The sequence below is a fragment of the Pungitius pungitius genome, chromosome 14, assembly GCF_949316345.1.
Source record: "Pungitius pungitius chromosome 14, fPunPun2.1, whole genome shotgun sequence".
NCBI classification, from domain to species: Eukaryota; Metazoa; Chordata; class Actinopteri; order Perciformes; family Gasterosteidae; genus Pungitius; species Pungitius pungitius.
This window is the reverse complement of record NC_084913.1, coordinates 8,225,842-8,278,632: the sequence shown is the minus strand read 5'-3', so window position 1 is coordinate 8,278,632 and position 52,791 is coordinate 8,225,842. Positions and strand designations below refer to the sequence as shown.

The 52,791-nt window shown below is 43.0% G+C and overlaps 7 protein-coding genes across 16 annotated transcripts in view; 4 read left to right on the top strand and 3 right to left on the bottom strand.

The window, feature by feature from the left end:
* The first annotated feature begins 9,574 nt into the window (after positions 1-9,574).
* On the top strand, positions 9,575-12,846 carry LOC119228139 (cannabinoid receptor type 1B-like). Of its 2 annotated transcripts, XM_037487515.2 has the most exons (3): positions 9,575-9,865; positions 10,491-11,550; positions 11,712-12,846. In XM_037487515.2, the coding sequence occupies exons 2-3, from the start codon at positions 10,573-10,575 to the stop codon at positions 11,919-11,921; spliced, it is 1,188 nt and encodes a 395-aa protein (XP_037343412.2). In that variant the 5' UTR covers positions 9,575-9,865; positions 10,491-10,572; the 3' UTR covers positions 11,922-12,846. The 2 variants fall into 2 exon arrangements, with proteins under 2 accessions (XP_037343412.2, XP_037343411.2); XM_037487514.2 differs by having other exon boundaries at positions 10,491-12,846.
* Positions 12,847-13,546: 700 nt separating this feature from the next.
* On the top strand, positions 13,547-15,867 carry LOC119228094 (akirin-2-like). Its single transcript, XM_037487407.2, has 6 exons — positions 13,547-13,722; positions 14,057-14,239; positions 14,386-14,529; positions 14,611-14,760; positions 15,105-15,176; positions 15,297-15,867. Exons 2-6 carry the CDS (start codon positions 14,059-14,061, stop codon positions 15,305-15,307), a joined length of 558 nt encoding a protein of 185 aa, XP_037343304.1. The 5' UTR covers positions 13,547-13,722; positions 14,057-14,058; the 3' UTR covers positions 15,308-15,867.
* A 178-nt stretch (positions 15,868-16,045) lies between these two features.
* On the bottom strand, positions 16,046-21,224 carry orc3 (origin recognition complex, subunit 3). Its single transcript, XM_037487576.2, has 20 exons — positions 21,063-21,224; positions 20,893-20,953; positions 20,708-20,805; positions 20,136-20,274; positions 19,882-19,986; positions 19,599-19,747; positions 19,362-19,501; positions 18,932-19,091; positions 18,685-18,798; positions 18,412-18,545; positions 18,193-18,256; positions 17,992-18,108; positions 17,828-17,907; positions 17,508-17,641; positions 17,257-17,351; positions 17,058-17,155; positions 16,828-16,969; positions 16,634-16,750; positions 16,439-16,518; positions 16,046-16,356 (listed from the first exon to the last, which is right to left on the bottom strand). The coding sequence occupies exons 1-20, from the start codon at positions 21,084-21,086 to the stop codon at positions 16,251-16,253; spliced, it is 2,157 nt and encodes a 718-aa protein (XP_037343473.2). The 5' UTR covers positions 21,087-21,224; the 3' UTR covers positions 16,046-16,250.
* A 667-nt stretch (positions 21,225-21,891) lies between these two features.
* Positions 21,892-33,957, bottom strand: znf292a (zinc finger protein 292a). 2 transcript variants are annotated; one of them, XM_037486523.2, is made up of 8 exons: positions 33,664-33,957; positions 31,448-31,602; positions 30,497-30,575; positions 30,020-30,155; positions 29,676-29,878; positions 29,232-29,368; positions 28,882-29,023; positions 21,892-28,732 (listed from the first exon to the last, which is right to left on the bottom strand). In XM_037486523.2, the coding sequence occupies exons 1-8, from the start codon at positions 33,811-33,813 to the stop codon at positions 22,613-22,615; spliced, it is 7,122 nt and encodes a 2,373-aa protein (XP_037342420.2). In that variant the 5' UTR covers positions 33,814-33,957; the 3' UTR covers positions 21,892-22,612. The 2 variants fall into 2 exon arrangements, with proteins under 2 accessions (XP_037342420.2, XP_037342421.2); XM_037486524.2 differs by lacking the exon at positions 33,664-33,957 and adding an exon at positions 32,504-33,486.
* Positions 33,958-34,953: 996 nt separating this feature from the next.
* Positions 34,954-36,441, bottom strand: cga (glycoprotein hormones, alpha polypeptide). 2 transcript variants are annotated; one of them, XM_037487481.2, is made up of 4 exons: positions 36,377-36,441; positions 36,185-36,296; positions 35,856-36,052; positions 34,954-35,239 (listed from the first exon to the last, which is right to left on the bottom strand). In XM_037487481.2, the coding sequence occupies exons 2-4, from the start codon at positions 36,276-36,278 to the stop codon at positions 35,165-35,167; spliced, it is 366 nt and encodes a 121-aa protein (XP_037343378.1). In that variant the 5' UTR covers positions 36,279-36,296; positions 36,377-36,441; the 3' UTR covers positions 34,954-35,164. The 2 variants fall into 2 exon arrangements, with proteins under 2 accessions (XP_037343378.1, XP_037343379.1); XM_037487482.2 differs by having other exon boundaries at positions 35,868-36,052.
* A 3,670-nt stretch (positions 36,442-40,111) lies between these two features.
* On the top strand, positions 40,112-47,937 carry LOC119227192 (heterogeneous nuclear ribonucleoprotein Q). Of its 3 annotated transcripts, XM_037485718.2 has the most exons (12): positions 40,112-40,248; positions 41,991-42,150; positions 43,063-43,181; positions 43,404-43,511; positions 43,781-43,894; positions 44,123-44,299; positions 44,440-44,575; positions 44,821-45,026; positions 45,119-45,268; positions 45,372-45,493; positions 45,598-45,923; positions 46,441-47,937. In XM_037485718.2, the coding sequence occupies exons 2-12, from the start codon at positions 42,003-42,005 to the stop codon at positions 46,467-46,469; spliced, it is 1,635 nt and encodes a 544-aa protein (XP_037341615.2). In that variant the 5' UTR covers positions 40,112-40,248; positions 41,991-42,002; the 3' UTR covers positions 46,470-47,937. The 3 variants fall into 3 exon arrangements, with proteins under 3 accessions (XP_037341615.2, XP_037341618.2, XP_037341617.2); XM_037485721.2 differs by lacking the exon at positions 41,991-42,150 and having other exon boundaries at positions 40,124-40,248; XM_037485720.2 differs by lacking the exon at positions 40,112-40,248 and having other exon boundaries at positions 41,891-42,150.
* Positions 47,938-48,458: 521 nt separating this feature from the next.
* LOC119227191 (sorting nexin-14-like) overlaps positions 48,459-52,791 on the top strand; it is a 13,437-nt gene continuing 9,104 nt past the window's right edge. For all 5 annotated transcript variants that reach the window (XM_037485717.2, XM_037485714.2, XM_037485716.2 and 2 more), the window contains exons 1-15: positions 48,459-48,719; positions 48,847-49,027; positions 49,131-49,251; positions 49,498-49,571; positions 50,039-50,117; positions 50,204-50,247; positions 50,360-50,447; positions 50,522-50,606; positions 50,711-50,867; positions 51,068-51,143; positions 51,327-51,371; positions 51,507-51,587; positions 51,768-51,882; positions 52,105-52,260; positions 52,358-52,482. In XM_037485717.2, the coding sequence (XP_037341614.2) occupies positions 48,891-49,027; positions 49,131-49,251; positions 49,498-49,571; positions 50,039-50,117; positions 50,204-50,247; positions 50,360-50,447; positions 50,522-50,606; positions 50,711-50,867; positions 51,068-51,143; positions 51,327-51,371; positions 51,507-51,587; positions 51,768-51,882; positions 52,105-52,260; positions 52,358-52,482 (1,383 nt within the window). In that variant the 5' untranslated portion in view covers positions 48,459-48,719; positions 48,847-48,890. The remainder of the gene's footprint in view (positions 48,720-48,846; positions 49,028-49,130; positions 49,252-49,497; positions 49,572-50,038; positions 50,118-50,203; positions 50,248-50,359; positions 50,448-50,521; positions 50,607-50,710; positions 50,868-51,067; positions 51,144-51,326; positions 51,372-51,506; positions 51,588-51,767; positions 51,883-52,104; positions 52,261-52,357; positions 52,483-52,791) is intronic.

Genomic DNA, 52,791 nt, shown 5'->3' with positions numbered 1-52,791 from the left:
ATAACAAAAGTGAGATCATGTCTGCTCATGAAATTGCTTTTTGTCTAATTTGATTTTGTTGAAGATTAGTGTCAAAAGATGCTGATCCTCATGAGACTCTTTTCATTTGTTTCTTAATGTGTGATGGAGAATTAATGTGTGAAATGGGAAATTAATCTTAACATTTTCAAACAACATGAATCAATTACATTTCTCAAACAGACCATGTTTTCAATTGACACCCGTGGTATGGATATCTCTCCTTACAAGCATAGATTGAGTTTTTATCAACTCAATTAATAGATCATTGTGAAAATTACAGCTATGAAATGATAGGTGGTCGGAAAATGTGTAATTATTAAAATGGCATTAAATGTTTAACAATGCGGTTTAAATTCTCATAGGTTTGTTGCAGTAAATGAAGACAAAAAGATGTATGCCAGTTTCTCCAGCTTTAATTTACACAAATTATCACTCAACAGTCATTAGATGACTCTGTCTGCCCAAACCAATCAGACAATAATCTAACAAGGATGTGAAGAAAGACTCTCACTGCGGGACGCCGTTCACGGACTGATTAAAATGGGAAGCCCATTGTGAGTTTCCTGCTTTTGGGCCATCACCAATTATCCCTCAAAAAATGCATTAAAATTGCTTGCTTTAAAACACAACAACAACAACAACTGTGTGAGAGCGCAAATGAAATTGCATATTTTCAAACAAAAGTCCTGCTGGCCTTCTTCTAGTTCTTCTTTCTGACAGTGAGGGGGCGGACCCAGTCATCATGGCCTCTCTACATCTAATTGGTTACAAACGTCGTCTTTGGATTAGCTGGATTTCATCTCTGTTGCTGCATATGTCGCATGTGTCAACGCATTAAATGTCCACGACAGCTACAACACAATCGCATTCTAACGTTTAGAATCTTTTGTTCACCCCCCCACAACGAGGTCATACTCCCCCTCGCACACACTTTGAGTTTAAAGGTGCGAGATCCGAGAATGGGAGCGTCTTGATAGCCTCTCAGCGGCTCTCAGCGCCTCGATGGCGAGTCGTCACATCATCGCCGAGGGTGCAAACAGGCCCTGGCAGTGCAAAACTACGTCGGAGCGTGCTGACAGGGCCAGCAGTGTTTGCCTGAGGGGGGGAGAACGGAGGCCGGGTGCTCTGCTTTCGTAACGATGCTGCTGGCCGGGACGCGGTTATCACCTTTAACACGTGCACTTCACGTGCACCGGGAGCATGCGAAGCCCGATCAACAGAATGCAACATTTACAACGCAGGCGCTCCTCTCCATCGCCATCGTTCATGAAGTCTAGCGACTCGTTGATGTTCCCGAGGAGATGAATACTTTGGATCTGAAAGATAAGCCTCCCATGTGTGGCTTTATCTTTCATCATTTTTTGGATGCTCGTTTCTTGTTTGCTTTCAGCTTCAAGGTAAAACAGCATAAAAATATAGACAGGCAGAATGAAACGGTGAGGCTTTTAAAACATTAACTTTCATTAAAACACAACATCCAACCTCCTGCCATTTCCAACTCCCCCCTTTCCAATATCACTGAGGCTATAGTGGTCCTCTTTTTGGATGTAATACTGTCAGCATATCTGTTATTTTTCCAACAAAAAAAAAAACTCTTTGGGAGGAATAAAATGTAATTTTCATTGAAATGGAGGCATTGTTGATGCTAGGGGAGGTACATGGGCACAGATAAAAAGAGGCGGACAGGAAGCTCCTTCCTGAAGATTTTTATGAAAATGAAAGACATCCTTCAATATGTCGTCGGGGTTAATGTCTGCTTTCTTGAACAGAACCAGATGGCTGTTCGGACAGTAATGACACCTCGAACACAAGATGAAAAACAAATCGCTACTAATACATTTACTTCATCAAATGATTACAGCCAAAACCTTTCGGCTTTAATAATGTGATATCAGGCTGTCTGTCCCAAGTTCCCAGAGCTCATACATCAAAGAAATAATCTAGACACCTCCTCTGACGCCACAGACCACTAAAGCTTCTCTCTCTCTCTCTCTCTCACACACACACACACACACACACGCACACACACACACAAACACGCCTACACAGACTTGGCAAACCAAACTGTCAAATGCACAGAAAGCTTCACATTTTTTCTATATGAATTGGGGAATCAGTGGAAAATGAAATTGATAAAATGCTGATTTCCTTGTAGGAACAGGTGTTGTTGCGTGACGCATCATCAATCAATCAAAACTTAACAATGATGTCCCGACTCTGGTGGTCATGACCTTCGACCTCATCCACAAACATGTATTTGAGAAAGACTGATGAGGGTTGAACCTGCGTGAACCCAAAACTGGTTTCAACCATTGAGCCAAAATGGAAATTAGGAAACACGTTTTCTAATGTTACTCGTGTTCTGAGAGCAGAAACCTGCAGATTCAAACCAGGTTAAAGTTCCGTATATTTGAGAAACAAATTTGGTGTTGGGACCTGTAACACTAATGAAAGGATAAGGGTGATCCAATTTCCTCATTGTCAACAAATGCCATCAAAGAAACAATAATAAATCAATCACAAACAACTAAATATTAAAAACCTAATTTGTTGTTCTCGGCTATTGTTAGAAACACAGCAAGTAACCACGGTGCGATGTTTTCTTTCAATACAATGAACATGTGTACTTAGTTGGATTTAATTCCACATGAAGCAATAAATACTCACTAGAGCACCGAATATGTTGCTGAAAATAGTCCCAAACAAATCCACTCCTGTTGGCTCCACGTTTCTTTAAACCAGATGTGTCTTTACAGCCGCTTCGGGGCACATTTTTTGTTCATCTTGTGAACAACGTTTTGTTCAACTCGTGAATGCAAGTCAATATGCATCCTTCATTTCAGCTCTGATCTGATCTGGTCATCAGGAGAAATAATTCTGGCTGTTCTTTCGATGCTAAATGTTAACCAGCTGGTAACTGTGTCTGTTTGCTGCTTTGCAGTTTTTAGACATTTGCATTCCTACAGAGATTCTTTTAGAGAGCAGGGAAAGTGGACCACAGAGCGATTTTGTGCTCCGTGAATCAAAATGATGAGCTGGAAGATCGTAGTGCTGAGGTGGTATCTCTCAGCGTTTATGTGAGCGACTATGTTGACATTATGATAATCATCGTTTTAAGTTTTAATTTTATGATATTGACAATAGGAACTTTTGAAAATGGAAAAAAAATGAAGCCTTGGGGATGAGAGCCGCAGACGAGCTGTAAAGTACGGAGAGAAAGAAGCTTTTTGGTTTACTTCTCGTCTGAAAATGGACAACAATATGAATGCAAACCGCTGCTGTAGATTCATAACCAGAGATGTCGGGCAGGCATTTTGAAGCAGTGTCTCGTTGATCACACCACGCAGACTGAAACAATGGAAAACATTCATTTGATCTGTCACAAGCTAGACTGCATTTCCATGCAGTCCAGCATGATAACAAAAAGCCTGACTTGTTGACAGACACAAATAAAGAGAAGCTGAACTGCACACGCTCATCATCCCCTGCTTTTCAAATATATTCAAACCTATTACTTCTTTTGTGTCATCTCAAAGTCCCTGCAGAGTTAAACACAAAGATGCGCACACACAGAAGCACACGCACGCACACACACACATGCACTCTGGTGTAAGAGAGGCGACCTTGTGCAGTCATGGTGCAGCAGTGTCTCCATGGTGATGCACCTGAAATGCTTACAAAGACACGGTAAAGCTTATATAACCCTTTCAGCCTGGAAATCAGAAAGAAAATGGATAATTGTTGGTGTCTAGACACATGAGAATTGTTTCCTACTTGGCTTTGGCGTTAAGGGATGGAAGGATAATAAATATATTTACAATATAAACACAAATATCAATGCAAAAAATCAAACCAGTAAATGGAAAGATCTATTTTAACGCAGATTGAATTTTTAAAATCCATTTGGCAAGTTACCACACACAAATAACATGTTAAACTTTTTTTAAATAAAGTTCTTTTAAAAAGTCTCCCAATACTTCTACAGGAGTTTCTTTACTTTTTATTCATTGCTGACTCAATTCATGATATCCACAGGTTATTCAAGGTTCAGCCAAATACTCGTAGGTCTAAAGTCAATTAGGCCACAAGCTGTGAAGCGATAGGAGATGGGGGGTTATAAAGGTACGGTGCGAAGGAATCGTCTCCGTTCGCCAAGTTCAGCACGATGGCTGAAGATTGACTGCCAGCAGGGCTGTTGATTGCTCTGCAGCCGTCCATCTATTTCCCAGCGCAGATGGCTGGGATGGCTGTTGGTGTGGGGGGGGTGAAGATGAGCTCTACCTGACACGGATTATCATCAAATCTCTCTTTATGTGCTAATACTTTGTGAAATTGTTATCTTTATAGACACTCTTAAGCAGATAGGATGTTTTGGTGATAATCGGTCCATGTTCAACCGTAGACCCTGGAACAACTCAAATCAAGAGTCCCTGTAAAATAGAGAAAGAAAGAAGTACGCTCACAAAAAGCAAAGCAGAGAACCAAACAAAGACACTATCCCAAGACTATGAAACATTGAAAATATTGTGTACATGCCCAAAGATTTATTCAAAAAAAAAAAAAAGGTCTTTAGTCCGAAGACTTATTACTTTGGTAATAATAAAAACATTTCTGGATATATTTTCGGTCTTGAGTTTGAATTAATAGAACAACATTATAGTCCATATATATTAAATTACACTCAACAAAATCAATTGTAAAGAAAAGACCAGTAAAATGAACTCCCCAAATTATAACTTACACTTATAGATCCACTTTACTCACAGTCAGCATTTACATTACATTACATGTCATTCAGCTGACGCTTTTATCCAAAGCGACGTACAATAAGTGCTTAAGCGTATTTGGTTTTAAAGCTCTGCTTGAGCTAGAAAACATTTCTGCAGCACCACATTCTGTGACCAGGTTTGGATGCGTTTGTATTGTACAATACAATGTAAAGCACCTTGTCACAGCGATTGAACATCATGGGGAGTTAAAATGTCATCTGTTGCTTATGTTCATCTCTGACCCGAGCCTTTTATCGAGAAGGTCTTGGCATACAGTGGGTGTTATTACCATCGTGGCCCAGAGACTTTGTTCAACCTCGTGTGGAAACGCTGCATTGCTCAGGAGATTTTGAATTAAACATTACTGGATCACAGGGTTTTCATAATTGAGTGCACAATAAATCTAAAGTTATTTCATCAAAGTCACGAAAGTGGGCAGGCAGTAACAGACAGTTCAAGGGAGAATGACAAATATTAAAAGGAGAGGAGAAAATCTTCAGAAGCATCAGATGGAGCATTTTTTTTCTCCCTAGTTAGTCAATTTTGGTTTGGTTCTCTCGATGCTGATACATTCACACACAACCCACATCATACCAACAGTAAACAGTAATGCCTCACGTGCAAGTGAACGCAAAACACTCGCCAACATCCATTAGGAAAGACCAAAGTCAAAGTGCTCTTTACTGTTTATACCACAAATGCATCTCGTCTGATATAAAAATTCTACTAGACTAAATATCTCTAAAAATGCAAGAAAATGCATCCTTGCACCCAAACAGAAGCATGATTTGTGCCTTTTTTTGTAATAAGCATTTAAGCTGTATTTAAAGTACCCTGACTGCAGTGAAACCACCAAATTTGAATAAATGCAAAGTAGATGTACTTCTGTATTTAACAAGAAACACAAAAAAACAAACCGATTTTAAAACTCTTTGTTCTTTAATGTCACCTTGTTAGTGTCACGGAGTCATTTAATCTCGTGATGAAGCTGAGGCACAAAGTAACTCTGTGATGAAAGAACTTCCTCTGGGATGTGAGCACTCTCTGAAATGATTTGCTCGATGCGTTTGCCAGTAATGGGTGAATAACCACGGTGGTGTGAGCAGAATGAGAATGCATGAGTAATGTGGCGAGGATGAACCCTTTCCAAGCATGTGCTGGTCATAAATCAAGCTCAATCTACGATACCTGAATGTGATGCAAAAGAGCTTGACCACACTCTGCAGCACTCTAAATATCAGCCATTAGTGCATCGCATCTCTTTTCTATTTTTTCATATCTTTATCGTAATTCAGCTAATGGTTTCAGTGATGCTAGAGGGGCAATGTTTAGTGATTACCAATGTCACTTTTGTAAAAAATAGGCAATTGTCAAGCATCCCTATCAACCCAAACTAAATAAAATGTCGATGTTGTGCCTTCGGCTCGTTCACAAGTCCCTCAAGTGGTGAAAAGATTAATCATTGCCTGTCAACATATTTAATGACAGATGTTAAAGTATAACAAATTTTCAACGTTAACATATTAAGAAGCGTAAGGATTGAGGGCGTGAAAAGCTAAAAATAAATGTAATATCACAACCCCCTCAATACAGAAAAGAGCCATGTGATTACAGGTGACTGTTGGTCTCATGGCAGTCAGGTCCATTCGGGCTTCTCGTCAGTCTCTGCAGCTCTGCAGCTGGACGTAGTGCGAATGAATTATCCTCTGGCATCCGAATCAACCAATGACCCTGCGGGGCGATTCCTGATCACGCTCTTGCTGTTTAGGGTTTGTTCCTCTGAAGCAGTAGCGCCGACCAATTGTAGGTACCAAAACATGAGAAATATTGCTGAGAATAAACCGTTTCAACTTGTTTTTCGCGGTTTGGAGCCTGTAGCGTTCATTTGCATAGTGGTTGAGCACTCACTGAACCACCTGCTAAATCTTTGTGATTACCACTGTGTTCCACGGAGATAGCCTGAAAAAGGTCTTTAGGTGATTAAATGGTGCATGAAGGGGATTCTACCCACTGTCCATTATGCTGTTAGTCGGTCTATTATAAGAAAATCCACCGATGCTGCAGCAGGGAGTCGTGCAGTTCAGCTGATCAACCGGCCTTAGTTGTTTAATGGAAATAAAAGAGGTGCATTGAACATCTGTGTTTTGTTTTGAGCTGGTTTTGGTGCTTTTATACAAAAGTTCAGTACCAGAAAGTATTAAGTAAGAGTGTTTTTTTTTGTATTCTCTCTGCGTTGCTTTTATTCCCTATAAGGGAAATCTGTCCTTATAATCTGGTGCACAATACAAACATTATGGGAAACTTCCATACTTAACATTCTCTGTGTTTATCAGATTTTTTTTCAAGGTGTAGTTGTTTGTTCAATTATGTGTTATAAATAATACATCAACATACACATACACATTATTTGCCTTATGAAGTCAGGTTGATAAATATAAATTGCTTGATAAAGTGGTACATCAGACCTTTGATGACTTAATGCATGAAGGAAATAATACAAAAGAGAGACATTTCAAACGATATTGAACCCATTTAGTAAACATTTCATCTTTTTCTGTTTCTGTTTGCTAAAATGCTCTGAATTGAGATTGGCTACATTATGAAGTGCCTCCAGCTGGGGAGGAACAGAATGTAGAAGAGGCGGTTCAGGCATCTGTCAATGTTCAGTCACAACGTCCTCTGCTTCTCTATTTGGGCACCTCTTCCTCCTCACCCTCCTCACCCTCCCTCCCTCCGTCTCTCTCTCTCTCTCTCCACACTCTCTCCCATCTTCCAACCCTCCGACACAAACACGTCAGAGAAAAGTTTGCCTTAGAGTCTCGTTTTGGTAACATGCTGTGTGTGGAATACTCACAACATAAGGGCAGCCTTGTGCAGTATCTCAAACATGTTAATGTTAGTGTTTTGATTCAAACAGTTCATGTTTTTGCATGCAAGTATAGTGCTTGGATTTGTCTATTTTGGAGGAATCATGTGGACTCAAAGTAACGATTTTGTCACGAAGGCTCGCCGCTCAGATAACAACTGACTGGGAGAAGGATCAATATTAAATGAGATGCATTATTCTGCAATTTGTGAGGATTTCTTCCAAAAATCAATCCCTGTAAATCACTTGCGATATTCACCACCAAGACAGATGGATGCGGAACAAGAGCAGCATCCTCACAGAGCCGCACGGCCCACATGGAGGGTGGAAAAATGGAATTTTTACAAATGGCTGAAACAGCCGCGTTGGGGCTCTTTGTCATCGCGTAAAGCTTTGTCTTTGAAATATCTCCCTCGCTCGCTGAAGCCTTGGTGAGAATGACACTGAAATATTGATGATAATTATGATGATGGATCGCAATACTCTGTCCCTTGCTTTGAGAGATAACAGATGCAGCTTTCCAGCCAAAACCCGATTAGGACTCGAAAAGGATGCCAATGAGCAATGAAACAGTTGCTTTACACGTGTCAAAATGGAATTCCATCAGCCATTAGCAAGACTACTTTGTCTTGGTAAACTGCCTTCATGTTGGATATACTGCTCTGCCACAAGTTATCAATAGCTGCATAAATGTTCTTCAAACGCTGCATAACAAGTGTTCAGTAATTAGTTGGATGACTCCTCTTCTGTTCTGCCAAAACTGGATGCACTGGCATCACGTGCGCAGTCTTCCATTGTTTTCCCGTAATGTTGCATCGCCAAATGTCATGTATTTTCTACAGCAAGATACATGTAATTTGGGAGATAGCTCTGCTGGGAGTCCATAGTGGAAATAATTGCCCAGCTGCGCAGGACAGGAAAAAGACTCAATACTGTGCATGTGACCCCCAAGTGTAAAGAGAGAAAATGTGCACTTATAATAGCGGCTTTATAATTGCACCAAACTGGCCCTGGTTGGGGTCTTTTTTTAAATGTACTACAAGATCACAGTACACATGAGCATATTCATGTTGTCACGTCAGAGTTATTTGTGCCTCTATACTTTTGGCTAGTTTAATGTATCATTGTGCATCATCATTTATAAACTCATTGTATTTAAATCATTGATGTGCTGTGATGGTCAATTTGATTATCAATGAATTGTAAAACATTGCAAGATTATCATTGCCATTTTTCTAGTTTTGTTTTCAAATGCTGTATATCTGTGATTTTTACGGTAGCACTCTCAAATACAAAATAGATATATTGGTATAGTTGTTCTTGGATATCTGTGACGCTTCATTTTAAAAGATCAAATAGGGAGTTTCACTGTATTTCTTCGTTTGTCACATCCGTGCTTTTTAGAACATCTCGCCAAAGGACTGCAATCTGGAATGAACCAGCTGGCTAACACTGGCACATTTACAGAAATGTTGATTCATGTCTGATGTTCTAACAAATAAAGAACTGAGATAAAACTGACACCTCGTTGACCCAAAACATCAAGAATGTAATCATGTAGGATTAAATATTGTACATTCGTCTGACTGTGAAAAACAGGCATGTATTTATGCATATTTATGCATAAATCACATGGTGCGTAGAATATAACCTTGTTTGGTGTGAAAAACAACAATGACGTATAAAAGCAAATAAATTGGGTTAGTGTTGAATATGCCAAGGTGTAAGCCAAAACACAATAAAGGATTTTAAAAGACTATGTCATTATTGATATTAATTATATATGTGTATATATATATGTGGGTAAATGAACCATGAAACACGTGGGATGGACATCATGCCTGCAGCAGCGGTTTGCGCCTATGTTTGCATGGAGCACTTTTCCACTGCGTTGGAACACCTCCGATCACGTGACCAGCAGGCGCACAAAAAGGAGCCCAAACAGCGCCCGCTCCCACAAACACGCTGGTCTCCACCCGCCGCCCGCCCGACTTCACTGTATCTCACACTGTCTGCAAATCGATACTTGCCCGGACAAATAAGAAAAACAACAACGTTTGTAATTCCTCTAACTGGCTTCCGGCTTTTTGTGGAGTTGCTACAACTGTTGGTGAAGAGAGTGGAGACATTAGACCGGTTGACTCCCGGTTTAATTTATTATTTTTCCCGTCATGGATCGTGAAAAGATTGTTTTTCTGACATAAAGAAGGTATGTTTTTTTTTAACGATAATTTGTCGTTTCTATTTAATTATTCATTTGCATTATTGCACAATATATTCGTGAAAGCAAACTGGCTTTATACATTATATATTTAAGCGTATTTGAATCTCTGATCTTTTAATATGTCTTATTCATTTAAACTTAACTGTTGATAATTGATATCATCATTACTGACATTAAAATGTAAATGGTTCATTGGACAGATATGTACTCCTTATCTCGTGTCTCCCTTGATGCCTAATTAATCCAATGATTATTGAGAAAAAAATCAGCTCAATTCTTAATGACCGGCTTTAATTAATAAGAAAGCCTGTCTGTCCTACATACTTAATGCAATGATTTCCCCTGAGGCTGCACAGGTTTGTCATCAACTGTTCAGTTTCCCACTATTGTCTGGGATGCATCTGTTCTGGTGTCAGCTGGCTGATACTCATATTCCCCCAATATCTCCCAGCAACTGATTCATTTTTCAAAATATTAACCATCAATGTTACTTCATGTTTTCAAATATTTTAGTATTTAACTCTAATTTTAATGTTATGAGACATGTTATACATTTGGGGCTTTATTGTATCGTTATCCCTACATAAACCTGTATTTTTTTTCTCGCCAGATGTCCTTTTGCACGGATCTGATCATGTTAAACCGCACTCCTCTTCACTGAGCATCTCTACAGCCACAAACCAGCCATTAAGATGGCTTTGCACAGGATAGCAGGCACTGCGATGAGTTCATTAACAACAGGTGTCCAGTATCTCGGCTCCAACGACGCCAGCTATGACGACACCTCCGTCGACTCGACTCTGATCAAGAACCGGTTCCACTTTGAGAAGCCTAACTCCGCCTCCATCAGTAACTCGCTCCCCGGGCTCGTCCCCGTAAACAAGGAGGTCATTTACGGCGGCCTCGCTCCCATTCTCCCCACCAACGTGTCCGACTTCCTGCTCGGCAATGGCACGTCTGTGGAGAGCCAGTGTGGGGAGGACTTTGTGGACAACATGGAGTGCTTTATGATTTTGACCCCGAGTCAGCAGCTCGCTGTCGCCATCTTGGCGCTCACCCTGGGAACATTTACGGTGCTGGAGAACCTCATGGTGCTGTGTGTGATCCTGCACTCCCGGACGCTCCGCTCTCGCCCTTCCTACCACTTCATAGGCAGCCTGGCTGTGGCCGATCTGATAGGCAGCATCATTTTCGTCTACAGCTTTCTGGATTTCCATGTCCTCCACAGGAAGGACAGCCCCAATATTTTCCTGTTCAAGCTGGCCGGGGTCATCGCCTCCTTCACCGCCTCTGTGGGCAGTCTGTTTCTCACTGCGATCGACCGCTACATCTCCATCCACCGGCCGATGGCGTACAAGCGCATCGTCACCAAGACCAAGGCGGTCATTGCCTTTAGTGTGATGTGGGCCATCTCCATCGTCTTCTCTCTGCTGCCGCTGCTGGGGTGGAACTGCAAGCGTCTCAACTCCGTCTGCTCCGACATTTTCCCCCTGATCGACCAGAAGTACCTCATGTTCTGGATCGGGATGACAAGCGCCTTGGTCCTTTTCATCATCTACGCCTACATGTTCATCCTCTGGAAGTCCCACCACCACGCCGTCCGCATGCTGAGCCGCAGCTCCCAAAGAAGTGTGATCGTCTACACGGCGGAGGGGACCAAAGTGCAGACGGTGAGGCCCGAGCAGGCCCGGATGGACCTACGCCTGGCTAAAACCCTGGTTCTGATCCTCGTGGCCCTCATCATCTGCTGGGGCCCGCTGCTAGCCATCATGGTTTATGACCTCTTTGGGAAGGTGAATGACTTCATCAAGACTGTGTTTGCCTTTTGCAGCATGCTCACGCTGCTCAACTCCACCGTGAACCCTGTGATCTACGCCATGAGGAGCAAGGACCTGCGCAGGGCCTTCCTCAACCTCTGCCACCTGTGCTGGGGAGCAACGCCGCCTCTGGACAACAGCGCCGACAGCGACTGGAACAGCAGGAGCGTGAGAGGCCCGGCGGGCGGGGCGGGGAAAGATGGAGTCGTCGGTGGAAAAGCTAGAGTAAAAGTAGCTCAGGTTACCGTTTCTGGAATGACGGAGACTTCTACTGCAGAGCCGGTCTAAAAGAGAAGCTGCCACGCTCTGGTACAACTGTGAAGTTATTGTAGGATAGCCCTATTCGTCCTGGTGCACTGCTCTGTAACAATGAAATGTGCCAAAATATGACCTAGATACAGAACTGAAAAACACGTTCCTGTCGCTTTCAAGCGGAAATCTGTTATTATAGCTGTATGGTGGAGTGCAATGGGACTTAAAAAAGTGCATTATCTCTTTATTCTAGTGTTGGTTTATTTAAAATGGTTTATTGGGTTACACAAGTCTGAATATGCTGATGCCTTTTGAATCTAATTATCATCAGTAAACAATAGTGGTTCATAAGAACCAGTTATTTTCTGCAGTGACCGATACAGAATAAAACTAACATTTGCTGTAGTTTGAATGTGCATTAAGTTGTGGATTTGAGTTTAAAACGTAGACCAATATGGTGTTCCATTTGGTTCTTTTTTTCACATCACATCATGTGGCATTAATTCAAGGTTTAATTGTGTCTCCCTTCATGCAACATTGAGTTGTGAATTACAGCACACAACTTGTAAATAGAATTAGCATCCATTGAGTGATTTTAAATCAGCTATTAACCATAATATTGTGGCATTTGGACTTTCTTTATTTTTGTAACTATTACTTCGCAAAGCCAATTGATGAGTCATACTACAGAAATATGAACAGCTTATTGATCAAATCAAAACTTTAGTCTGTCGTGAATCGAGAATGTAACATACTTGCTTATAACACATGTGCTTATGAAACGGTTGCAACATTGTGTGAGGAGCTACACTTTGGTATGTGAGGCATCCAATGTGCCATTGTGTCTCATAACAGGGAGCCATAAGAGACATACCTTCAATAAATATATTAAATTTGTCTATTTCATCATCATTTGTCGACATATTATCAAGCATTCATCATTCAACGAAACAATGAATTCTCTAACATTATGAGAGAGTGTAACGATGCCTTAAGAGCTGTAACTGGATTTTTTTTTATTTGATTAAATTAAATTCAACCTTATTGATTAGATTACATTTAACTTCATTGCAAAGAGTACAGCAATGTGTTGTTTTGCATTAACCAGAACCACCAACATCAATAAAGTGGAGAGTAACGTAGATATCCCAGGGGAAATCTATAAGATTGTGAGCATTTTAAAGTGTATATTTAAATACGCTAAGATAGATAGATAAAGTAATAAAGAATATCAACAAGTTGGGCAATTAGCTGAAACCTTCTAAGCAATGTCGGTCGCTTTTAATCGTCACATTACAGAGTCATAATGCTTTTCTATGTTACACTGCCCCCACGTGGAGACCTGTTATACGACATGCACCTATTGTCTTTAATATTTCTCATGTACTGATCATAGTGATTACTGCTGCGATACCATTGCGAGTCTGACATATAATTAAATCAAATTGAACACATGCATTTTGGATGACGTGGGAGCCTGGCTTAAAGTAGGCTGCAACGTGGACGTCGTTCACCTTCAATTTCTCGTTTTTTCCCCATTTAACTACATTACCCAGAATGCCTTGTAGCGCGTTTGCTACGTGACGTCACGAACCAGTGTAGCCGACATCCCCATATCAAAAACAAGCAGCTAAGTGGCGTCGGCTAGCACCCCTGACTAACAGCAGACAGTTGGCCCGCAGCCGGCGGATCGTCACCTCAACTTTTGGGAAGCAACTTTTAGACCCACACGAGTTGTTGACCGCAGTTTGACGGACCAACTCCCCCCTAAAGGTAAGAAACGCTTTTATTCAAATGCACAGCAGAGCGTTCTACCAATGGAAGCCAAAGCTAACGTTAGCTTTGTTTTCTTTTTGATTATTTGCTAGCAAGCACGGCTAGCGTTAGCTTGCTAGCAAATATTTTTTTTAAATCCTCAGCTGCGCAGTATGGCTAGCATGTACTGCTTAGCGAGGGACTCTGGTTTGGGCAGATGAATTTAGATCATGACCAGCAAGGCGTGTTGAGGGATAGCCATGATCACCAGTTATCTGACTTAACAGATGCCATCGCTTCATTAATGTTCGGTTTCGTTGCTTCGCTCTCCCCTCATTTAAAAACCCTGAAGTCATGGCGTGTGGAGCCACCCTGAAGAGGACCATGGATTTCGATCCTCTGATGAGCCCTACGTCCCCTAAAAGACGCAGATGTATCCCCGTGTCCCATTCGTCGTCCTCCTCCTCATCCCCTAGGAAGTACCTAAGCATGGAGCCCTCTCCATTCGGAGATTCGTCCTCGAGGCTTAGTGCAGGTAATGATGGCCCGTTTGGTGAGGCATTAGCAACACGTTGAACAAACACTAACCAGTTAACCAGAGCTGTCAGCTGTTTTGTCTTCACTACCCCTCTCTGCTTTTTTGTTGTTGTTGTTGTTGAAAACTTTCCTTTGTCCCACTAGAACAAATCCTCAACAGCATCAAGCAGGAGTACAAACGCATTCAGAAGAGGAAGCATCTAGACGCAGGCTACCAACAGTCAGAGGGCTGCTATTCTCCAGAGTCCCCGTCCCAGTCGTCCACTATGAATGTTTCCAGCATGCCAGGTTGGTTTGAGCAACAAATCCGGCCAACTACAAATGCCAAATGCACGCCATAACTTCCAGCTCTTGGTTTGATCCGCACAGGAACGTCCTCTGGAGGCGTTTCCCCTACTAGAAAAGAACAGCCGTTATTCACCCTCAGACAAGTCGGAATGATCTGTGAACGGCTGCTGAACGAAAAGGAGGAGACGGTGCGAGAGGAGTACGAGGAGACCATGACTTCCAAACTGGCAGGTTGGTGCACATCGAGCAAGTTGTTCACGAATCATCACAGATCCACAATCAGTCCAAAGCCTACAGGTATCCTATTTGAAATGGTTGGTTAATGTCAATGGTTCATTTTCTTATAATTGATTGATCAGCATTTTAATTATTGTATGCATGGACAAAATAAAGAAGTTATTAAAGGCAAATGCTGTCTTCTTTATGGCTTCACAAGGGCAGAATGGAACTGACTCCTGACCATCATATTTTTGTTTCTGACCCAAGTCAATTGGTAGATTATAACCCAGAAGAATAACTCCAATAACGTACGCAGGTCCAATAGTAATTCTGGTATCCGCTCATGTACATTTCAGAACAATATGACACCTTTGTGAAGTTCACACATGATCAGTTGATGCGGCGATTCGGGGAGCAACCTGCGAGCTGTGAGTTATTTCATCAGAACATTTGTGTCTGGCGAGGAATACTTGGGGAGTCTTTGTTTGAGCTCTTTCTGATGGTTTTAAAGTAAAACGTCTGTTTTCTTTATTTCTGTTTTTCACCAGATGTTTCCTGAGTGTGGCCCAGAAATCTGTTGCAAGGCATCCTTCTCTTGCTGCAAGCTATCATGTGATATCTCAAGAAAGAAGAAAAAAAAAGCTCATCATTGTAAGAGATTTAGTTTAGCTAGTTTAAATGAAATTTTTCTTACTGTGCCATATTTCTGTCTTTGGGCAAAGGTTTATATGAAGCGGTTGGCAGTTGTTACCACTCTGTTGTTAGCAACTAGGTGCTTCCTTATGTACATTAATGGATCCTATTTCTACCAGTGGCCTATGTTCCTCCTGCTGTACGTGTATCTGCAGTTATCTCACTTTTGTAACGATTCCCAGCATTCCAGGCTTTGTCACTTGTTGTCTGTTTGTTACATGTAAATATGATAAAGCAGTGCAAGAGTTGTACTTAAAAGGTTTGCTGGTCAATCTGAGGAAGGAACAGCAGAACAGAGTGAATGTGTTTGCAGTTTTTCCTGTTCATTACTTTTTAAAGTTGAGCATAAGTGGGCTGATTAGAATTTTTGTTCTCCCTACCAGTGTTTTATTTATTTTGACTTGTTTTTTCTGGTATCACTTTGAAACCAATGTACTTATTGGAAGAAATAAAACGTCTAAAGAGTCCAGAATTGTTTTGATTAAGACTTTCTATGGTAATGGTTCACTGTCTGAGTCAAGTCAATAACAACAGTCATCTAACTTCTATGCAGCTGTGCCTTTTTGTATAAAAAAACCTCGTTTAAAAGTACTCCACCATTCCAAGATAAGTGTTAAGGAACCGTTATAAACTGCAGGTTCTTGTGAAACCAGCACAGATACAAAATCTGAACAGAGGTTTTGGTTAACAGTGAGACAGACTTGACAGCACGGTTGACAATGCTTGTATTTATTTTATTAACAGGAAGTACAGTCCAAAATATCCAAGTTTCTTAGAACTTCAATGAAGGGAGACGTGCGGTTCCTTGGTTAGCAGCCTCCCCAGGACAGTCGAGCCACGTGATCGGTCTTCTGTCTTGTTGACTTTATGAAGCCCAGAAATTCCAGTTCAGACACAGCTCGGATAAAACGAGCGCTAGAAAGCACGCTAAGGAACATCATTTATCATTTGTGGATTATTAATGTTTCACGTGTTCGTTCAAGTATTGGAAGGATACTGTCTGACATCATCCACTTTCCCAAAACTGTCAGAACCCGGTTCATCACCCTCGGCAGCAGAAACCACAGTAGCAAAGGCCTGAAAACAACACTTCTCGTCAGTATCTTGTCATGCTGGTCCGATCACTTTATCAATAATGTGAAACATTGATCCTCGATCAATAACGCCTCGAGTCGGCGTAAAACAAACTGACCTCAAGCCAGTCGTACAGGTTTATCAGCCTGCCGCACTCCAGATGCAGTTTGTACACGATGCAGATATCCGGAGCAGCGTTAGAGACGAGCCCGTCATCCGTCTGTAGGCGGTCATTCTGGGGGGGGGGGGGGAGGCGCCGCTGAGTACTTGCATTGCTCACGATGAGATAGCGGCACACTCGATCAGACGTACCTGGAGATAGTAGTACGGGCTGTTGAGTGCAGCCTGAATGGAGGTGCGAGGTGCTGCGTTGAGGTGGCGTCTCACGGTGGCAGAAGAAGCGTAGTAGCAAACTTCATTCAGCGTCTGAGACTCCGGGGGAGAGAGGTGGCTCCTGGGTGGGAGGGTGACATTAGGAATTGTTAGCACAATTATGTAAATAAATAATTGTGTTAAAAAATAAAATAAAATAAAAAACTGACTTCACTAAGCTGTCAATAAACTCAAGCGCTTCGTTTCGCAGAGCCTCGAACGGACTCAGTTTCTTGGATCTCCGAGACTCGTTCATCTCCAGCAGCGCCTGGAACAATGACAATGACCAGTCGCTCAATTTATGAATCAAAGGACAGAGGTTGAGGTCAGATCTGTCACCGGTAACACAAGATAACATTCATGAAAAACCTTCTGCAGCTGGAACAGATCGGTTTTCTTCTGAAGATTTTTCACTGGAGAGGTGATGCTGTCATCCACACTGGGCGGAGGCTCTGCGGCTAGTGCTATTAAGAACACAGTTAATCAATTGGTAAGTAATAAGCGTTGCTTATTGATGCACTAAAATGCTAATTATCTGAAGAAGCAAACAAGCTCTGGGTGAACGCAAAACGAGGGAGTGGAAGGATCTCGTAGCGCTCTGCTGGTTTTTGACTACTTACTGTCCAGCTGCTTAAATTTGGCCAGTAGGTCCACCAGCTGGACCAGAGTGCTGTTCATCTTCTTTGACTTGACAGGCTGCAGAATCTCCTCACACCTCTGTAGCAAACCAATCAGCTGATCTTTAGCCATCATCCTGCAGGGAAAAGCAGAGGAGGTTTATAAAGAAGTGGCTAACTTCAGGTCATCAAAGGCCATCAGGAGGAGCATGATCAGCTAGATACCCTTGAATATGTGGTTAGTGGTAAAAGTGCCTACAGCCTTTAACAGAGAATCAAGAGCGTCCATTCGTTGGTCCCACAGGTTAAACAGCCAGACTTACTTCAGAAGCTTCATGGCTGACTGGTACTCCTCATTCTCCCAAATGTTTTTTTCCAGACATATTAAATGAAGTTCTCTGATCTGAAACACGCAAATAATCCTGTTATATATGAAGAAGAAAATCTGACACACCGTTATTTCAAAGTCCACAAAAAAAAGTCTTGCCTGTTTTCCAAGGGGGTAACGAGGCAATGACGAGGTCAGAGTATGGAGGCACCTCAGGATAGGATAATAGTTCTTGTGATATTTGCGAAGGTCCTTTATCAACGTCTGACACACCTCCTAAAAAAACCTTTAGCATTAGATTCTGTCCATAGATAGTGCACTCATTATTGGCTAATGCACAGCAATACAACAAAAATGTACCTTTAAATGAGAGTCGTCCGTGAACAGATTCACTTGTTCCTGAGCTTCCTGCTTCTCTACATACCTGGGGAAAGACACAGGTTACACTTAGGAAAGAACAGCTAATAAAACCATTCAACAAGCTACCGACATGAAATATATTGTATATTTACATTTAAAGTTTTGTCTGACACGTCCACTTGGGAGTGTGTATGTGTGTGTTAGTGTGCACACACACACCTCTTGAACGACTGCAGCTGCCTGATCCTCTCCAAGTCCTGGTGACCGAGCTGCATCACATTCATCAGAGCGGCCTTCTTTTTACAGCACAGCACACTGAGAGGCTGAGAGTGAAAGTGCTCCAGAAGGGCCAGCTGCACCAAGACGGAGCAGAGAGTCAATTTAGTGCAGGTCCAGTACGTATCTGAATCAGATCTACACAGAAAGACAACCGGCACAAACGGATACACCAAAAAGACACAATGGATGACGTATTTATAAGCTAATCTCTACCTGAATGCCTTTGATGAAGTTTCTCACTGAAAAATCGTGGTAGAGGAAGATGCTGATCAGCACCTGCATGACTTTACCGTTGAGCTTAAAGGGGAACTGATGTGTCAGGATCAACTGGACACACAGAAATATACAATGAACTTGGTCAGATTTCACTTAAAGGCCACACAACAGACTCAAAGAATTTGTCTGAAATGCGATCCTGGATGTATTCCTCCTGGACTGTATGAGACAGTGAGAAAACTACCTTGTCAATGACTGTGGCCAGGTGCTGTGTACAGGAGAGGGACTGGAAGAGCTCTATACACAGCAGGGAGGACACAGAGTGGGGCAGCATGTGTTGGATGGTGCTGGGCGATGTGGCGATACCAAAGATGAACATCAACGGAAGACGCTGGATGTACCGGCTGTGGAGCGGAGGTCATGTTTATGAAGATAATGTTGTTAACACTTCAAGTCACAGAGCGGAATCCAAACCGCATCATATAAAGACACAACATTCCCAAGAAGCTGATGGGCGAACGGTTGCTCAGTTCGTATAACTCTAGTGTGGGAAGGTGGATACAAAAGCAGAATTGCCTCAAAGTTTGCCAAATTATTTTATAGTAAATCTCTAAAATTGTAAAAACATTCAAAAGGAAACACTTAAGTTTGTTCAGCTCAACGTTTCCAGTTACCTGCAGATGAGAATGAAGTCCTGAAGAACTTTGGGGTTGAAAGCCTCGAGATCTTTGAAGATAATCACAAGCGGCGGAGGCTCCGAATCATCTTTGACAGGAGAACTACGCTTTTTTCCAGGAGTGGCAATCTTGGATTTCTGAAATACAAACACGCTTTTAGGTTATCAAACTCTCTTTATGCACAAAATTACAAACGTGAACTCATCTACCTCGGGTTTGACTTTGTTGTCCCACCTTTGTTTTTGCATTGTACCAAGCACAGAGTGTCCCGAGGGAGCAGTGCACGGACTGCTCAGCCTCCTCCTCATGGTCGTCATCATCATCCTCGTCCACAACCGTGTCCATCAACCTCTCCAGGACCCTCTTCATCAAATGCTTCAACGCTGAAACGATGAAGCAACCAAGATCAGGACTTGAGAGTTGAAAGCGTATTGAAGGTACAGGAGAGAATGGGCTGCTGTCTGCTAAATCATTTCTTCCTAAAAATCAAATAAATAAAATGACAAGAGCACCGTACCGCCGCACTCTTTGGCCTGGACAGAGGCCACATGAGGGGTGACGGACTGCTGGAGCAGGTCGGACAGACTCTTGAAGGTCATGTCATGGTCCGGGACATTGACACCTTACGGAGGACACCGAGGGGGAAGAGGGCAAATGTAACGCGAGATTATGCGATATTACTGAAAAGAAAAATGGAGTAAAAAGGTTTCCATCGTGTTCTCAATTGGCTGTGCTTGGATAATAAAAACACAAAACTCTAAATCAACAAACCGAGCACAAGAGCCGCAGTGGGAATCTCACTGGCCCTCATCTGGGACGCCCAGTCGCTGTGTCGGCGCGTGGAAGAGCACTTCCTCGTGAAGTCCAGCAAGCTGTCCAGGATGTTCCTGTTGAGTTCTTCCTGTAAAGCCTGGCGTACAACACAACAGAGGATCTATCTCTCTCTCTCTCTCTCCGCCAAATTCATACCATTTTTTTACGAGACCCTGTTTGGGGCCCAGAAACCCTCATCGTCCTAGGGAGGGTTTTGGTTTAAAATAAGGCGGTTCTGCCGGGTCACAGCAGGATGGACACAGGTGTAATCGAGCAAATTAATTGTGCCGTATTTCTGGTGTCTGTCAACGTCATTCTGGCCCACTTTAAAGAGGAATAATTAATGTCAATTAGTTCCGTCTCCGTTTACTCTGCAGTGACTTGACAAGGTGGCTGCTGTGAATAACATCAAGGTCAGTGTAATGTTTATAATGACAGCTTCATTTTTGAAAAAAGATATCTTCTGAATGGATTAATCGATTGCTACACACAGTGAACTTCTACCCAACATCTGGAATATCCGGTCTCACCTCTGTGTTGGTCTTTATTTTGTCCCACAGATCCTGACAGAGTTGGAACCGTAATTGGCGGTTTTCATCGCCCTCACAGGCGTGAAGGAAATGATCCTCTGGAGACGAAGACACACACGTGAGTGCAACTTTAAGACACCAGAAGTCAGGATGTTATTTACTTGAACCATTAAAGCACAGCGCACCCAGGCTGAGCGTGGTGGTCTTCTTCTTCTTCTTGGCACTTGGCTTGAAAACAAAGCACCCCTGAAATACCGACGGGTTCACGAGTAAAAACAGTGAAAGTCAAAACAACGACACTAACGTGTAACTGTAGTACGTGTCGAGCCGTGATGTTTGTGCAGTATTACGTTACCTTAGACACAGATGAAGTAGACATCTTGGCATTAACTACGTGTAACAGCGCTAAGGTCCCGATAAAGAGCGAAACGCGTGTTTTGTTATTTTGCTTTTGCTGTGTTTAATAAACTAGCCACTACTTCCCGCCATAGTGACGTATACGGAAAGGGGTGTGTTCAGAAAATATAAGGTCACCGACCTGTTTATAGCCGATTTATAGTCGGTGAACTTTTACGTTTTTCGAATAGATCAAAAAAAGTCATGAATGCATTGGAATGAGTAGTCCAAGCTTAAAGGTTTCAGCATTATGTTGGTTTACTTACGTTTTTTTTTTCCAAACCTCAGTTTTAAACGTGGCGGATTTTAGTTTTCAAACATTGCTGCTTTTGAACACAACCCCAAATCCTCGTTCCCCTGCTGAGGCCTCTGTAGGTCGGAAAAACGATGCCCCCTAACATTACTGGTGAGGTAATTATATACACAATGGTAGTACAAGTAATAGTTTTGTATTTTAAACATTTCATTCATCAGGTTACTAAGTGCTATTAAATATATTATCAAATTGATTAAATTAATATAACGTATTGCGTGCAAAACCTGTACCAGGTTTTAATATTTTCCTTTAAATATTAACTTAACAATATGCAATATTCATATATGTATATGTATAATGTTTGGTGTCTATATCTCTTATCTCTGACACTGTGTTAGACAACTTTTAGTATATGTAGAAAATAAAAATCTTACTTTGATATTTAGTATTTTGAATAGAAAAGACTTGTCACCCTGTCAAAATAATTCCATTGTATAAATTCCTGGTGCACCCTATGCAGATGACAAAAAAACCCAGAAATGGAACAAAAGAGGCATTTATTTTTGTGCAAATACAAATTTGCAAAGTCCAGCAAATGAGTTATTTGTGTTCGGAGTATCATTAGACAACAATATATTTTTTAATGATCTTCCTCTGGCTTTTTTGTCTAAAATTCAACAACAAACAAGCTGATTATGACATGTGGATAATTATCTTTCTACTTTCCATATATGAAAAACTGTGCATTAAATCCAGGAAGAATATGTGTGTGTATATATATGTATATATATACACTGCAACACAAAAAGGTCTGCAGGCAATATTTTATAAAAAGAAACAGTAACATTTTATTGAACACTTTGTGGAAGACATGTAAATATTACAGATAGGTCTACTAGTGTTGAAAAGGATGAAATAAATACAAACATAATTTGAAATCCCATAGGGATATATAAAAACATTGTTTTTCTTAAAAGTCTCCATTTAGCAAAAGGAAAAAAAGAACATCTTCAGTACTAAGCATAAATACAAACATGTTTCTAAAATCTATGCCCTATAGATTACCTGGTTATTATAACTAACATACATACTTAAAATCATCCAAGACGTTATTTCATTAAGTACAAAATAGGCCATTTTATCATTAACTGCGACCATTACTTTTACCAGTTGGAACTCTGATGCATTAAGAAACCGTTCTGCAGCATAACCTCTCAAATCCTGAGTGAGATCGGGTTGAATACAACACATCGCTATGATCCGCTATAAAGCCACTTTTTAATCATGACCATGGGCTTCATGTCTTGAAGCTGTTTTAGCAAAAGATCAGCACCTTCTGAAAATGTTTTATCGACCACAATCTTGACATTGCTCACCGATTTGAGATTGAGGGGATTTCTGAAGTCCACTAGGTTTCCGCACCCCGCCGTTTTACTCTTCATCGCAGATTTCTGTTTGTGAGTTTGTTGTCTTTTGGACGGTAGTTCAGCACCAGATTTCTCATTTAGTTTGCGTTTGGAAGAATGGGATGACTCTGAGGTTTCCAAGAACTTAAGGAAAGAGTCCTCGAGTCCTAAAGGCTTGAAAGCCCCCGCAGTGACCCCCTCGTCGCGTTGCTCTTGGGCCGTCGGGGTACCAGGATTTGAGTTCTCTCTTGAGCTGTTAACAGTCGAACGAGTCCTGAGGGTCTGCATCCTCTCAGGACAAGCGGGTGTGGGGTGAGGAGGCTTCCTGGGACGCCCTCTTTTAGTCCCTCCCTCGGCCCCGGGGGAAGGTTGCGATTCTGCGCTGTCGTCGTTGGACAGCTTGCCGTCGTCGTGGCCCGTTCGATCCCCCTGCTCATCCGACGTCTGGTCACCGGGCTGCTGCTCGCCGCCGCCGTCGTCCGGCTCCGTCTCCTCGGAAGAAGAGCTCAATGCGCCCTCGGATTTGCTCGAGTCCTTGAATCTGGAGCGCGAGTACTTCTTGCAGAAGATGAACTGGCTCCGGTGGTCCTCAATGTATCGCTCTGTGAGGCCGTGGGTTGTGTAATGCTTAAATATACTTCTCTCAGCCCGCTCCACTGCGTCGCAGCCTATTATCATGCACGGGTACTGCAGCGCAGACTTCTTGGTGCACATGGCTGAGGCCTCCTCGTGGGATTTTAGCGTCGGCTTTCCAAAACTAGTCCAGTGTTCAATGGACTTCCCGTCTTTCTTCTTAGTGTTTTTCTTCTTCACTTTGAATTTGTTTTCAACGTTCTCTTTCCCATTGGCCCCCGGGAACAGGCTCATCGATTTAGTCCGCCTCCCGTCACTTGCTTTGGGATCATAAACATATTCATGCTTTTTAATCAGGTGACGCAGGAGGTTCGACTTGGTAGTGTAGACGCGGTCGCACTCCTCGTACTCGCACCGGAAGGTCTGATCGACCGAGCCGCTCTCGGAGATGGCGATCTCCTTGTGGTAATTCTTGATGTGCTCAATGTACTTCTCCACCGAGTTGAAGGGAAGGGCGCACTCGGGCCGGTCACAGTTGAAGGTCCCGATGGCCATGCTGGCCATCATGGCGGTGGCTTTGTCACGACTGAACTTGTGCAGCAGGAGGTAATGCTGCACCAACCTGGTGATTCCCATGAACACCCTCGAACAGTTCTTCACTTGACACCGGACCTCGTCTTCTGCGTCCAAGCCCTGGGGGCTCTCCCGTCCGTTTTCCACGCCGGACTTTTCGGCGTCTTCTTCGAGTTTGCCTGAGCCAGACGTGGGCAGGGATGACTGGTGCATGGCCCTGTAATGCAGAATCAGATTTTGCTGGATGGTGAATGCAGCCGTGCACCCTTCGTGAACACAGCGGTACGGTCTATACGGACTGTAGGCGTTGTCGGTTTCGCACATTTTGAGGCTCAACCTTCTCTGCGCCTTTTCTTTCCTCTGCGGTTCGTTTTTGGAGCTGCCGGGTTTCTCTGGGGAGGACGAGGACGATGCCGACGACGGGCTGCACATTGGCTCCTTGGCTCTGGTGAAGGACGCGTCCGATCGTCCGTGCTGGTTCTTTGGACTGAGGTTCTCTTGTACGCTGGATTTCTGTCTCACATTTGGACTCGCGGTGACGTCGGCACCTTCCGGTTTCTCTGGGGCTTTTTCCTGACCTGACGGTTCCACCTCACAGAACAAAGGCTCAGTCGTATAGTTTTCAGCTGGTGGTAGGTGTGCAACAATTGTTACATCGGGCGTGAAGCCATCTTTTACTGCGTGTCCGGGTGAAGTGATTTGAGGGACCTGTGGATTGTTCTCGCTGTCTGCTTGAGGTGCGATTGCAATGTCAAGTGGTTCTTGCTTGATGGCGGGCAGCGCTTCTGCAGACTGTGCTGTTTGACCGGAGTTGGGGTCGGCGGTCACGCGGCTAATAAACACGTCGTCCTTGTTTAGCCTAAACGCACGCCTGTTTCGGGCGCTGATCTTTAGCCTCTGGATGTCTGCCTTTGACAAACGGTGGACTTTCTCGTAGTGAATTCTCAAACCTGTCGTTCTCGTGAATGTTTTGGGGCAAATCTGGCAAGGATATGGCGACAGTTTGGACGGCGTCTTTTTCAGCTCTTCTATCATTACAGCAGAGTAATCGTGCATTTTACTCAAGTGTTTGAATAACGCCTCCTTGGTCATGAACGAGTACTCGCAGTCATCTTGGTCACATTTAAAAGGTTTGGGGAACTTTTCAGAGGGTTTGTCTTCATTTTTACTCACTACCTTACTTTTCTCAATGTCATGGGCTTTATCACACTGACCGACATTTTGCTCCAACGACAGAGCACTCCGCATCTTCACCTGTGAAGCCTCAATCAAATCTAGCCTTTGAAAGGCATGTGAAATTTCCATCAAGTGGTCCTCCTGAGCCGGGTCTCCGGCCTTCTGTTGCTGGTTTTCAGGGGAACCACACGCGGCGTTTGAATAGTCCATTATATTTGTATTTTGGGGCTCCTGTTTCAACACCATGGGTGAAGTCAAAGTGGTGAGGCTACAAGACTCTTGCGAGAAATCCCCATTTGCCGCGTTGAATACCGCTCCGTTAGTATCAGGGACAGTGGGGTCATTGAGAAAATCAAGAAAAGATGTCGGCAGGTCCGCAGTTAGGTCAATTTCATCCACGGGTCTGCACTGTGAGCGTTTAGATAAGTGACCCCCGAGGGACTTGGTGCTTGTGAACTCTCTGAAGCATCGCCTGCAGATGACTTTTCCGTCCTTAATGATGGCCGGCCATTTGGTTCTCTTGCTCAACCGGCCGCGCTTTCCTTTCTGAATGTCGGGATCAGCGGCCTTCTCATCGGTGGGGGCGGCCTCGCAGTCGGCACTGACACAGTCCTCTTCGTAAGGGAAGTCCGTGTGAATGACACTGTTTGGACTTAGCATACCATCCACAGAGTTATCCATGTGATCATAACAAGGGGTGGACACATTCTCTGTTTTGATTATTTCCTGCGCAGCTTTTAATGCCACTTGGGCCTCGGGGCTCTGAGATTTCATGGGAATATCCACAGACGAGTCTTGAGTGAGACAAGAGTTTTCACTCTGGGCATACGGAGTGTTGTAACTTCCTTCAGGGAGGCTATCAAATGTTGAGATACTGTTTCCGTTATCTAACTGGCTAGTCATACTTCCACTGCTCTGCCCTACGTCATTGCTGTCTCCACTGCCCTCTGGGTGCATGAGTCCGTACTGATGTCCTCCGTTGTGTATTTGTCCTCCATTGTCAAGCATCAGAGAACTGGACACGTACTGGGACATCAAACTGGAAACCGAAGGAGCGTGTGACATCGAGGGGCCATGCATGGCTGCCACTGATTGGTCTCTATCAGAGGGGAGCGATGCCGTGGTTTGGTAAGGGTCCGCCTGCCATTGAGGGTAGCCCCGTGCGGGGTACTCGTTCGAGTTGAAGGCATCGGGATAGCAGTTATTGATCAGAGGTGAAGACCATGACTGTGACATGTCTGAGTGCACCATTTCGCTGGGAGGATTTTGGTTTCCCCATGATGGGTACAGCGTGGGGTTCACCATTGGAGTGATGGCCACAGGCTCCATTGATCCAGGATAACACTGGGCGGGTGAGGTTGAAGGTCCTGTTGAGTAATCCATTTGCTGCATTCCAGGTTTGTTGCATAGTATTCCTGGCTGATTTGGCGGCCTGTTCCCCAGGTTCTGAGGCTGAGTAGGTGAAGTGGGCCCACTTGGGGCCTTTTTTGCTGTTATTTTGGCCACTTTATTGTATTTCTTTGCCAATTTCCAATCTTCAAATATTTCAGGATGTTGCTTCTTAACGTGCCTGGAGAGACTTTTGTTTGTGCTGTATGCCCTTGTGCAGTCATTGAATGGGCAGCAATGCAGGTTCTCCTCGTTGCTAACAGTTGCAGCCGGCGAGCTGGAAGGATATCCTTGCAGTGAACAAGGAATTTCTGTTTTGATTTGACTTGCAGAAATTATTTGTGGAATCACTTTTGCGGGTTGATTGCTTGGTACATGAATGAGCCCCTCTACCTGTAGACTCGCTCCGGGGTCTGTTGCACTCGGTACAGGATTTACTGGAGGGATCCCAGCATGCCCGGCCACCTTTTGTTGCGCGTGAGGAGCCGCTGGTGTGGATTTCAGGTCAGAAGGTGCTGGAGTGGGGTTTGTCAGCGGAGTGTAGCATTTCTCTGGTTCTATGAGTTCAACGCCAGCCGCACAGTTCAGCATGCTTTCAATCGAGTGTTTTACTCTCACAGGAATAGGTTCTACAGCGAGGTCAGGTAATTGACACGGAGACGAGTTTGAACTTGATGCCTCCATCGTGTACACGCCTGGATCAATCCCTTCAATGCACACAACTGCAGAGCAGGTGTTTTCGCCGCTCGGGGGCGCGGCGCTCTGGGGCGGTGGTTCCACTTTGGAAGCATCGGGTGGGTTTTGGTGCGTGAACGACAAACTGTTACCTGCATCGCTTGCACTATGATTCTCTTGGTGCGACAAGAATTGAGACTGCGAGTAGAATATTTTGCCACAGTTTTCTGTTTGGCAGGTGTAAGTAAGGTAATGCTGAGCCTCGTGATCATACAACAAGTAGGCCTCACCGAAAACCTGGCCGCAGTTTGGGAACATGCACTGGGCCTTGAATTCCTGATGGGTTTTTCTGTGCATTAGAAGCTCGGAATTGGAGTTAAAGTTGGACTTGCAATCCAACTGTATGCAGATGTATGGCTTGCTGCCACAGTGCATCTGCAAATGGTCATTGAGGTGTCTGACATTTACAAATTGCCGTCTGCAATACTGACACACAACTTTCTGTTTTTGTATTTCTAAAAACCTCATGGCCTCTTCGTCGTCCTTGTGAGATCTGACGTGAGCCATGAGGTTGCGGAAAAACTTGAACGCCTTGGAGCAATTTCTGACAGGACAGAAACAATCTTGACTTATATTTGTGTCAGACGTGGTTTGTTCTATCTTAACAGGGGACGCCAACTGGTTGCCGGCGTGAGATTCGACTTTAACAGGACTAATGCTCATCTTGGCAGCGACCTTTGTCATTTTTGATGGACTTTTAGGGGACTGAGGGGGTTTGGTTACCTTCCTAGCGGCTTTCATTGCAGCAAGTCTCTCTTTGCAAGACTGCTTTACATGCGATGCTACATGTGGCTCCAAAATCTCCCTAGTTTCAAAGCTGTCAGCACATATTGGACAAAGATACACTCCGTCTTTGAAGTGCTTCTGCGCATGGCGAACTATTCTGTGACCCAGGAACTCCTTGTCACACAAAACACAATACTGCATGTAGGCTCGCCAATTTCTGAACCGGGCAGACACAAAACCCTGCTCCCGGAGTTTTTTAGCTTCTCGGTTTTTTTCTCTTTCGTCCGTGATTTCATTGAGTTCGTTTGTGGTGGTGAGCAGAAAGTCCTCCAAGTCTCTGTATTCAGGGAGTTTGCCAAGTGCACTTTCCACCTCCTGTTCATCCGTGTCGTTGAGTGTGTCAATAGATGACACAATCGCTGCCTCCTCTCCCATCAGTGCCAAGCAGTTGCGTTTCAGTGTTTTCCAGTCCCAGAACTCCGGATCAAAAGGCCACTGTGTCTTGAAGGCCAGCAGTAACTCGCAACGTAATGAATTGGGCACTGGCAGACTCTCGTCCTCCTCGGGCTTCTGGTCTGGTTCGTTGTACAGTGACTCCACAGCATAGTACGAGTCAACGGTGGGCTGCAGGAGAAACTCGGTCAACTGGCATGCACGCTTAACCTCTAGGTCGGTCGGCAGGAGGCAGGAAATGGTCTTGCACATGGTGGACTTGCTATCTTTGTGGTCGCTGGATGTCATTTTCAGAGCTTGTATGCACATTTCCACGCACACTGGAAGACCCACCTCTCCAACCTGTGGGAGGGGGGGGGGGGGACATTTATGCCAAAGGTTTAATTTTGAGGCTCATTTAAAAGATTTATTCTCATACGTCGTGGTTGGTGTGAATGATTATGTGCAATGGTTCTGTTATCCGCTACAAATGTGTCGACTCTTTCACTTACCTCGTTTTGGATTACTTTGATTAGGAACAGAATATGACAGACGCTTCTACAGAGAAGAGCCATCGCTTTGCTGTGTCCCAGGAACGCATCAGAAGACGACTCTAAGCGCATTAGTAGCTTACTCCAGAACAGTGTGAGTTCCCTGCAAAACATCGCAAACACAAATGTTAGAAACAACAAACTATTCACGATTACTGACATATCCTTTTCTTTTCTTTGCACATGATTGTGACAGATTGCTTCAGGTTCGACAAAAGTCAAATGCGTTATATAGTTGCTCCCTGGCCACTGGAGTCCTGGGAGTAATTGTGTAAGTGCTCCAAGACTTTTAAACAAATAGGAACACTTACCAGGCACAATAAACATCTCCTTGAAGTAGCTGTCGCTTGAGGAAGGCAGAACATAAGCAGAGAGCTCCTTTCTCATCTCCCTCTGACTCCAAGTTGCAGATCATTTCGAGAGCATCTTTACAGTCTATTGATGCAATCTGTTAGGAACAAAGACACAGAAAGAAAAATGACGCACACTGGAAGATACTGGTGGGATGTTCTGTTTTCATAAATTGTTATACAGTATCAAACAGAAAAAACTGTTTGTATTCAGTCCAATTTGCAGTTTCCGGTAGATGATCACAATATATTAAGTCTTAATAACATTTGTAGTGTGCAGACTGGTTAAAGTTCATAGGTTTAAGATATTACATCACGTATCATGACTTTAGAGCACTTATACACACAAACTCATTACATTTGGCATTTTAAACAAGTAACTTTGTTGCTGTGTCATTTTTTTACCTCTTCCATTAGCTGCTCCTGACTTTTTGTCATGCAGATGCAAAGCAAGTAGGTTTGCTTGAAGTTTCCTTTTCCTTCATATCCCGGATACTCTGAGCACATTTTTGCCAGGACAGCAGCTTTATCAACACTCTCCACTTTGATTAGATGCTTTATTCTCATGTTCAGGAGTGTAGCACCTTCCAATTCAAGATACTCGTGAACTATGAAGCAAAGGGTAAGGAAAGAGAAAAACAAGAGGTTGAAAACTACACATAATAAGAATACACACGCATTGAGTAATTACAATTTAATTTAACCACAGCTGTCAGTCCGCTGCTTCCTTAAACCTAACCAGAACTCACCTTGCTCAGTTTGAGGGATTTTATTGGCTAGGATACTGCTCAGTGTGTTGTTAGACCAGACACCATCCTGTTGAGCCAGAATTGATAGCAGACAAAGCTGTGTGCTCCCACTTTCTTGTAAGAGACAGTGTGCCAACTGCAACAGAAGATAAACAAAGACGTATTGACCTAATTATTAAAACTTTGGTTGGGAAGCCTACGGTCTTAAACAACTCTTAAGACAAAGTTGCTCCAGTGAATGTGTCAACATTGAAATGTTTACATTTCTTAAGAAGAAGCAGCTGTGAACGGAACATTTCATGAAATACCGTTTGCGTTGAGACATTCCCACAGTTTAAAAATATTCAGCTTATATGTCTGTATTACTTTTCAATGATGAACTAAACCAAATGCATTATAATAACATAACGAAACAGCTTTCATTGCTTATCAATGGAGAGATAAGCCTCAGGAAAAAAGGTCCCTTGGAATACTGACCTTCATGGAGGACTGAAACTCCTCCCATAAGGCACCAGGGACATGCTGGGGCATTAGGAGCACCAGTTCTGCACAGCTCCTGCAAATCCAACACAGTTACTCGGTAAAGCCACATTTAGGTCAAGGCTGTGCACACACTCCACAACATAAGGGGAGACGTACAAGAATAACTATTGACAAAATGTCAGGCTGCAAAGTCAGTGTGGCATTTTGGAAATATAAAAAGAAACATGAAAATTATAGGGGGTAAATTATAGTTGCATGGATCAATGTAATGACTACTACTAATCGGTCCACTCAGCTGTAGTCTGAGTGGACCGATTAGTAGTAGTGAACAATAAGAACCGTGACATTATTATCTGTTGCCTCTGACTTGGTGTGTACGGGGTCTTCATGTGCAAAGTATAGGCTGTGGATCATCCCGAATATGTCAAAGCTAGAGCTACTCTACATTTTTACTCCAATTACAGCCTTGAGGACTTTGCCTTCAAAGCTACTTTGAGAGTACATTGTGGGAAAACTGGTCTAACTCCTGTATACTGTATGAATAATTTTAAAAACTTTGCATATCTAAATTTACTTTGGAATCGTGTTTTTTTTTTCTTTCTCTTTGTCAAATATTGGGCGTTTTTTGTGTAGAATCTCGATTTCTCTTTGCGTTCCCAACTGTGGAGCCAGTCAAAGACAAAACTGCGCCAGTAAAACCACTGGGCAGATGTTCGGTCTGATGTCATGTGCACATCCAAATCCAGTAACCGACTCCCCGCCACCTCAACTTAAACACTACCACAGCAGAGACGTATTAGAGACCATTGCCCATACATGCAACTTGAGCATCGTGTGTTATTAATGTGTAACACACATATGTTCATGAGGAAGATGCTGTTAGAATACAGGATTAAGGGAAAATTGTATATTTTCAGTGACACCCATGTCAGAGTTCCTACTCACAGTGCTAACTTTTCAAGTAGGAGTGGCACGTTTTCACATTCGGAGGAGAGACAGGAAGCGGCCTTAGCAAAGCTGAGGATGGCCACTGTGTAGACCTCCAGTAAAGGCAGTGGATCCTCATCAGTTTTCCAACGACCAGCATTTTCCACAAGGACCTGGTGAACAGAAAAATACTTCAATTACAATGAAGACACTGATAGCGTGGTTGTTTTTATTAGTCATCCAAGTACTTCAGAGGAGGGTAAAAACCTGGATAATAAAAATTAGGTTTCTTAATATCAAACTGTGTGTATTTATATCCCTAATATATTTATTTAACACACAAACAGTTAGTACTTCAAGCAAATCCTGCAGAGAATTATGTTTCTAACTTTTCAAATGGAGAGTTGATACTTCTATTTACACCACTATTTTATATGAATATAATATGAAAATATAATAATATAATAATTTTGGAGATGCTACATTTTGCCCTGGAAAAAAATTGCAGCCCCAATTGATTCACACAATTCAGTATTGTCTTACATTTAGCAGATAATCCATCTTTAAAAAAGGCAGAAAAGACGGTTACAAACATAATATTTAGGGTTTATATTGTGTTTTCTTGTTTTTGTAAAAGTGTATACTTTCTAAACTTGTGATTACATATAGAAAAGTAATCGTTGGTGATACTCAAATAGCTATAATAGGAGCCAAGAAAAGTTGGCCTGGTAGAAAGGACAAGATGTAGGCTTTAATGAGAAAAGCATGACATAATTACTTTGTTCTAGGACCAAATACAAAGATGTTGTGACAATTCAGATTAAAAGTATAAAGTCCACTTTTGCATTCATTTTCCAAAAGCCACATCTAACTCTCAGATGAAAGATAAACCGTCCTACCCTTACAAACTATGAAGGACGGAGGGAAAAAATGATGTTATTATACACCGATTACATAATAGAGCCAAGATGCTGACACCTAAGACAACAAAGCACCAAAGTTATGCATCGCTTGGCAAACTTTTCTATCCTTCCCTTTCTTCCCCCTTCTGACCCAACTCCAATAACGCCTCACCTTCATCAATGAAAACTCCCTCCATTTCTTACACACACGGGCATAGATTCATAGACATCCATCGATGCCTCCACCGTCCCTGCAGCCATAATTTTACCAGACACATGTGTCCATCACGACTAAAAAATAAACTACACGATGTAAAAAAAAATTGTACAAACCCCCCAGTTTCGGTGAATGCGATAAAGAAACAACCCAATAAGGCAAACTAATTTGGTGCAATGAGAGCAAGACTCGCTGCAGCTAAATGGAGACCTCGCATGATATTTTTTTTTTTTTCGTGGCCAGGGCAAATTAATGAGGAGGATGTGTAATGGAGTCAGTGACCACTGCCTCACTTTCCCTTTTTTAAAACACTGTGCTAGTCAGCTGAGGCCAGATCGGCTGCTATAACGTTGACATCCATCCAACAATCTTTGCGCTGATGCTGGCTATGTGCCTGTAATAAACACCCCGCTAACGTGGTTAGCGGGATTAATTAGTGCAAAAAGGCCCGGGCTAGCACCACGGGGGGAGAGGAAAACCATTCATCTACCCGTACAATAAAAACAGTTTTACCAAAGTAAAACCCCCTTCCACACCGAGCGGAAACCTAACGCGAGCAAAGCGATGCGGCGTTATAAAGTTTGAATGATATTTTCTCCGCTGAACACAGAGGTTTGATTCAGTGCATTTCAATGCAATCGCCCCTGAAAAATCTCGCTAACGTAGCTACCCTTTTTTTTTTTTGCACAGCATGACCACTGCACAGGACAGGGGGACCCTGCATACCAAGCTAGCAACATTCATCTGCCATTAGCTATCTGGCCTGGAAAATGCGAGTAATGCATGCACGGCGCGCACACATCGGCGCGACCCGTCGCCGCGCGGATAGCGAGACTGTTGCAAATAAGTTCACGCCAAAGACAAACATCCCGTAAAGAACGGCTTTTTACAAAAAAAACACCTCCGCGGAAGATGCGTTTTATTCTATCTCCCGACCATCTCGAAGCGCCGGGGGTGGAGGAGGGGAGGGAGGGGGGGGGAGGGAAGCTAACCGGGCAGCTAGCTGCCTAGCTACATTGTTGTAGCATAAAACGTAGACGCGCATCCTCGGCCAGGAAGCCAGAGGGGCTGCAGGGCTGCCCGGGATGAGCAGCGAGGGGGAGAGCGGCGCTAACCTGGCAAAACTCCTGGCAGAACCGCAGGGAGGCCTCCAGCGGGGAGCGCGAGCCCTCCTTCAGCGCGGCGGTCAGACCCTGGAACCGCTCCCGCAGCTCCTCCAGAGCTCTCCGTGTGTCATATTCCTTCTCTGTCTCCCCCTCCGCCATCTTCACAACACAATCACGACCGCGTACGCACAGATGTTACGCTGCCCGGACTCGCACACGCACGCGCACGCAGAGTGGGGGGAAGGGAGAGCACACAGTGTGCTCCACATGCACCGTAAACCCCCTCCCCACCACCACCACCACCACCACCTTCCCACCTCCCCTACCCGATGTCAACAAAGCATCCGGTGGCTTTACGGTGGTCGCGCTCTGCAGACGGACTGGACGTGAAATGTTTAGTCAAAGGCAAGTCTAAGAATTATTGGACCGCTGAATTCAACCCCCCCCCCCCTTCCCCTCCCCCCATTGACTCGAGGCTGCTACCCTCCGTGCAAAGATACTGCAGGTCAGCTGTGACCTCCAAGCACAGCATCCTGCATGTGACAAACAACCTCCCCGACGTGGAGCACAATCTGTTTGCATTTTACGCAATAATATTCTTGTCTTTTCCGCCAGAGTGATGGAACAGGGGTACATTAAGGGGTACTTTAAGTGGTACATTAAGGGTCACCCTCAACCACATCTTGATGACCTGGTCAGGGACACTTCAGCGGGGAAGTATCAGTCAGTTGAAAGTCTCCTGGTTCATCACCCGAGTGGCCACGTTGCTCAATAAATTGCATTTAAAGTGTTATGATTTATGTCTGTAAATTAATAGGCAGAATTACAATGGAGAAAGAGTGACGCGGAAATACCCCTAGTTATAGTACAGTATTTATTTTTTGTATTACCCTGCAAAAATAAAATTAATTCCCTTCACACAGCCATCTACACCCACTTGGAATTAATCAAGCATTTAGTTTAAAACTTCTGAATTATCTAGAAGAGGACATGTGCTCCGTTTTCATGTAATAGAAAAGGTTACAATCACTAAACCTTTTCTTTTGGGGGGATTTTCAATTACTTATTTATGAAGTAAGTATGTTGGCTTCATTTTCAGTTCTGTTCAGCTACCTGATAGTTACTTTGGTTTCCACTTATGATTGATGAATCAAATTAGTCATGGCACGATCCTGTTATCGAGCCACTTTTATTTGTGTTATTCCTCACATTTAATTGCATTAGGCAACATAGTTTTCCAAAGTACCTTATGCGATGTGCAGCACCTGTCATTGTAAGACACATTCATGAAAAAACAGGTTGCCCATGTTAATTGCTTTTTAATCTACAAATAAGCACGTACACGTATCAATGCAAATACAGGCTAATTACACAACCACACAATTGCTACAAAAATATTATCTGCCAACATGTGAACTGCCATTTAAAACAGAAATGCGCTCATGCAAATTAAAAGAGACACAATTCATTGCCAAGCTGAGCACTGCAGAGAGGTCTTCAGTTCCCGTCTTCATATCTTATGGAAATAGCAGGTGCTGCAGTGGCACTCGGTGTGGTTTTTCACCGGTATGTTGGCCACCAGGGTCTGAAAGAGGCACAGATGAGAGGGAAAGCACAAGATGATGTTAATAAAGACAATCTACAGTATTTGTGGATGATCCAGACCAAACATCTTCTCAAGTCCTTTATATATTTATATATATATGTGTGTAAAATGAATGCATTTAAAGTCCTACTTAAATGAAAGCATGTGATAGTGCATTAAGTATACGTGTTATTAGTTAAATATGAATTGTAATCACATTGGACAGGTACAAAAAAAACATTTGTTTATAATTTAACAATATACTGTTAGCTTGTCCTCGTCGAACATTTTCCCTGAGAATTCCATTAAAAATTACATTTTTCAAGTTATACCTAAAAATCTAAATGTATGATTCATTACACTACTGCTGACCTAACAAATCAATGGTAATATCCCCAATGCTAATCTGAATAAATGACTCAAACAACTATAGATCTCTCAAGTAGAATATTCCAGACCATTTCCAGATCAAGGTTTTTCACCTGCAGATTTGGGCAATAATTTAGTTTCCCACTGACCCTCATTTCAACCTTACTGAACCTGCACAATGTACAGCAAAGACACAGCCTGAGTCCAGTTGGCCTGACCGGTCCTTTGCCTGTACCTGCACCTGTACCTGTACTTGTACCTCGTAGCTCGACTTTGCCACGCAGCAGGTTGCCTCCGAGGTTATGTTCTTTCGGACCGTCATTGTCTTCATGGACCTGAGAGGCGTTGGGTACGCTCTGGAGAAGCAGCAGCCCATGCACTGGTAGATCGGAGAGTCCTTCGAGAACACGGTGTTCCTCTTCAGCGTGCACTCGTCACAGCCCACTGCAGAAAGACGGGACTATTGATCATCAGTCGCACAAGAGATGACTAAAACTAAAATAGTACTAATTTACTAAAGTGTTCCTTGATTTCAAGAGAGAGAGTACTTAGCACTTTATTAAAATGACATCTTACTGTTTGATAAGTCACGTTTAGGGTAAGAGTCAGCTATGTAGACTAGAAAAGACAACAGAAGAAGAGACAGTCCAGCTGGTTTCACAGAGCCCATCTTTGTTGTAGCAGTCACCTGATGATACGGAGACAAAAGAAAATGGTCAATCAATGGTCTTTTGAATAAAAGCACGAGTGAGTCCGAGAGAGTATTACCGTGTTGAAAGAAGGTTCCTTCCTCGTTGAGCATCTGTGCGGGACGGCTTTTTATTGAGGACTTCTGCCCTCCTCCTGCGTCCTTTTATACCGTGTCCCTCAGGCCGGGGCCACTTCCTGGATTAGATGAAACCTACCAACCTTATCAACGATCTAACTGACTCCCGGGCCACTTTGCTACCTTTCTCATAATCCCCTTAAAGGACAAATTGATAAGAACAAATTGTGGAAAGTGAAAACATACTTCCATCAACCTTCCACCCTGACTATGGATGAAGCGTTTAATCCCTGGGATTTTGTTGACTGGGGGTTGTTTTTATTTGCCATGTCACAGCAAAGGGAAGGACATTGGGTTGAGTTTAATGCATGAAGACCATTTTTCGGCTCTGAGTGGCCTAAAATTGTTTGGTGGAAGTTCAATGCTGAAATATAATCTTTAAAACAATGCCATACTTACTTCAATAAAAAAAAAGAATTATTATAAAATAATAAATAATGATTAATTAATCTAACTAAGCTCCCACAAAACATCACAACAACCATTTATTTAAAATGTATTCTTTTCATTTTGTTTTTTTTTGTAAGAAGTAATGAATAAATGGAAAGATATCTGATGGTTGTTAATTCACCATCTGTCTCGCCTTCCTCATCTAAAATGTCAAGGATGAAAATGAATGTATTTGTCTTTTATCTGTTTACTTAAGTATCCATGTCCTGTGTCCTTGGTTGTGCTGGTGATAAATCCAATGAGCCAAATTCAATCAGCGTTTAAGGCGTGGTGTTTTAAATCAAGGTTGTCTAAAGCTGTTTTTGGCTTCAAATTTGTCTCATTGCAATTTTGTAATAATAATAATAGTAACTAGTGATTGATTTTATTTGTAACAACTAATATCTTATTGACAACAAACAAAATGTCCTTTCAATGTCTAATACAATTACAATTTAAAAAAAAATCTCAATAAACCCATGAAAATGTGTAAAATCACATATGCCAGGTTTTGACACATTTTTATCATGTTTCTATATTAAAGAAAGTCACACATGGCTTCATGCAGAGGTTGACGCAAGGTTAGTATGTTTAAGATATACGAGAGAAGACTTATTACAAAGAAGTTCTGCTTTACTTACTTACCAAAAAATCAACCCTGTGAGAATAAAAGCACACAGGATCAGTTTGAGGACAAACTTCCTTCTCTTGGATTCTCTCCTTGCCCAGCTTCATGGCCTCCTGATGTATGAAACTAGGAGTAGTGCTGAGTTTCTTATGTTCTGCAGACGGCTCAGACGTTTATTGATCAGAGGCCCCAAGGGTCGAGGAAATGGTGCAGCAGCGCTCGCTGAAACACCAGTCGGATACATTCTCAGGGGCTCCAGTATCAACGCTGTCACTGGTGCTGTAGACGGGAGACACAGTGAGGTTATCAGGTCATGTGTAAGTACAGACACACCTCTTACCTCGACTAAAACACTAACAAATTGTAGCACTTTAATTGTACTTATAACAAGTTTTCAAACAGCTTATTTGATGAAATTGCACGTTCTTGTTCTTCTGGGTTTGTATCTCTATGGTTGAAATCCACTTATTGTGCGTCGCTTTGGATGAAAGCGTCAGCTAAATTACATGTAATGTAATGTAATGTGTCAGCCAGGCTCAGTTTAAAGCGCTCACTGCAGTTGATTGTATTAATAAATTAGGGACAACAACTGAAGGAACTAACAGCGGCCTGTAGTTTTCTTGGCTATAACACAAGACTCAGTGCTGTTTGGTGCATCCATGTAATTTCATTTTCATCCCAAAATATTACATTTTTTTTCCTTGAAATAAATTGCCAAATTAATGGGATAAAACTGTAACTGTAAAACCTTTATCCTTCAAATCATTGTTGTCAAGAAGAAATACAAAAGGCTGGAAGAGATGAACGGAGGGTTTTCTAAATTGTTTTGAAGCCAGATCACTTTGTTTTGGAGACTTTGGAGACTTTATCTCCACACGGTGGCATGAGAGATCTATATGACAGGCCTGTAGGTTGAGTTATGGCCATTTATCTCATTCAAGAACAATAGAATAGTGGCTCTTCTGCATCATATATATATATATATATATATACATATACATATAGCAGCCTGTAGGTTAAAGAGGCAATATCAATCAGAAGCTGTGAAATGTTGTGTTGTGATATGCTAAAAGTTGCTCTGAAACCTTATAGTTACTAAATGATATCCCAGAGCTCTTCAATTAGACCTCTGTGAATATTGAATTTCAGAAACTGGAAAATCCCTAAAACTTTTAAAAGGCAACCTTTTTTAAATTGTATTTTCCTTTGCTGTTCAGTTTTGGTTAATTGCTGAGAATTTACAGACAACGTCTTCCAAAGTCTTAGCACCTGCTGCATATTATTTTAAAGCTAAAGACAAAAGGTTCTGTGTTTTTTTAGTTTTGGACTGAAAATCTGACTGGGATTTGTTTGTTCTGTGGGGAGTCTCCACAGACGTGAGCAATGAACTGATTGTAGCCCCATAAAAACTACAGTTGTAGAGTTTCCTTTGTTGCGTAACAGCTTGTAGATAAGATAAAGAAGACAAAGCTTATTGGGTTTCAGGAAGAGTTGATTCAAAATGTCCCTCAATACGTATAATATACGTATAAGTATTAATGTAACTTATAATAATTCTGGTATTTAAAATGAAGGATTTAATCATATTGATCTTTGTCACCACTCTTTTATCTCAGTCCAATCTTTCATCATTCAAAATGTTTAAGTTGCATAACTTTCTGTAACATTGTTACTGATTGTGAAAATGCCCCTAGAAATCATTCTGTTGCTCTATTCCCCCCAAAATTAAAGCTGTTAATGCCCTACCTGCAGTGGTTATTGGAGTTTATTTTCTCCAAAAAATGAAATCCATTATTCTCACTAGCTGTGATTGAAATAGAAGCAAAAGCCAAATCCCAAATTCATACTACGGATGTTAATTAATGTCGTTGCAATGTATTGTTTGTATTCAAAACGTGTCAAGGGCCAAACCCTGACACAAGGGCTCCTGTGGGACTAATCGTGGTTATCTTATTTTAGCACAACCCGATCTCTCCAATCATATTGTTAGAGAGAATATCTTACCTAACCAATATAAATGGCTTTTTCAGTTTGGTGCCACTGAACTCTGACCCATCCTTTTGTTCCTGGAGTAGAGGAGGATTTGCATCAATGGGGAGAGTGACACAGTGTGGTAGAAAGCGGGATCTTCCTTCCAGTCATGCAAATGTTGTCATAACTGAAGCCCAATAGTTGTTCTGCCAATGTCACACATTTGGTTTTGGATTCAAACATATCGGGACTGGGATCGGATTAAATGTCAAGCAAAAATGCTAATAATGTCTGAAATGTGTTTTTTTGTTGTTGGTTAGGTTGTTGTAGAAGAAGTGGTGACGGTGGTATTGTAAATAATAGGCTAATTTATTTCATTGTCACGCTCCTTCCTTTCATTGCAAAGGTGATTACTTGCACATTTGAATTCAATATTGTGTTTCTGCACGACAGCTTTCCGCTGTGACGTTTGCACTCAAAACGGACCCTTTGCGTCCAAAGCACTGCGGTTGTCGTGTTATCACTCGTCGTCAGCGGTCGTTTGTAGTTACCGTGGCTGCTTTGAATGACCTGCTGCTGCTCCTCTGTAGCCCGTGCAGGGCTGGCCCGGAAACCCCTTCGACGAGACAAAACTCGAGGCGTGAACGTGGCAGCCATTTTACATCATCAAGAGTGAATGACTGAAGCCGGATCAGTGCCGGGAGTTTTACACTTTTTCTGTCTTTTAAATATCACATTTATCTTCCCAAATAATCAACACCATACACGTTGGTGATCCAGCGGCAGGTAGGGCGAATGCTACTATTTGGTCGCGTTATTGTTGCTTAATTTACTGCTTAAAAGTCTCAATCGTGCGGCGCTGTTTCAAACAATGTGGAAACTGGTGTAGCTTGGGAACGACTTCTCCACACCGGCTTTTTGAAAATGGACTCTTCCTATATGGCGGCACATTGACAAACCACGCATCCAGCAGGCTCAACCGCTAGGCCGCTGCGTTGATTTTTACTACGTTCAAAGGCTATTCCCTTGTCAATTGGATGAATCCTTGTCGACAAGTGTCGTTGTAACAATGGCCTCGGTGAAATTGCGTTCGAATTAGCGTGCTACCTGAAACTAGCCTATTTTGACAGATCATTCAATTGACACGCTCATTGTCATCGTGTGCTAACATAAGCTAGCTTCTAAAAACCTGCTAACTTAGCAAGCAAATGCTTTCCCGCTTAGCTTTTAGTCTCAGCTGACGCCCCGTGTGGCTACCGTTTTACGATGTTTAACGCAGATGCATTGATCCATCTGGTTTACCAGCGCGTCATGTTATTGTTCCGGCGACGGCTCTTGGTGGACTCGACGGCTGCAACATGAGCTGTTGAGCCCACTAGCTAGCGCTGAGGCTAACTAGCCTAGCATAGCCAGCTGAGCTAGCCTCAACGTGTGCGATCCAGGCACTCCCCGATAACTTTAAATCGGATGTTACCATACACATCTCTTGAGAATAACTTATTCCTAGTTTGTTTTTGCGTTTCAAATCCGAAAGCCACGACTGATGTGCACTATACGTTCACGTTATTGTTACTTTTAACATTACTGAAATATCTTTTAACCAGAGAAAGCACGTGCTTAACAATATGAAATTAATTTTAAGACCCTGCAATATAATATCGATGTTATAGCTTGGCCCACAACGTAACGTTAACTAACATTAAGTGAATGTGAGGCCGAAGCAGACGATTGCTGTCCACGTTTTTCCCAGACCTGCATAGGCGGATATAGCAATGTGATCAAAGGGCAGTAAGTGTCTCGCATCTCTTGATTCAAACTTAACTAAATTCTTGGATTTATAATAGACCTGACAAAGTATTTAACTAGATGTCCCAATTTGTGCTGCTAAAGTGTTAAATATAAATGCTAAAGGGCGCATAATTGCTCTTCGGTCAGCTACCGGAAAGTGAGTCACACTCTGTGATGGAACACGTGTATCAGCTATCTAGCCTGTGCTGAAGTCAGCGGGGAGACGGTAAGTTAACATGTAATTTGGAGTCCAGACCAGACCGGGCTTCTGCACCAGCAGTGACCAAGAGGACTGCGATGATACAGGCGTTAACAACGTGGGCTCCCATTTGCACAAACTTTTTAAACCCAAACCAACCAGAATGGGGGGGAACTGCCACATGGGCACAGACTCAGAAGTTAAACAGTCTTTTCAAGACATTTTAAGATTTTTTTGTGGGTACTTTGGAATGTGGAATGTCTTGTGTTGCTTGCACATCTGCCTATATACAGATTTCTGTCAGGATAGTGGAAACTACACAAACTACAGGAACATGCAGGCACGCATCATAACTTGTTTTGTACACAGTGGCGCCTGTGTTTATTGATTTTGATTTGTTTGTGCTTACTAAAACAAAGACACACAATAATAGTAAAATGATTTGTTTTCCCCTTTTAAGTCTGCAACTTTGCACTCTTCTGAACACATCCAAAGGCTTGCCCTTTACCCAGGATTAATTTGGCTCATTGCATTTACACAGATTTCTGGAGACATGGCCACAGAACATATTAATGGAAATGGTCCAGAAGAACCAATGGACACCGCTGCTGCAGTTACCCATTCTGAGCACTTCCAGGCTTTATTAGAAGCTGGTTTACCACAGAAAGTTGCTGAAAAACTAGATGAAATTTACATAGCAGGTAAGGCACAAATAGTATACTTGCATATTCCTATATGCAATTTTTTGTTTATCGATTTCTTGCATGTACTGTCATTTTATCACCTTTTTGAATGGGGGAATTGGGATCACGAAGCAACTTTTTGTGGTTTCCTACCAAAATGGGTACTGCAGTGCTACAAAATATAGAACTACACATTACCAATGTGTAAATGATTGCAGCATTTGCATTCCCAACATGGTTGCATGATCAATGGTTTCAGGGCAAATTAATTCTCCTGTCCGTGGGAGTGCTGTGGTAAGGCTGGTCAGTCTCCCCTTTAATTCTATGATGTTTCTCCCCATCCCATGAAATAATTGCAAATGTCTTGCTTTGGTCTTATCTTTACCAGTTTAAATAGGGTGAGCTACAGATGAAAGTTTTCATGTCATTTTAGGACAGTGTTCGGTCAGATCTGGGAAATTAATGGTCAGGCCTTTTCAGCCAGATGGAACTGAGAAAAAAACAATGGCAGCAGCTGTCTGGTGTGTGGATGCCTTGGACAGGTGATGTCCCCTCCATTGAGGAGAATGCAGACCAGCTCATTAGAAACTCCCAGCTACAGAATAGAGGGGCACTGGCATATCAAGTTGCATTGTCACATCTGTTGTGATTAGTTTTGCAGAAACATGCTGGTGAAAAGTAGCCTGACTACCGAATACAGCTCTATTGGATTGGCCTGGTCCAGCTCCTCATTCTAATTGCACTCATTATTTATCATTATATAAAATTGAAATATATATTTTATGCCAAGTTCCCTGCATGCTAATATTTCTTTTAATCCTTTAAGTTGTACTTGACATTTCCTTCTTCAATGACAAGGAAGTCATTGGAAATGAACCTTTTTTTTTAGCCCTGATAGTTGCTCAGTTCTCTTTTCTATCCCTTCTCTAGGTTTGGTGTCGCATAGTGATTTAGATGACCGAGCAATTGAGGCTCTGAAAGAATTCAACGAGGAAGGTGCTCTGCAAGTCCTTTTGCAATTTAAGGACAGCGACCTCTCTCATGTTCAGGTATGCTTTTATTATGTTAAGATAACGTTTTTAACCTTTGTGGGGTTTTTTTTGTGTAGTTCGGGGGAAAAAACTAACTACAAGACACCTTTTGGCTGTCCTGTGTAACAGCCTTCATTTTCTATGGAAAAAAGGAATTCGAATTTGTATGAATCATCTTGACATGTTTTAGTTACTACTTGCTTGATGGTACTTAGCAGCCTTTTTCATTTTTTCTTTCAGAACAAAAGTGCCTTTCTTTGTGGCGTGATGAAGACGTACAGACAGAGAGAGAAACAAGGGACCAAAGTGTCAGAAACCAATAAAGGACCAGATGAAGCCAAAATCAAAGTGAGAACTAATCCTGCCGTCAGATAGTTTATTTAATTTAATGTTTGGGACAAATATGCCATCGGCAATTCAATGCTTTTTAGTGTAAATATATAGTTCATCTCTATAACCACTATGCTGTTTGAATTAAGGGTACATTTTAAATGACTGTTAATTTACCCTTTTGATGTGTTTGATCCCACAGTTCAACTGTGGAACTTGTTTTTATTTTCATTCCACAATTCAAACGGTAGCCTCCCTTTTGTTTCTCCATGTTTTCTGGTAATCAGGCTTTGCTGGAGAGGACCGGCTACACGCTTGATGTAACAACAGGCCAGAGGAAGTATGGAGGTCCCCCACCAGAGTCCGCTCACTCAGGGCCACAGCCCACCGTCGGTACTGAGGTACAGAACCTGTTGTCTTTAAAATCATTTAAAGATGCAAGAAGTATGCATTTTAAGTTGCGTGGTGTCTAAATGATGAAACTTTTGTTTCACTGTAGTAACTATGGTTACACTGATGTTTACCGCTAAGACCTGAATGGACACCTTTCCCTCAATGTTATCTTTGTTGTATCCTCCCATGACAAGTCAGAGTTGCTCTAATATTGTTTTTTCCTCTCAAACTGACAGATATTTGTAGGCAAAATCCCCAGAGACCTCTTTGAGGATGAGCTGGTTCCGCTGTTTGAGAAAGCTGGCCCCATCTGGGATTTGCGCCTGATGATGGATCCTCTCAGTGGCCTGAACAGAGGCTACGCCTTTGTCACTTTCTGCACTAAAGATGCTGCACAGCAGGCGGTCAAATTGGTAGGTTTACTCTACTAAAGAACGAACCAGAAGTAGGGAGGGTCTGATGGAATTGTTAGTTAAATTGCAAACAGAAATTTGATTCAATCAAGGAGCTTTTTTGTTTCTCCTTGTTCACAATATCGTCCATTCCTTTGCAGTGCAACAACAATGAAATTCGACCGGGTAAACACATCGGCGTGTGCATCTCCGTGGCCAATAATAGACTGTTTGTTGGCTCTATTCCCAAGAGTAAAACAAAAGAGCAGATAGTTGAAGAATTCGCTAAAGTCACAGGTGAGTCAGCACAGTCTGTATGTATGTATTCTTCGCAATCATATAAGCATTTCCTGTTATTGTCCAAATGATGACCTCTTTATAACGATGCCGGAGTGACTCGCGTTACGATGATGGTTTACCGCTAAGATCTGACTGGACGCTAAACGGACAATTGACCGTTTATCTAACTGTGATTTCAGTCGAGTAAAGGCATTTAACCGTTGATACCTTTTCTCCCTCTACCCTGTCCCTTCTACCCACAGAAGGTCTAAATGATGTCATATTGTACCACCAGCCAGATGACAAAAAGAAGAATAGAGGCTTTTGCTTCCTTGAGTATGAAGACCACAAGACGGCAGCTCAGGCCCGTCGCCGGCTGATGAGCGGAAAGGTGAAGGTGTGGGGAAATGTGGTCACCGTGGAGTGGGCTGACCCCATTGAGGACCCAGACCCAGAGGTCATGGCCAAGGTAAGGCACGGGGCCAGAGGTCGTAGGTAGCACACTGTGACTTGTTCCTCCTTCTGAAAATAAAACCCCACCTTTTTGTATTCGATCACCAGGTCAAAGTGCTGTTTGTGAGGAACTTGGCAAGCACCGTCACAGAAGAGATACTCGAAAAGGCCTTCAGTCTGTTTGGCAAGCTGGAGCGGGTGAAGAAATTGAAAGACTATGCCTTCATCCACTTTGAGGAAAGAGATGGCGCCGTGAAGGTAAAGAATTTAAAAAATGTATTCCTACACTGACATGTATCGACTTAATCTTAACCTTGCAGTTTCTGCAGTGAAAACACAATTTCATTGATAATTCTCGCAGGCTTTGGCTGATCTCAATGGCAAAGACCTCGAGGGAGAGCACATTGAAATAGTCTTCGCCAAGCCCCCTGACCAAAAGAGGAAGGAGCGCAAAGCCCAGAGACAAGCCGCTAAAACACACATGTAAGAGCGCAATGCAACTCATCTTTAGTCATGCGGTTAGCCAATTAAATGTTGAAGCTAAATGAAGTTTTAAAAAAAATGTAACATTGAGTTTTCTCTTTTAGGTATGATGAATACTATTATTACGGGCCTCCCCACATGCCCCCACCCACGAGAGGCCGAGGCAGAGGCGGGAGGGGAGGTTATTCTTACCCTCCTGACTATTACGGCTACGAAGACTATTACGATTACTATGGATACGACTACCATAACTACCGGGGCGGTTACGATGACCCGTACTACGGGTATGATGACTTCCAGGGGTCTGGGAGAGTACGAGGGGCAAGGGGAGGAGTCCGCGGTGGTGCCAGTCAGACCAGGGGCCGCGGTGGTGTCACACCAAGGGGCAGAGTGGGTTTCTCCCAGCGAGGAGGCCCTGGAACAAGCAGAGGTACCTTTTTAATTATTCAGTCTGACACAATAATTCACTCGGATCATTACGGCTCACCCTGGACAAATAACTTGCCATGTGGAGCGCTTGTGGCTTGGGTTATCCCAGGAAAAATGACTGTTCAGTGTGGGTGTCTACGTATCAGGATGTAAGGGGAATGGTAGATTAGTGCATGAAAGCACCGGTAGATGGCGGGAAACTGAGGACGACCTACAGGTCAAGTGTCGATCGTCTTAAAAGGATGTTGGTTGTGATTGTAAGACGCCCCTTAAACCTGCTTATTGCCACATAACTAATCCGTGGCAGGTGTCAAAGGTCATTCACAACATGCTATACTTTTAAGGAGGCAAACGGAGGTCCCTGCTACTGGCAAAATAGTCTTGTCTAAATGTTGTGCAATTTCATTGATCGATTAGATTGCTGATTGACTACAAATATGCTGATATGTCCAACAGAGGTGTCTGGAATTTCCTGTCAAATTCTGTGCTAATTTTTATCTTTGCTCTCATTGGACCAGCAGGAAAACGGGGCCGAGGGCGGTCCTGACCTGTCACAGTGGATACTGACTTGATGTGTGGGGTTACACCGTAGCTGCGATGGATGTTGAAACAAAAGAGCACGACAAAAAGGTCCAATGATATTCCAGCCTTACAGAAGAAGCATCTTTCCTCCCCCATGTTTTTTTTCTTCCTTTGTTCCTAAAACTGCCACCTTAAAAAGATGACTGGAGGATCTAAATACTCTCCACAGCCTCTTTGCCCCAAGCCCCTGTACCCAGCCCTGGTTTACAGGGTACCATGTATTGCCCTTACAATCTACCCCTTCCCTGTCCCTGAACATGCCATTTTTAAATAATTATTGAAAAAATTGCACTTTTTTAAGTTCTTGGGTTTGAAGTGGCTCAAAGGAGCTTGATGCTATTGTATATTTTTGTGCTAATCGCAATTTTTATTGTCTGAATATCCATGTTCTTAATCGTTTGATCTGGATGTTTGACAGAACATTTGCAGGTTTTTAGGGTGTACCCACCTGGCATGGATAAGTCAGGCATTCCAGGAAAGTGGTTCTTTTCAGAACTTGTCTTTAAAGGGTTGGTTGACTACCTCAGTACAGAGGTCTAAACTACCCGGCCTGTACTGTAAATAGGGAAACTATATTGATGAAAGCAGGGCTTGTTTTCATACAAAATATGCACAAGAGCTGCAGCGCAAAAACAATGTACTTAATGTAATATAGTCATTTCAGCTTCAGCTCTGACACTGCAAACAGTCAAACTGGGCATGCAAAACAATCTCATATGATGAGTCTGAACAAGCCCTGCTTTTATCCTATTTTGAACTGAATTAGCTGCCTTGCTTCTTCAGCGTATGTAGTTACTGGTTGTATAGTTTTTCGGATAAAATGTTACTTTTGTAAAGGCTTCAACATCACAGGCATCCAACTGCCTTTGATTAAAAAAATAAACAAAATAAAGCCCTGCAGTGTCCCTTTTGTGCCACTGTATTATTCCAGTGGGTTTGGTTTTATATTGATACCAATGGATTTTCAAACATCAGAATCATGTAAAACAAACTAATCCAATATCCCATCATATTAGATCATGTTAACCTTAAATGATCCCTTTCCATTTCTTAAAAACAGCAACTTTGCAAAAACATATTTCGAGTTATCTTGACGGATGACTGAACTTCCATATTGCCCAGTGAGCATGTGTGCCTCTCGTTGGCTGTTGTGATTGGTGAGGGATCATAGTCACATAGTGGTAGAAGGGATACTGCAGTGAAGGACTTACTTACCCGGTAAAGCAAAAAGAAAACTGCTCGTCAATCCCAGTTTTCTACAGTTAACTCCCTCAATAAAATCATCATAACCACCTTTTGAAAAAAAGATGTTAGCAGTTTTAAACTATTGTTGGTGGCCAACAACGTTTTTTGCATTCCTGCAAATAAATTGTTTTATACTGTAAAATGGAGGTGAGTGTAACTTATTTTTGTAATAAAGTTTTTGATTTCTATCTGTGTCTTTAGTCTTTGGGTAAATCCTCATGTGGTGCAAATGTTTTGCGCAGGTTGTGCTCTTTTTATTTTATGACTGAAAGTGTTTACAAATGCTCACCGGTTGATGTGGACCAAATTATAACTATAAAGCACTTCATGTATATTATGTGATCTGCTACCGAATGATCACGTATTAGAAAATGCGGCCATGACTATTGCCATCAGTTACACCTACGCCTTTTCTCCCATTTCTCCATCCGTTTTATAGTCTCGTATGAGACCTCTACATTTCTTCCCAACGCTGTCACGTCATATTAAGGTAACCCCAGCAACTGCAGATGTGACTCACGTGTAACTGCAGCTGAACTAATCAGCTCACACACACACACACGTATCTAAATACTCGCAAATGCACATGGAGTAACAATACAAACAATAAATTGACATGGTTGGGAAAAAAGCCACCTCGTCTCTTAATTCGGACCCTATTCAGGCTTATTTACGTGAGGGCGCGTAAGCCGACACGACGCCTCTCGTTACGGTGACGTCACGCGTCTCCAGCGCGCCGACCAACCGGACAGCGACCGGCAGCCCCTCGAAATGGACCGAAACGACGGCTGCAGGAGCACCGCGAGCCATTAGCGCAGAGTGTCAGTACAGCGCGTCCACAGATGTTGCTGCGCGTGCCTCGCGCTCTCCCACGTCGATCGTACACGAGCGAGGCCAAACCTGCGCAGCCATTTCTGCTAAATTTACGATGGTGCCGCTGGACTAACACACATCCACCGAACATTTTACAGTAAGTGCTGCAGACGATACACTTAAAAAAAAGCAACACTATAACGAGCTTTGGTAATTGAACAAACGGCACATAATGACACGATCCCCGTTGTTTATCGGTGACAAATGTCTGCTTTATTCCACAGGAACATGCGATAGGCTGTGCACGTAGCTCCCCGAGGCGACCAGGATGGAGCGCATCACGGCTTGTCTGCAGAAAATGCGACGCACGGTAAAGCTGGAGAGGTTCAGAGAGTTCGGGCGACAGTATCCCGTCTTCTGCTTCCTGCTGCTGGTGCTGCTGCTGACCACCGTGCTGTTAAACAGGCGAGGAGGCCTCACATTATGACATCCCTGACCTCCGCTCTCTGTATGTCCCTCACATGTTTTGGCTCATTAAATGGCCATGTGTTTCCTCCTGTTCTGACAGATATATACACATTATGATGGTGTTCTGGTCCTTTCTGGCCGGAGTCGTGACTTTCTACTGCTCTTTGGGCCCAGAGTCTCTGCTGCCCAATGTCTTGGTCTCCATCAAACCAAAAACCAAGGTACCCCCTGAAAGAAAGAAGATGTTATGTCACACCACCCAATTGTAGTGGGCTTTGACGCTTTTTAAATCCATTTTTTAGGCATTTCCCAAGAATTATTCTGGATATATATTGATAATTAATTGTACACAACCTTCTCTATGATTAAAGCATTTCCTTTGCTGAATGGTGGGAAATATTAGTATTATTCTAGTACTTGGATAGCATACCACTGTAAGCACTCAGCAAGTTAACTTTCTCTTGCAGTTATACGAACAGGAGCTGTTTCCTCTGGGCCACAGCTGTGCCGTTTGTGGAAAAATCAAATGCAAAAGGCACAGGTGAGATGTGTGCTGGTGTAGGTTTTCAGCAGTTGTCGAGGAATTGACTGCAGTGTGCTGTATTATGACCTTATCATTTGTGTCAACATGCTGAGAAGTTAAGCTCTAAACGCTGCCAGACCCGAGAGTGCACTCAAAAGGCTCCATAGACCTGGATAATCTCAGTGATTTCTTTCTGCACTATGCTGCTGCATATCTTCTGCCAGTAAAAAGAAAGTATGCTATTTATTTGGAAGAATTTAGCATTAAGGTTAACTGAAGAAGGGCAACCAGCCATCTGGATTAATTGAAGAGATTCTTTTTATATAATTCTGCTTTTATTGTCTTGGGTTTGCCAACGTGCATAAATTATCCGCTGTTGTTTTTTATTAAGAGATTGAAGAGGTTACACTGCCCTCTAGTGGTCAGAACGTTTTTCAAGATTTTCTCTTATGTACAATGCTTTTTGTTTTATTATTTACTGATAGACCGACTTTGTTATTGGAAAACTATCAACCATGGCTTGACCTGAAAGTTCCCTCTAAGGTGGATGCTTCTTTGTCAGAGGTAATGCATGCACGGAGTAAACACATTTTCAGAGTTCTTAGTAGATAAATAATCTCAGTCCAGTTCTGTTTTTTATCGTTTCCAAGATTCTGGAGCTGGTCCTGGAAAACTTTGTGTATCCTTGGTATAGGTAGGCCATTTTCTGTATTTTTATCATGTCAGAAACCAAAGCGAGTTTGAATAATGTGCTAATAATGTTTCATGAACTTCCTGAATAATGACTGCACAGTGCTCCTTTTCAGAGACGTCACGGACGATGAGGCATTTGTTGACGAGCTCAGGGTGACTTTGCGCTTCTTTGCAGCTGTCTTGGTCCGCCGCACCCAGAAGGTAACAAATATGATGATATTTATACAGATGGACTGAGCGTGGATTGTTTTTGAACCAACGTTTTCCCCGCTCAGGTGGAGGTGGCCTCACTCATCACGCGAAAGCTTCTTAAAGTTTCCATGAAGCACATTGAAATAATAAGCAAAGCAAGACAGAAAGGTACTGCTCACATGCACCACCCAATGAGTCTTTCCTTTGTGTTCGCCGTAGAAAGCAAACAATGAAGGTTTCTCCCCCCCCCCCTCCCCCCTCACCCCCCGTAGTGAAAAACGCGGAGTACCTTCAACAAGCCGCCCTGGAGGAATATGGCCCTGACCTCCACGTGGGCCTTCGCAGCCGCAGAGATGAGCTCCTCTACCTCAGGAAGCTGACAGAGTTGCTCTTCCCCTACATTCTGCCTCCCAAGGCTACAGACTGCAGGTAACTCGCTGCCGGGACCACAGAAGCAGTGCCTCCATATATTTGCATGACAAGACCTCACAGCGTCGATCAATGCACATAATTGTCCCTCAAAGAGAAAGTCTGACCAGCATCAAAAGTATAAAAAAAAAGGCCAATACGGATCATTCTTCGCTCTCATCTTCTTATTTCCCGCTGCATTATCTCTTCGCTTCTCTCAGATCTCTTACTCTGCTGATAAGAGAAGTATTGGCTGGTTCTGTCTTCCTTCCTTCAATGGACTACTTGGCTGATCCTGTGAGTGTAGACACATTAAGGGCAGATTTTATGAAACCCTCTCATGAGGCAGTTTGACTATTTGGTTTGTATTCAGTAAGCATGTCCGCTCAAATGGTTCACTAACAGCACAAAAATGGCCTCATTTATTTAGTGGTCTCATTTTGTAAACTTACTGGCTGCTTTTTTTATTTTTCATTTCAGGACACAGTGAACCATTTACTTTTAATATTCATCGACAACTCTGCTGTGAGTATATGCTGTATTGTGACCCTTTTACTTCTGTATGCTTTAAAACACATTGCTGCAGAGTGTGGACATAATTCATTGGTGATTTAAGATGAACGATACAACAATAATTCCAATATGCTTCTTGTCCCCTAGCCCGAAGAAGCCACTGAGCCCACTTCAACGTTGGTTCCTTTCCTGCAAAAGTACTCTGATGTTCGCAGCAAAAAGTCCTCTGTGAGTGTTTCCTCAAATCAAGCCACTGAATGAACTGTATGTTACGATGTCATACTGTCATCACCGTATGCACGCTTTGACTTATTTTTAGTCTAAGAGCACCTCCTTGTCTGACGGTCATTCATGGTGTCCTTTCCACCACTGCGCTCTCTCTCTCTCTCTCTCTCTCTCCCTCTCCAGGTGCTGAAGTTGGAGTTGAAGGAAATCCGAGGACAGCAAGACCTTCTCTTTCGTTTCATGAACTTCCTGAAGCAAGAAGGGGCCGTTCATGTGCTCCAGTTTTGTCTTGCAGTCGGTAAGCGTGCCCTAAACCTTTCGGGTGCTTTCAAAAGATCCATCGGGTGCAATTCCATGAATGCAGTTACCTATAGCTACCAGCCATTCAGGGCACCACACAATTCTGAGCCTCACACAGCCCAAAAGCATGAGCAGAAGTCACCGAAGTCTGCCCATGAAGCTGCGCTCTTTGAGGTCTATAATAAAGAGCGCCGAGACGTTTTGACTCTTGACTTCTCAGAGGAATTCAACGACCGGATCCTGTGCCCCGAGCTGTCCGACACCGAGAAGATGAGGCTCCACGAGGAGGTGAAGAAGATCTACGAGACGTACTGCCTGGACGAGAGCGTGGACAAGATCCGCTTCGACCCCTTCATAGTGGAGGAAATACGCAACAGTACGTCAGTCGCTGAGAACGTAAGGACCTAGTGGGAGAAGCGCGTTTGGCCCGTAACCACGTGTGCGTTTTTTTTTTTTTGTCTGCCGATTCCCAGTTGCAGACGGCCCGTACGCAGAGGTGGTGAAGCTGCAGACCATGCGGTGTTTGTTCGAAGCCTACGAGCACGTCCTGTCCCTCCTGGAGAACGTCTTCACGCCCATGTTCTGTCACAGCGACGAGGTCAGTGTCCACTATGCCACTCGACGGGACTGTCCCCCGGTGGCCTGGCGACACCTGCCTGACCTGCGTCCCCTGTCCGTCATGCTCTAAGGCTTCTAATTACTGTCCGGTCACAACAGGGTCTCGTTGGCAGCAGACTCGGTGACAATATCCTCTGCCATTTGAATGTTTGCTGGTGTCAGCTTTATCGAGAAAAGGGGGGGGGGGGGGGGTTGGCCCAAAAGCTGCAAACGGAGTTGATTTGGAATGCGCTGATGCTCTCGCAGCCACCAACCACCAACGTGTCTGTGTCCTCAAAACCAGACGCGC

What these genes read in the sequence shown, in the direction of transcription:
- LOC119227192 (XM_037485718.2), top strand. Translation starts at nt 42,003, where the DNA reads ATGGCCACAGAACATATTAATGGAAATGGTCCAGAAGAACCAATGGAC. An exon ending in AGAATTCGCTAAAGTCACAG is followed by an intron (nt 44,576 to 44,820) that starts GTGAGTCAGCAC and finishes TTCTACCCACAG; the next exon opens with AAGGTCTAAATGATGTCATA. An exon ending in AGGCCCTGGAACAAGCAGAG is followed by an intron (nt 45,924 to 46,440) that starts GTACCTTTTTAA and finishes TCATTGGACCAG; the next exon opens with CAGGAAAACGGGGCCGAGGG.
- cga (XM_037487481.2), bottom strand. Translation starts at nt 36,278, where the DNA reads ATGGGCTCTGTGAAACCAGCTGGACTGTCTCTTCTTCTGTTGTCTTTT. An exon ending in TAAACGTGACTTATCAAACA is followed by an intron (nt 36,053 to 36,184) that starts GTAAGATGTCAT and finishes GTCTTTCTGCAG; the next exon opens with TGGGCTGTGACGAGTGCACG. An exon ending in GCTACGAGGTACAAGTACAG is followed by an intron (nt 35,240 to 35,855) that starts GTACAGGTGCAG and finishes TGCCTCTTTCAG; the next exon opens with ACCCTGGTGGCCAACATACC.
- LOC119228094 (XM_037487407.2), top strand. Translation starts at nt 14,059, where the DNA reads ATGGCGTGTGGAGCCACCCTGAAGAGGACCATGGATTTCGATCCTCTG. An exon ending in GTCCTCGAGGCTTAGTGCAG is followed by an intron (nt 14,240 to 14,385) that starts GTAATGATGGCC and finishes TTGTCCCACTAG; the next exon opens with AACAAATCCTCAACAGCATC. An exon ending in CATGACTTCCAAACTGGCAG is followed by an intron (nt 14,761 to 15,104) that starts GTTGGTGCACAT and finishes TGTACATTTCAG; the next exon opens with AACAATATGACACCTTTGTG.
- znf292a (XM_037486523.2), bottom strand. Translation starts at nt 33,813, where the DNA reads ATGGCGGAGGGGGAGACAGAGAAGGAATATGACACACGGAGAGCTCTG. An exon ending in AGGAGCAGCTAATGGAAGAG is followed by an intron (nt 29,369 to 29,675) that starts GTAAAAAAATGA and finishes TGTTCCTAACAG; the next exon opens with ATTGCATCAATAGACTGTAA. An exon ending in GGAGATGTTTATTGTGCCTG is followed by an intron (nt 29,024 to 29,231) that starts GTAAGTGTTCCT and finishes GATGTTTTGCAG; the next exon opens with GGAACTCACACTGTTCTGGA.
- orc3 (XM_037487576.2), bottom strand. Translation starts at nt 21,086, where the DNA reads ATGTCTACTTCATCTGTGTCTAAG. An exon ending in TCAGCCATGAAGCTTCTGAA is followed by an intron (nt 17,642 to 17,827) that starts GTAAGTCTGGCT and finishes TTTTCCCTGCAG; the next exon opens with GATGATGGCTAAAGATCAGC. An exon ending in AAAGTGGATGATGTCAGACA is followed by an intron (nt 16,357 to 16,438) that starts GTATCCTTCCAA and finishes CGTGCTTTCTAG; the next exon opens with CGCTCGTTTTATCCGAGCTG.
- LOC119228139 (XM_037487514.2), top strand. Translation starts at nt 10,573, where the DNA reads ATGGCTTTGCACAGGATAGCAGGCACTGCGATGAGTTCATTAACAACA.